Source organism: Corylus avellana, chromosome 9 (assembly GCF_965113065.1).
Source record: "Corylus avellana chromosome 9, dhCorAvel1.hap1.2, whole genome shotgun sequence".
NCBI classification, from domain to species: domain Eukaryota; kingdom Viridiplantae; phylum Streptophyta; class Magnoliopsida; order Fagales; family Betulaceae; genus Corylus; species Corylus avellana.
The window spans coordinates 9,647,534-9,708,481 of record NC_142498.1 but is presented as its reverse complement, the minus strand read 5'-3'; the positions used below and the strand labels follow the sequence as shown (position 1 = coordinate 9,708,481).

Here is a 60,948-nt window from a genome sequence, read left to right as displayed (position 1 = left end):
GGTTTAGTTAAAGTTGTTTATAGCTATAATATTGTGAAGGCATCCCAATGAATATTTTGTGAATAACAATATCCATGTTTACCCTTTTTATCTGGATATAAACTGTTCACTATCACACACTAGCACGTGATTACCTACTTACTAAATCGTCGAACTTACCCCTTACTTTACTACACCAAGGGAGCATGATGGCGTTTTATAGAGGAGCTATCTAGGATTGAGTAGACAGGACCTGGAGACAGATGCGGCCATTGGAGGTAAGGGTATTGATTGAGTTATGACTTGAAGACCCACTGTAGAACTATGAAGGTTATTTGTGGTATCTAGCATTGGGGATGTATTTGTATATTTTAGGAGGATGTAGCTATTCTTTGTAGTATCATGTATGATTGATGACTCAACTTATACTGAGGTTTTAGTGATGCTCTAATTGTAATGATAAATGCTTACAGATCGAAATAAATTGATGGACTTCCCCCGCATGATTACTCTGATTGAGGAAAATAGATCCCCGTGGACTTGTTATGTGGTTGAGTCTGGGAGGCGCTTGATAATTTAATTACCAGTTAATTAAATTCTCGGGGTGTTACACTATGGATTTGGCTTATTACGATAAAAATTTGAAAATTAAAAAATCCGTGCAACTCACCCGTGTAAGAATCAAACTGGGATTATCCATCAAATCATGAACAAAATTATATACAAGCTTGAAAGGATATATAGACAAACAAATAAGTTGTTGTGTTTCACAATTATGCCCGCAAACATCTCTGCATAGACATTCGCGAAGGAAATAACAAGCAAGATGATGATCAACACGATGTTATAAAAACTTATGTGCACCCATACTGAGGCCAAAAACCAAAAAAAAAAAAAAAAAAAATGATGAAGACAACCCATCTGAAAATTTGTAAATCAACAAGTAATGCTTCAAAAAATGAACATTTCAACTAAACAAAGAATTAAGAGTCCCAAATGAGTGATGTCAAAAAGACTTTATGAAATCCCATTTGCTGCATACTAACAAAATTACACTTTGATCCTATCGGTTAAGGTAAAAAATAAAAATAAAAAAAAAACCCTAAAATCTACACGAGTACAACTATTTTTGTTAAATTCTCTTCATTTAGAATGCACCATGTATTATGATATTACTTTTTATTATTTACTATGTTTTCATAGTTTGGCATTTTATGTATTATGATATTAAAATGTCATGATTTTAATATTAATCATTCTTAACTTTGTATGTTTTTTTATCTACAGGATTTAGCTAGATGATTTCTAAAGCTCCTTTGACATGTTGGATGATTTGATGATTTCTAAAGCTCGTGTATTGTGTTTGCAATATGTTTATGAACTATTTTTTATTGTAAGTGATATTTCTTTTGGTTGGTAGTTTATTTAAATACTTGTTTTATTGCTTTTTTTTTGGGGGGGGGGGGGGGGGGGGGTGTTTTGAATTGTTGTAGTAAGGGGGTATTTCTTGTGGTTGTTGGTTTGTTTAAATACTTGTTTTTATTGTTTTTTTAGGACATTTTAAAAAATTGAATTTTTATTTTTAAGGTCTGTATAGGCAAAAACATTGATTTTTTAGGATTTTGTGCTTGTTTAGGTTTTTTTTAATTTATTATTATTTGGAGCAATTACAACAAAGACCAGTTTATTTGGGACAAAAAGGCTAATAGTTTTTTAAAAATAGGCCAACTGTATCCCAACAAATGGGCTTATTTTAGGCCCAATATCTAAAATAAGCCAAAAATACAATTTTTTTAAAAAAACTGGTTATTCAGTCCGGATAACCGGGTACAACCGGCTGACTGGTTAATTGGGTACAACCAGCCTACCGGTTAACCGGGTCCCAGTTACCCGATTTCGGTTTCCCAAAATCAGGAACCGGGGTACCCGCTGTTCCAATTCCCGGTTTGAGCCAATAACCTGGAACCGGGATTGAGTTGACACCCCTACCTTAGGTTGACAAGCATTAAATATACCGATATGATTGGAATGTTGGCATATTGTTATCTTAATTAGTCTGATTAGTGGTAGATGTTAAAACCCTAACCCTTCCATTATCGTTTCAATAATTCAATTCGTGACAATTCTAATATTTAATTTAAAAAATCAATTTTAAGCAAAATCAACAATTCTCATGAGAATAATCTGTATTTGTCTAACTATACTATCATTTGATCTTGTGCACTTGCGAGTAAAACGCAATAAATATTCGCTTATTAATTTAGGTGGGTATTTGTCACTACAATAGTCAAGGAGCGGTTTCCTGACTTCTTTGGTAATCAATCTTGAGGGGACAAGGTTATGTTTAAGGGTGGGGGAATGATAGGATTCTAGAGGATTTTAGAATCCTTCCCTTGGCTTAGTCCCTATGCTTGGCTTGGTTGCTGCGTTAGTTTCCCTCTATAGATTATATTTCTTGCAAGTTATGTTTGTCTTAATTGTTATGCTCAATTTCTTATTTCCATATTTAGTTTGATTTTCTCTTATTAAAGTTGTAGGTGTCGTATGGCAAATTTATCAAGAAAATTTACCTTTGGAAGCAAGAATTGGAGGTCTGATCCTCTCCAAGCGATGACTATCATTTCTTTCTCTCTTATTTTTTATTATTTTTCTGATTTCTCTTCCTTGGATCCTATCACATTGGCCAACTATAAACGAAAGATGAAGCTCAAAAATAAAAAGGCAAGCGTTGGGCATAGAGATGGAGAAAAGGAAGACAAAGGACTCACAGTGATGAGAGAGAAAATATTAAAAAATTAGAACATTTTGCTAGAGTGAAAATTTACTGGTAGAGTTTTACTGTACCAAAAATTGTCTTTGAGATAATGAGAAGATAATCTGTTGGAGGTGAAAAAACCTCATATTAGCTATATTTAGGGTTTAAACAAGCTATTGGAGATACTCTCACATAAATATGTTACTAAGTTATTAGAGGCACGTATTTGTAGGAAATTTCTAAGGGTAATCCTTTCCCCCATGAAACTCCACTTCATTACCATATACCCTTATCAACTACCAACTTTACATTACGACCCCATCAAACTACCATTTCGTTACTAAAACCCTCATTCCGTCAGTCAAGGTCGTTAAGTCGGATAGTCAACCCATCACGTGCGCATAAAGTTGGTAGTTAATGGGAGAATATGGTAATTGAGTGGTAGTTCATGTGGGGCAAATGATAATTACCAAAAAAAAAATGAATACGCATTCAAGGCATGTGACGCGCACGTGATGGGTTGACCATCCGACTTAATGACCTTGACAGACGGAAGGGAGTTTTGGTAACGAAATGGTAGTTTGATGGGGTCATAATGTAAAGTTGGTAGTTGATGGAGTATATATGGTAATCAAATGGTAGTTCATGGGGGGAAAGAATAATTACCCCAAATTTCTATTATACCATTAAAAGTAATAAAAGTAACAAAAAAAAAAAAAAAAAACCGTGGATAAACAACAAACATTCAATAATCCACCACCTTACGTGTTTTTTTTGTTTTTCTTAGTTTTTGTATTTTTACTATTTTTGAAAATATAATTAAAATTTCTCATTAATTCTAGGTATGATGTGTCAAATTTAATACAAGGTTGTGGTAGGAGTGAAAACCCAGTTGTGGTCAGTAGTTATTAGCTAAAACCACTAACTGTGATCGAGGTAACTAGTTGGACAAAATATATAACCGGCTCCAGTAATTGCCTAGGTTATCAACTTTAAAAGATGGCATTTTGCGTATTGTGCCTACTTTTTGGGGCTTAATTTAGATGTTTTTGGCCTTTAAAAAAAAAAAAAAACGACGTCGTTTTCTTTGTTTATATATATATATAATTGAAATTAATTGAAAATAAAGATGAAAAAGATGAAAATAAAGCAGTAGAACCATCCATGTAGGTGGTAATTGGAAGTAAAATAAGCATGATGCAAGAATTTCCAGAGTAAGCGCGAAATTGGAGCATATAAAAGAGAAATGGAAAAGATTGACAATGAGAAGATATCAAAAGATTTGATTAGCAAGAGTATTTACAGATTCAATCATAGTTTAGAAGTAGTGAAAGTACACAAGAGCAGAACAGATTACAAATAGTAGCAGGGTAGTTGCAGAATGAGTTAAGTGTTTAGGCTGAAAGCTTCTGCCTTATAATGAGAGGGATTCGTCCTTTTTATAGAGTTTTGCTCAATGATTTTTCTAGTTTCAGTGTGGGCAGGATCGAGAGTTTTAAAAGCGGAGGCTTTAACAGTAGTATCAGTTCCGTAAGTACGGATTAGTAAATTTTCAAGAGGTGGATGAGAAGCTTTGACAATAGTTTTGTTTTCTTTAACAGGAGATTTTTTAACAACATTTAGAACATTATTGGTGAAGTAATGATTTTGAAGAAAATCAAAAAAAAAAAAATATGCTTTCGTTCTTCAATCATTTTTTCAGTCCAACGAACTTTGATAAGGGATCTTTCTTTTTTAGAAAAATTAGAACAGTAAGCATGTCTTAATGGTTGTAATCATAATAGTAAAACGGGATGGGAAAATCTTCCAATTTTCTTGGGTTCGAGAGAAGTTCCCCCAATCTTTTTTAGGAATGATTCTATAAAAGCAGACACTATGATAAAGTAGTTTTTTGGGTTTAGTTTTACTATATATATATACACCCAGTTAGCTGTTATAACTGCTTTAGGTATTTTTAAAAACTGGTAAAAATTAGAGTGAGAAACAAGAAAATTTGACCAACAAAAGCTAATAAAAAAAAAAAAATTGAGTATATATTCAAATAATTTCACTTTTTCTATTTAACGCACGATGATAAGGCTTATGTAGCATACTGCATATTTATGTTAAGAGCACTAGCAACAAATGCCCTATATGTCATTCCCTTTCTTATGTTTAGGAAAATTTTCAAAAAAACTACAAAACCGACTCACATCAGATTTCCTATATTTAACGAACCCTCAAGAGTTGCTACAGTGTTTCTCAATGGAGAAATGCTAAGGGTACTAACTCTTTAACTAATAAATGAGTACTAATATGATGTTGAGTTTATTCATTGGTATTCATATCATTTTTCTTTATTTATTGTTTTTATCATCTCTAATGAATAAGCTCCACATCATGTTTATCCATATATTAATAAAAGAGTTAGTATAAGGTTGTGGTAGGAGTGAAAACCCGGTTGTGGCTAGTAGTTATTAGCTAAAACCACTAAACGCGATCTGGGTCACTGGTTGGACAAAATATATAACCGGCTCCAGTAATTGCCTAGGTTATCAACACTACTAACCGGGTCTTTAAAAGATGGCATTTTGGATATTGTGCCTACTTTTTGGGGCTTAAGTACCCTTTTTGCCTTTGTTTTATATATATATATATCCAATTAGCAGTTATAACCGCTTTAGGTATTTTCAAAAACCGGTAAAAATTAGAGTGAGAACCAAGAAAATTTGACCAACAACAACTAATATAAAAAATAAAAAAATAAGAAAGTATATATTCAAATAATTTCACTTTTTCTATTTAACGCACGATGATAAGGCTTATGTAGCATACTGCATATTTATGTAAGAGCAATAGCAGCAGATGTCTTATATGCTATTCCCTACCTTATGTTTAGGAAAAATTTAAAAAAAAAAACTACAAAACCTACTCACATAAGATTTCCTACATTTAACCAACTTTCAAGGGTTGCTATAGTGTTTCTTAATGAAAAAATGCTAGGGGTACTAACTCTTTTAATAACAAATGAGTACTAACATGATGTTGGGCTTATTAATTGGTATTCATAACATTTTTCTTTATTTATTGTTTTGATCATCTCCAATGAATAAGCTCCACATCATGTGTACATATATGTTAGTAAAATAGTTAGTACCCCTAACATTTCTCTTTCCAATGTGAAGGGAACCAAAAGTGGTACCTTATAGATTATTTTAATAATGTATAAATAAAATCTACTCACATCAGATTCCCTACATTTAACCAACTTTTAAGGGTTGCTATAGTGTTTCTTAATGGAGAAATGGTAGGGGTACTAACTCATTAAATAACAAATGAGTACTAACATGATATTAGACTTATTCATTGGTATTCATAGCATTTTTCTTTATTTATTGTTTTGATCATCTCCAATGAATAAGCTCCACATCATGTGTACATATATGCTAGTACCCCTAACATTTCTCTTTCCAATGTGTAGGGAACCAAAAGTGGTTCCTTATACATCATTTTAATAATGTATAAGTAAAACCTACTCACATCTGATTCGCTACATTTAACCAACTTTCAAGAGTTGTTACAATGTTTCTTAATGGAGAAATGGTATGGGTAATAACTCTTTAAATAACAAAGGAGTACTAACATGATGTTGGGCTTATTCATTGGTATTCATAGCATTTTTCTTTACTTATTGTTTTGATCATCTCCAATGAATATCCTCCACATCATGTGTACACATATGTTAATAAAATAGTTAGTACCCCTAACATTTCTCTTTCCAATGTGTAGGGAACTCTTTATTTATTATTTTGATCATCTCCAATGAATAAGTCCCACATCATGTGTACACATATGTTGGTAAAATAGTTAGTGTCCCTATAATTTCTCTTTCCAATGTGTAAGGGAACTAAAGTGGTTCATTATATATTATTTTAATATAAACAATTGTCTTTCAGATAGGTAGGGAACTTGTATTTTGTAAAAAAATAATATTTTAATGATATACAGAAATGTAAGAAAAATTATTGTGAAATATATTTTCATAGATAAAAAAAAAAAGTAGTTTTGTGTCTTAAATTTAGAGAAAATTAAAGGGAAGCCCTGCTGCTAGTGCTCTAAGATATGGAAGAGCTATTTGAAAAGTTAATAAAAAATAAAAAATAAATAGATAGCCAGTGGAATACCCGTATATGGTGGAATATTATGTATTATATGATTTGGGTAAAAAAAAAAAAAACATGGAAAAATCTGACAAACGGTCGTGTTTCTCAAACAGGCGGGCCCTGAATGAGTTGTCCACTCGTGTCCAGTTACATAATCCAGTAACTCCAAAATTATTTTATTGTGTTTGGAATCTTTGTGATTGGGAGAGAACGCTGTGACTGCTCGAAGAAGTTGAGTCTCTTTTTCCTTCGCAAGGTAGACACGCGCTCAATTCCGATCGCTCTTTCTACTCTCTGCATACTCACTCTTTGCTTGACTCCATGGGAGGAAACAAAAGGCCCTCGTTTTCTGTAGATGTGAACAAGGCGGAGGCTGCTGCTTCTCTCTTTCCCGTATCATTTGTCCCCAACGATAGAAGACCCATGTGTCATTCAAAGGTAATGTAGCATTTCCGTCCGAAAGTTCTCTGTTTTCGGGGGACTAAAGCTGATGATATCTTGGGCATTTTCTTGGGTTTTTTCTTGTTTGAATTTTGAGCTTATTGATGGTTCTTTTGGCTTGTACTTCTTTTGGGAAGTTAATTGTAGATCAAGAACTCCATTCTGAATTTGTTGATTCTTAGGACATTGGTAAGATAGGGACGTAAGGTTGCATTTTGAACTGGTTTTGGTGTTTTATCTGCTTGAGAATGTCTTCGTGCGGAGGGGATTGGTCGAAATTTTGTGTTATAGTTTATCTGGGCTTGCTATTGAGGATTCAACTATAATTATAAATTTTGTCTCATCTCAGATGCATGCAGCACAGAGCTGAACCTCAGTATTGTACTTGTAAAAATTGAATTGGCTCAATTTGTTTGACGAATTTAAGATTAATTTCGACGCAAAATGCTGAAACGAGGGCTCAACTTTTGTCTGTTTATCGTGTTCAGTGGTAAGGAGATTGAGTTTGTAATTGACGTAGATGCATCTTAGTGGTAATTCTAATTTTGGGTAGCTCTTTAAGCTGGTTTGAAGTTAGTAAGATTTGGAATCATTCCTCTTGATGGCTTCTATCAGAAGAACCTTGTCTCCAGTGCCTCGACCTGTAGCTTTACAAAATGGGGAAGTCTGTTCAGTTGCTTCTCCCTTGTCCAGGTCCTCATCTTCTCCTCAGCATTATCCACCTTCCGGTGGATTGTTATCTTCTTTGTTTGGTTCATTGGACTCTCAAGCTTTTGTTTTCAGTGTACTTTCACCAAGATCTTCTAGGCCTCTTGAGAGGTCAAAATCGAGGGTGCAAATGTGGAAGAGGTCTCTTCTCCATTTTTTCTTTTGTTTCATGGTTGGGTTTTTTATGGGACTTACCCCTCTTGCCTCAATGAATTTATCCATGAATCCCATGTCAAAGCATCAAGCTCTCTCATTTGAGGTAATATCCACCATTAGGAATTTTCAGACACATGAAAATGTGACCAAAACTGTGGCACAATTAGACAGTGGAGACATGACACGTTCTGCAATATTAAAGTCAGAAGTGGAGGACTTGGAACTGATAGATGAGACCCATGAGGAAAAATTTGATAGCCAACCACTCAATGAAGATTCAAATTTGGTTTCGCGGAAGCTTTTGATAATAGTGACACCAACAAATGCCCGGCCATTTCAAGCCTATGATCTAATACGTTTAGCTCAGACATTAAAGTTGGTCCCACCTCCTCTGTTATGGATTGTTGTGGAGATGACCTCCCAATCTGCAGAAACAGCTGAGATCTTGAGGAGAACTGGGGTTATGTACAGGCATCTTGTTTGCAATAAAAATCTAACAGACATAAAAGATGCATACATTCATCAAAGAAATGTGGCACTGTCTCACATAGAAACTCACCGTCTCGATGGAATTGTTTACTTTGCAGATGACAATAATGTTTACTTGGCCCATCTTTTTGAGCAAATGAGGCAGATCAGGTACTTATTTTATTTCCGCTTCTAGGGCTAAAAACTCTCATGCTGTTTTTTGATGCAATTGAAGCCTTGTACAATTGTGGTAATTTTTATTTGGGTCTTATTTGGAGTTAGCCAAAAAGAGAAAATTATGATCTGACTTGAGTGTTATCATATAGGAAGTTCTTTTCTTTTCTTTTTTTTTTTTTTTTTTTTTGATAAGTAATCGACAAATTTTATAAAAAATCATGAGGCGCCCCTAAGTACACATGCATATGGGAAGTTCTTGTGGGAAAGAGCAGATTTGAAATGGTTATAATATGTTCCATTTCTATAACTAGTTATTGCTTGGCTCTTCTAGAATGTGCTATATGTGTCTTAAGAACAAGTTTCTAAAACGTGGTTTCTAGCTGCTTTAGAGTATAGTTAACTTATATCAAAGCATACAAATCTAGGCAGATTCCTATCCTCTGAAACCACAATAATAATAATAATAATAATGGAGTTCATTCCTTCCATGATATGATTATCATGCAAGACGCACATGAATTTTTGAAAGTAATAAGATATCTGTGCTTCCTTTTTGCAGTTTTCTAAGTGAGTTTTTTTATTTTTTTATTTTTTATTTTTATTACCACTCCAGAACCATAAAAGCATAGATTCCTTGCGTAGCTATTGCATCTTTAATAGTGGTAACTTTAGTGTATGTGCTAAAGTGTTTTTTGGTTTTGGTTTGAAAAAGTATTTTGATATGATATAAAGGTGAGAAGTGTTTTTTAGTGTGGTCCACACTTGAAAAGTGTTTTGTGTTATGAAATGTTTGTTAGGTTTCGAGAAAAAAAGTGTTTTTTTGGTTTTGAGAACAGAAAAATGTTTTCAAAACCGTTACCAAATAAGACCTCAGTTTCTGCACCATTCTAATGTAAGCTAGTGGCCGCAGTGGCAAGTTTTACCATACCATCTCAACAAAAGCTCTTGGTGATTATTTCCTAATTACCATGTTGTGATGGAACAAGGGGCTTTCGATGTGCACCAAAAATCATGAAATATGGAAGCTATGTGGGTTGGGATTATTTAGAGGAAATGAATGGGAAGAATAATTTAGAAAGATTGAAAATACAAGAAACAAATGTTCAGACAAGAATGAGAAAATTGGAAGCATATTGTGGAGGTTGTCGATCAATATAATCAATCTAGTTGGTTGCATCCGACATCGCTTGGGTGTACAAAAGGGGATGTGCTTATATAGAGCATGTTCTCTTTAAATTGTATGAGGCCTTTTGAGGTAAACTCAATAACAAAACCGTGTGGGCTGAGGCTCAAAACGGACAATATCATATCACTTGCAGCGAGTTGTTACATATGGTATCAGAGTCATAGCCCAACTTGAGATGAGGGGAGTGTGTACAAGCCCATAAGGGTCGCTAGTGGGGATGCTGGGTCCCAAGATGAGGTGATTGTGGCATCCCACATCGCTTGGGTGTGAAAAATGGGATGTGCTTATATAGCATACTCTCTCTAAATGGTATGAGGCGTTTTGGGGTAAACCCAAAAACAAAACCGTGCGAGCTGAGTCCCAATAAGGACAATATCATATCTCTTGGAGCGGACTGTTACATAGAGTGCTGTGAGAATAGTATAAATGATGTCATAAGGCTTGTCATCCTTGATGGTTTAAAATGCTACGCAACAAATACAGAATGTGGGTCAAAGCAGTAAAATAGTGGTATAGTTTATTATTATAAGAACTTGGACTAGCAGCAGTTGAGTAAACAATAATTAAATGTTGTCATAAAGGGTTGGCCAAGTTTGCATCCAGACCAATGCCAATGCTACTTGAGAGCAATGATCCCATTCTAGGTTCCTTTCTCTCTCTCTCTTTGTGTTATGGGAGTGGTGGTGGGGCGACAAGACAAAAAATCTGACCTTTGCTCAATATAGGAGCCAGCTATATTACATGGAGCAGAAAGTTCCTAATTTATTCCTCAGACGCTATCATTTGAAGGTACTTCTGGCAACCATTTCATTTTCATATTGCCAGTAATACTATTTGTGTTCTTCACCCAATAAGCCGTTATTGACTAGAGGTGTATCAACTCATGCAACAATTAGAAAGGGTATATGGTCTCTTTTAATAATAATCTTCCACAAGAAAGCCTGCCAACTTAATATTTTGCCCCAAGGATGTACATGTTGGGTTCAGTTGATCTTTAAACAAAAATTTAAAGGAGTCAAGAACAATTGACTTCTATCATATACACGGTTGGCATTTGGATCGAAATTGTCTACACTTGGGCCACAATTATAATTGTTTTCTTTATTTTTTCGGCTTTTCCTACGACCTTTAAGACTTCTGTATTGTTAGGTTTTCTTACATAACTCTAGAATTTGTTTTATTCCCTTTTTTTAAGAACTCCTAGCAAGCTTAGGATTAGGACTTATTGCCTATACAAAGGCTTTGTATTAAAACTAATTTCATGGATAGGGATTATCAAGTTTGGTATTGAGTAGTTATATAAAAGAAGAGTATCTTCTTAGTTCATCTTCCTTGTGTGTTTACGGATTCAAAAGAGATACATTTTCTTTTTTCTCTTTCTATTGCTTCTGTAACGTCAATTGGTATCAAAGCCTTCTTATTCTCTATGGGCTCTTATAAGATTCGAATTCATGGACTTAAAACTTGAGAGGCAACTAGCTTTTCATGAGATGTAGCAGGCTTTGTATGTGACGCAGTATGCTTTTTGTGATATTCAAGCAGATCTTGCTTGGCTAACGATGGATGCATACGTGAGTGAGCGGTGGAAACAATAAGATTTGCAGTGACAATTGGGCTTGCAATTGCCCTGTTTGTGATGGTGTTAATAAACCTGCTCATAGGTAGTCAGCCTATGAGAAGAAGATTGTGCTGAAACAAGCGTATTTAATATTTGGCACAAACGACCATCAGAATCTAGAGATTTTTGCATGAAGATATTGTTGTCACAAATTGACATTTTGGATTGCAAAGAAGTAGAAAAGAGCCGACTAAAATAAGTCAATTACATATGATACCAAGATTTACATGGTTTGGTTTGTGAAAAGCTTATATCTATAGGCAGAGACAACCATTAAGAATTTCCACTAACCAAAGGTGGAGTACGAAATATAGTGGTTAAAAAACAAACATAAGGTTGCCTACAAAATTACTTCCTTTATGGGGTAGCCACTTTTGAATTTGATTTTAAAACAGATTGTTTCTGTAGTCAACTAAGGCGAAACAACGTTCAGAACTATTGGCTATATTCAAGATTTTGCATAAATGGATTTGAGCAAAGGAATTATTTGTTCTTTTGTGTGAGATATCATGGAAAAAAATGTTGGAAAGGCCTAATTAGGATTCCAATAAAGGAGGATTGAAGCTGACCGAAGGACGAGTTAATTTCATGCAAGGGACTGATGTAGGACAAGTTTCTCTGTAATTCCAAGTAGTGCTAGGAATTTTTTTTTTTTTTTTTTCAGATTTTCCTAACACTATTAGGATTCTTTTTTCCTGGTAAATTTAGGACTTTTGTATCATTTGGTATTCTTAGAAATTTTAGGATTTGTTGTATTTCCTTTCTTAAGAACTTCTAGTAACCTTGGACTAGGATTTGTTCTTATTTCATGGATAGATCACATTGAGTTAAGTATGTTATAGTTTGTATGAACGGTTTAGACACAAAAGGCGGAAGCTATTATATTATTCAACTTATGTCAACTTAATACATGCATCCTATTATATAGGATTACGGAAATACCATAAAGACTAAAATACCCCCAAAACCCTAATGACTCAAACCCTAACTCTTCTAACACTCCCCCTCAAGCTGGAGCATATACATTATATGAATCCAGCTTGAAAGATACAAGCAAACGAAAAACAACTAGAAAACATATTCTAACACTCCCCCTCAAGCTGGAACTGCTTGGACTACACAAGTTAATTAAATAAAACTTCAACGCCGGTCGAAAACTCGTTGGTAACTTGAACAACCATTTGATCGGTTCTCGCCGAAAAACACCAAGGCCGGTCGGATGCAACGATCACTTGATCGGTTCTCGCCGGAGAATCCAAGGCTGGTCGGATACATCGATCTTGGGATTGGTTCTCGCCGTAAAACACCAAGGCCGGTCGGATGCAACGATCACTTGATCGGTTCTCGCCGGAGAATCCAAGGCCGGTCGGATACATCAATCACAAACAACAAACAAACAACAATTTTTCATATGATTAACCAACAAGATTCGCCGGAAAACAGATACTGGAAAAACAAAACAAAAAATTCGCTGGAGCTTCACTGGAAATATGCCGGAACTTTGTCGGGGCTTCAAAACTAGCCGGAAACACACATAACTGGCCGGCAGTACCTAAAAACACTGAAAAACAGAACATAAACAGTCACTGGAGGCTCGCCGGAGACTCGCTGGAGCTCGCCGGAACTTGCCGGAGAAGAAAGAACACTCCGACCACTTCAACAGCAGCAACAACATAATCAATAGAGGGCCACACAGTAACGTTTCAACACCAAAAACATCAAATCGTCGGAATTTTTTTTTTTATTTATTTTTTTTTTTCCGATGGCCGCTGCAACTTTTCCGGCCACTTCAGACAAGACAGAAAACCACCACAGAACCATCTGGCCAGCATCACAGAACATAAAAAACAAACAAAATATATATATATATTTTTTTCACTGGAAGGAGTTTCGGTCACCCTAAAACAAGAACAAAACAACTCTACGGAGCTCTTTGAAGGTACTGCCCGTGTGGGTTAGCCCACACGGGCAGTGCGGCCACCAAGTTGAAAACTTAACTACCCAAGAATCGAAACAAGCTCTGATACCATGTTATAGTTTGTATGAACGGTTTAGACACAAAAGGCGGAAGCTATTATATTATTCAACTTATGTCAACTTAATACATGCATCCTATTATATAGGATTACGGAAATACCATAAAGACTAAAATACCCCCAAAACCCTAATGACTCAAACCCTAACTCTTCTAACAAAGTATATTGAGTGGTTTTTAATAAAAGAAGAGTTTATTACCTATCAAAAAAAATAAAATAAAATAAAAGAAGAGTTTCTTTTTTGTTCTTTTTCCTTGTGTGTTCAAGGATTCAAGAGAGAGACATGTTTTATCTTTTTTACTGTTTCTGCTACATCAAAATTATGTACTGTTTTAGATGTCAACAACTAGTGAGGCTCTTTCTCTTGGTTGCAAGATTTCCAGTTGTTCATTCCCTATTCATACCTTAGGTTTTATAGCAATTATATGATAGACCATCCTTTTGTCTCTTTTCACAATTTTTTCATCACAGTTATATATTCTGTTGTGCATTTTGTTTTGATAGCCCCATTTTTGTTTTGGCTCGCAGGAGATTTGGAACATGGACGGTGGCCAAACTAACTGGTAATAGAAGCCAAGCTATATTGGAGGGGCCTGTTTGTAATGAAACTCAAGTAATTGGATGGTACATTAATGAATCACATATGAGATTTAAGAGATTCCATGCTGAAATGCCTGGTTTTGCCTTCAATAGTACAATACTGTGGCATCCCAAGAGATGGCACCGGCCCACTCTGGAACCTATTAGGCAACTTGACACAGTCAAGGAGGGCTTCCAAGTTAGTCTTTCTTGTTTATACTCTGGTTATCCTGTAAGCCATAATAGTACTACTTGTTGTAATGTGAATTGCATTGCTGCTGTTTCATAAGCAGCCAAAATGGTCATTTTGGTCTTTTCCAAAAGAAATTATTTTTGGCTCCATGACATGATTGATGGGTCCTATAATTTGTAATGGGATGGAGCTATAAGCTTCACCCACCACAAAGGGTATCTATCAGAGAGACTAGCCCACTTATACCATATTTAACAGCAACTTTAACTGATTAATCCTTTTTTCATTGGAGACAAGTCCATATTTTATCCGTTCTATTGCTTGAGATGCCATGACCACATGAGCTAGAATGAGGCTTTATTTGCTAACCTAATTGATTTGCATTGCAGGTTAGCACATTTATTGAACAAGTTGTGGAAGATGAAACCCAGATGGAAGCCTTACTCCAGGACTGCTCAAGAATCATGGTTTGGAATATTTACCTCACCTCATCTGCTTCTTTCTATCCCAGCAAATGGTTAATGAAGAATAATCTAGATGTCATTCTTCCGCTTACGTGAAGTTCTTGATGTGAGAGGAATCAATTTGGGTACTGAAGGTAAGTCAAATCTTTGAAACTTAAACTAGTTGAAATTGCCATTTTATTTTCTCCTATGGAATGTTTAGATGCCAAATGGAAAGGATGTGATACATAATTTCATGAAAAATAATAGACTTTTTTTCCTGCTTACCAACTACAGGATTGCGGAAAGGATTATTTTGTTTAGAAGGACTAGTTTAAATTGTTAAATCACTACTTGTCCTAGAAGTTTAATCTAATAAGAAAAGATAAATTTAATCATTTAATTAATTTCTCTTCATGAGTGGGCTTAAACTCCATTTTAATAGGTGAGACCCAACACGTGGAATATTGAATTTAAATGGAGGGTGAATTGTGGAGTCGGGGCTCGAACTCATGATTCTGACTCTGATATAATGTTAAGGTCTTGTTTGGGATTGCGTTCAAGAAATAGAGCTTTTAAATCAAAAAGGGTTTTTGGGAAAAGCTTCATTTTTAAGCTTTTGTCAAAAGTGCGTTTTGGCCATTTTTAGACTTTTTGGACCCTCAAAAGTGCTTTAAATTTTTCTTTATCAAACGAATATTTTTTTCTTTAAACGGATTTTTTGAGTGTTAAAAGCACTTTTAAGCTCCTCAAATGCAATCCCAAACAGGTCATAAATCATCACATGTTCTAAAAGCTTAAGTTAATAAGAAGAGATAAATTTAATCATTTAATCAATACTTTAACATAAAGTGATTTAAATAACATGCAAAAGCATTTTACATGTTATACGAAACCGTAAAGAAAGACTTTTAGCTTTTGGTTTCACAGGCCTCTGTGAAGATGGATTGATTCTATATTATGTTGGCTACTGTTAAGAATGCCTGTTCTACTCTCTCTCTCTCTCTCTCTCTCAATCTCATTTTTGACATAATTTATCTGTATTGCAGGAAAGATAGTCAAGAATAATAGATCATCCCTGCTACTGTTTATCTTCGCTTTGGCTGATTCCTGTTTAGAGTGCCAATCTTATAAGGCTGGCTGAGACAGTTCCCCTTGACAAGATGTAGTTTTTGCGCACAAATTTTCTTCCCATTAGGCTTCAAATTAGGTTTAGTTTCCTTTATTCTCAAGGGGGGAAAAAGAAAACTTTGTACAATTGTATGAGTTATCCAATATCAATCTACCTAGCAGTGAAATTCAATCTGACTAGAGAGGAAGGAGTAGTGAGGCTGCAAACCATCTTCATCTTCATCTGCATAGTGAAATAGCAATTTTGAATTTAGTTCGTTCTCATGACAGGCATGTGCATCTGTTTCTTTACAAAAATTATTTAATACTTCAGAAAATGATGGGTTATGGGTTTTAGTCCTTATGGCATGCAAAAATATATAACAAATAGTCATTACTATCTAATTTCGTCAAGTTTTTAACGAATTCGGTTAGTGTACCACGTCAGATCTAATAAAATTACAATAAGTGTTACAATAATAAAAACAATATATAAAATATAATTAATCCTAATATATAAAAACTAAAACTTAAAAATTAAAAACAAAATTAAAAAAAGGGAAGGGGCTAGAAGAGGGGGTGGCTGGGGTGCCTCGTGGGCCACGTTGACCACCCCCAGAGGCTGGCATGAACATAATGTTGATTTATTTTCAAAAAGCGATTCGATTCACATTTGGGAAGTTTGGAATGATAATTTTGAAGATGAATTTGTTTTGGTTCGGAATATTGTTGACGATTACGCTGTCATTGCAATGGACACCGAGTTTCTAGGAAGCATTCTTTAGCCGGTAGGAGAAAAGGTATTTCAGGTTCTACATTTTTAGGTTTTGCATAAAGGAGCTCAGGTGAGATATTGTACAAGTCCTCATCCACGCGTTTGGGGTTTGGCCTTGGCAGGGGAGCTGGACTTTGGTTCCTCCACGTAACTCACCCAGCTTTTCTTTATATGCTTCCTTGTAGGCATGTTTGGTGCTCAATTCCTAGGGGTGTCAAGGCGGTTACTGTTAGTAGTTATTGGCAAAAATCGCTAACCGTAACCGCTTTAGCGGTTAGTAGATTTCACTAACGGCAAGCGGTTAGCGGTTAGCGGTTAGCGGTTAGCTACTAACCACCGGTTAGCACTTAGTGAAATAGTCAACCGCCCGCTAACCGCTTTTTCAAAATTGAGCTTTTTTTTGGGTTTTTTTATTACTATAGCATTTTTTTACCCTCATTTGGGCTTTTCGTGTTCACGAAACGCTTCATTTAAGATTTGAGTCGAGGACAAGCCGAGCTTATGCGAGCTGAGCCCAAACTCGCGCCTGAGCGACTTGCTCTCTTAACACCCTTATAAGTAACACATTGTTGAATCTAATATCAATTACTTAATTTGATATTATATAATCATATGATCTCATTAAATTAGATCATATGATTAATAAAAGGTAGGACTTTGATATCTACCACTAATTATATTTAGATAATATATCAATATGCCAATGTTTTGATCATATTATGTATATCTAATGTTTGTCAACCTAAGGGTATGGGTGTCTACTCCTTAAGCTATTGATTTTCCTAAGCAATGAATTACGCATGGGTGTTTATTTTAATTCTTTTATTTCTTAAAGGATTTAGTATGGGTGTCTATTAAGTTGTTCTTTAAGAAAGCATAAATTTGTGGAAATCGACAAACACATGAGGCCTAGGGCATGAGTGTCTACTCCCGGTTCCCCATGTTGATTAACCCAAGAACCCGGTGTGGATTTCTTTTGTTACTTTTATTAAACCCAGGACTCGGTCATCCAAATTGATTTAACTAACTAGTCCATACCACATGCATATATTGATCAGGTACACACATATGAAGAATTCATGAAAGCAGGAATTAATCAAGTTAAATATCACAACATGATCATCAGAAATGCGCCAATATTGAATATTAACTAAACATAATTAGGGCTTCAATCTAGCCCTATTAAATAAATTAGTTACACATAAGTTTGATGTTAAACATCTTCATAAAATAAAATAAAATAAAGGAAAAGAATAAACCTGAAACTTGAACTTGAAGAGCTCCAATTCTTCTCCTTGGAAATTGTGTCTCTTCTAGAGGTTTAAGGGTCTCTTTATAGGCCTTAGGAATACTCTAGAAACCCTAAAAAATGTAGGGTTTGAGCCCTAGTTCGCACTAAGTTACAAAACCCTAAAAATTGCACTTTCCATATCAAGCCTGGCGGTTAACTTGCCTATCACACACAGGTGTGCTCGATCGCAGGTGCCTTGCACTTGTGGTCTTCGCCTGTAGTGCGCTCGATCGCAGAGCTGCGATCGATCGCACTACCAGGGCCTTTAATATTCCCAAAATATCTCTTTTAAGTCTGAAACTTCTGAAATTGCTTCTTTTTCTTCCAATGACCTACAAAATCAAGGAAAACACATAAAATAACTAAAATGGCATAGATTAACCAAAACTAAAAGATTAACACATGTAAGATAAGGACTGAAAATATGAATATTTTAGCACTTAACACACTCCCAAACTTACATATTCCTAGTCCCTTAACAATACAGAACTAAAGACTAAATGGTAAAACAGAAAACAAAAAGATAAATTCATCTTTTGTGGGATGTACGATTGCATTTAGCGTTTGCAACATGCCTTTTAAACCCCTAGGAATTTCCTAGAGGACGAGTGAAGTCTCGTAAGGGTTTTCCAGGAATATCACCCACAAACATCATGCACAGTTCATGTTATTTCAAAAATTAACGTATCACTTCAAGATCATGATTTTCATTCATTAGCAAGCTTAAAAAGATGAACTCCATCTTTACAATGAATTGGAATCTGAAAATTCAATTACTTACAAAAGACTTGTTAAAACATCACAAGTTTGAAAACAGTGTAAATTGAACTAGCATAAAATTATGAGGCTTCCAAGTATTTCCAATGTGCAATGTCTCCACATCTCAAAGTTCACTGAAATCCCTATTAGAATAAACAACAATAGCATATTTCTTTTTCTTCTTCTTCTTCTTTTTTTTTTTTTTTTTTTTTTTTTTTTTGTCAGGTTATGCAATGTTTTGTCTCTTAAGCTTTCTAATTGACCCATGTAACGAGTGTTAAGTCAATGACTCCCAAACCAGATGGTTTTAGGGCATTAGGTGAAGAGACAGCCCTAAGGACCTACTAACTTGAGTCAAAAAGGCTACAAACCAAACTAACCATGACATTAATCAAAGCAAAAATTTTCACTTTTTGGCGTGAATACTCAATGCTTTGGGGCAAGAGGTCCAGTTACTCAGTGAAAAGTTTATCAATGATCATTTATTTATAATAATAATTTTTTTTTCATCTCATATATATATATGCTAAAGTATCCATCTAATAAATCATTCAGTTCACCTTGATATAGAAACACACACATCATCCCATGTCATACCTCATAAATTATGTGTTAATGTGCTTGTGTGATCAAATCAAACATGTGATTTCTCAACTGTCCTCAACAAGTAACCAAACTAACAAATTCTCTCATCAGATCATGTGTTCAAAATTTTAAGCTCACAGATGAAATTAAACCACAGTTCTTTCAGATTAACCAAAATTTTTAGGCAAACATGAACATGCATATATATATATATATATATTTCAAATAAACAAACAAAACAAATAACATAAAATTGGAACAAAGTGTGTGTAGACAGCATGTTTTTCCATACCCCCAAACTTAAATGACACATTGTCCCCAATGTGTCTAAAATAAGGAAAGAATTTACCCGGGAGATGGAAAACATTGTCTGGAAAGCATGGCTCATAGCACACCCCCAAACTTTAATCGAAGTACACTTGTCCTGCAAAATAAGAAAACACGAAAACAAGTAAAAGGAAACAAAACTAAAGATAAATAAAAAGATTAATTGAAAACACACTAAACAAAATAAAAAGATAAACTATGGGGTGCCTCCCATGAGGGCTAAGTTTAACATCTTTAGCCAGACTGTGGTACTTTAAACTTGAAGCACCAATCTTTCCTTCTTTTGCACCAAAGGGAATGAATCTTTTTTGCTGCAAGATGCTTCCGAGTGTTTATCGATCAGGGAGGACTACTTTGAGTTTTCTCTAACAGTTTCTCATCTGATGGGGAATCATGAACTGGATAATACTCATGGAATTCATCTATCTTGATGTCCTCACATTGCTCATCACATAGCCCCAACAGACTTCTCTCTTGGATTCTTAGTAATTCGGGAATAAGAGTTGATGTTGAAGAAGTTTCAGTGCTCTCTTCCTTTTTCCAATATAGCTCCTCTAGAACCTCAGTTTGCTCATCTTCTTCTTCCACCTTGTTCTCAGGAATGGACTTCAATAAGGCCTTAGCTTGCTCACGTATCATGTCAAGGTCCAAATCAAATTCATATTGAGCAAAGCATTCTGCCAATGGATCCTCCAAACTTGGCTCACTACACATCTTAGCTTGCTTGAAGAATTTGTCAAGATCCAGGTCACATCCAATTTGATCAAAACACTCTCCCACCGGATCCTCAAGACATGGCTCATTAGAAGTTTCAGCATACTCAAGTAGCTTGTCTAGGTCTAGGTCACCTCCAATTTGATCAAAACGCTCTCCCATTGGATCCTCAAGACTTGGCTCACAAAAACTCTCATCAACTGTTTCTACTAAACTAGCATGCGCTTCTTCTAACGCATAATTCTTCGGAGGAGGTGTCTCTTCTTGGTATTATTGAGGTGGAGAGCAATATGAATAGTCATGTATGGGAGATGGTTCCTCTTCATGAGATCTTGAAAATGGATTGCCTCAAACTGGGACTAAGACATGAATATGATTGATCATAGAGCTGTGGAGATGGCTCATCTTCATGAAGTTGTGGTGCTTGAATTCTAGAAGCTTGAGCTTGCCATGAAAGAGTAGACTGTTGGCTCCATAGTGGGTTATAAGAATCAAAATAGTGGTCAGTTTCCGGTCTAGAGAATGATGTGTTCTTATGCCCAAAAATCTTGCTAGAAATTTGTCTTATTGAAGGACATTCTCTAACATGGTGATAAGGGTCATGGCATAATGAACATGGTTCATGGGGTGTTGGAATGCCTCCCCACATGTGTGAAATTAAAAATAAAATAACAAAAAGTTAAAAGAAAAAAACAAATTAAAAAGAAACAAAATTAAAAATAAAACTTACGAAGATGCAGACTCAACTGACCCTGCATGAAAAAGAAAAATAAAAAATAAAAAATCAGATCTACAATTAGTGTAGTAACTGTGCTGCTCTCTGGATGTGCAATCGATCACCTTGGTTGGGTGCTCGAGCGCACCTCTAGAGGCAGAATAGTAACTACAAAAAAAAAAAAAAAAAAACACAACTAAAATAAAATAATTCTAAACAAAACTTGCCGCAATCCCCGGCAACGACGCCAAAAACTTCTTGTTACATATATCTACCTAAATTAATAGGCAAATAATTATATGTTTTACCCGCAAGTGCACGAGGTCAACATAGTAATATATAATGCAAGTACGGGGTCATTCCTACGAAGATTGCTAAATTTTGCTTAAAATAAATTCCAAAAGTAAAATAAAACAAAGATTGATTTTAAGTTGACAATAATAAAAATGTTGGGCTTTGATATCCACCACTAATTATATTTAGATAATATATCAATATGCCAATATTTTGATCATGTTATGTATATCTAATGTTTGTCAACCTAAGAGCATGGGTGTTTACTCCTTAAGCTATTGATTTTCCTAAACAACTAATTAGGCATAGGTGTCTACTCTAATTATTTTCTTTCTTAAAGGATTTAGTATGGGTGTCTACTAAGTTATTCTTTAAGAAAGCATGAATTTGTGAAAATCAATAAACACATAAGGCCTAGGGCATGAGTGTCTACTCCCGGTTCTCCATGTTGATTAACCCAAGAACTCGGTGTGGATTTCTTTTGTTACTTTTATTAAACTCAGGACTCGGTCATCCAAATTGATTTAACTCACTAGTTCATACGCATATGTTAGTCAGGCACACACATATGAGGAATTCATGAAAGCAGGAATTAATTAAGTTAAATATCACAACATGATCATCAAAAAGGCGCCAATATTGAATATTAACTAAACATAACTAGGGCTTCAATCTAGCCCTACTAAATAAATTAGTTACACATAAGTTTGATGTTAAACATCTTCATAAAATAAAGGAAAAGAATAAACCCGAAACTTGAACTTGAAGAACTCCAATTCTTTTCCTTGGAAATTGTGTCTCTCTTCTAAAGGTTTAAGGGTCTATTTATAGGCCTTAGGAATACTACAGTAACCCTTAAAAACGTAGGGTTTGAGCCATAGTTCGCACTAAGTTACAAAACCCTAAAAATTGCACTTTCCATATCAAGGCTGGCGGTTGACTTGCTCATTACGCACGGGTGCGCTCGATCGCAACTCGTGTGTGATCGATTGCAGGACTGTTATCAATCTTGTTGTGCTGGGTGCTCGATCGTAGGTGCCTTGCACTCGTGGTCTTCGCCTGTAGTGCACTCAATCGTAGCTCCCCTGCGATCAATCGCACTACTAGCACCTCCAATATTCCCAAAATAGCTCTTTTAAGTCCGAAACTTCTGAGATTGCTTATTTTTCTTCGAATGACCTACAAAATTAAGGAAAACACATAAAAGAACTAAAATGGCATAAATTAACCAAAACTAAAGGATTAACACATGTAAGATAAGGGCTAAAAATATGAATATTTTAGCACTTAACAATCGAGTCTTGGGCGGGTCCGGGCTGAGTCCCGGTCAGGTCCCTGGGTGGCCTAGGCAGGTCCTGGTCAAGCGCAGACGGGGTCTCGGGCGGGTCCGGTCAAGTCTCGGACGGGTCCCTGCGCAGTCCTGGGCTGGTCCCGGTCAAGTCTCGATGGGGTCTTGGGAGGGTCTTGACGGGGTCCGTCAATTTGAGAATGAGATGCTCAAAGTCAGAAAATGATTTTAAGTTTTGAAAACCATAAACCATTTTTCAAAAATTGAAAAAGATTTTTTTATCAAAGTGAAAATGATTTCCGTTGACCACAATTTTACGTCGCAGTAAACACCATAAAATGCAGAAATCATTTTCTTTACACTGAAGGTGTATTATCTCTCAACATGATTAAAACAAAAAGAAAATTAAATAACAAAAACAAAAATGAAAGAGAGAACTCACAAATGGCCCAAAGTGCTGGAACGTAGCTATTGTCTGGTAGTGCGCTCGATCGCACAAGGTGGGCCACTCGATCGCACTCGGGAAAAACTACAAAACAGAAAAGAAAACATAGCGTCTTCAGCGCGACTGTCTGACTTTGCGTTTGATTGCCCTGCAGCAGTGCGCTCGATCGCATCGCTGCAGAACAGAATTAAAATTCCAGAAACCAAGTAAAAAGAAAATTAAAACTAAAAATAAAATAAAATAAAATAAAATGAACTGAAGAAAAAAAAATTTCTAAACAAAATTAAATAATCTCCGGCAACGGCGCCAAAAACTTGTTGTGCCAAATATCCACCTAAATTAATTGGCGAATCATTGATACGTTTTAACTCGCAAGGCACAAGATCAAACGATAGTATAGTGCAGCAAATACGAGATCATTCCCACGAAAATTGTTGATTTTACTTAGAATTGATTTTCTAAATTAAATACCAATTTTGTCATGAAATTGATATTATAAAAAGAGATAAAGATAAATGAAAGCATTAGGGATTCGATATCCCCCACGAATCAGAGTAACTAAGAAAACAATATGCCAATGCGCTAATCATACCGGTATATTTAATGTTTGCCAACCTAAATGCATGGGTGTATACTCCTTAAGTTATAGATTTTCCTAAGCATTGAATTAGGCATGGGTGTACACTCTAATTTTTTTTTTTTTTTTTTTTCTCAAAGGATTTAGCATGGATATATACTAAGTTGTTATTTAAGAAAGCATAAATATGTGAAAATCGACAAACACATGAGGCCTAAGGCATGGGTATATACCCTCAATTCCCCATGTTGATTATCCCAAGAACCCGCAAAGGTATCTTTTGTCACTTTATTAAGCTTAAGACTCGATCAACCAAATTGACTTAAATAACTAATCCATACTATATGCATATGTTAATCAGGAACATTCATATGAGGAATTCAATTAAGTATGAAATAATAAATTTAAATATATCAAAATATGATTGTAACAAATGCGCCAATATTGAAATCCTAAAAATACATGATTATGGCTTCAATTTAGCCCATAACTAAAAATTAGTTACACGTAATTAAAATAAAGACTAAAAATAAAAGGGAAAGAAGAAATTGAAAAACTTCTAGAAGTAACTTCCAAATTCTTCTCTCTCAAAGCAAGTTTAGAATTGTGTCTCCTATATTGTGTATTAAATTGTGATGCTTAGAGGTATACTTATAGGACTTAGGAGAGTCCTAGAAGCCCTAGTAATCCTAAGAAATTTAGAGTCTAGCTTTCTAGTTCAATTAGGAAGTAATCCTAGTACAAATCAAAATAGAATTTGTCCAAATTTTCGTTCTTTTATTGCAAGACGATTTTAGCATAGCATAAGTCTGAATTAGGAAAATAATATTTCACAATGATTTGTAGAATTTGGAGTTGGCTTTCCAATTCCGCTAGAATAACCTCAATCGAATACTTGAGCTGAAAGTTATGGTCAAAATACCAAGACATGTGCAGAATTCAAATTTGAATACAATTCGATTTTGACTCTAATTAGAGAAATTTCGATTTAATCATTTCCTTTATTTGATTAAACTTAACCACATCATATAGGTCTTCTACTATGATTGGTTAAGCTTAACTATATCTTCTAGGTCTTTCCAATTTACCCTTGAAGCTTGAAACTTTTCCAGAAACGCTTTCTTTTTTTCCATGACTTACAAAAATACAGAAAACACAAAAAATAAATAAAATAGCACAACATAACAAGACTAAGAAATTAATAAGTGTAAATTAAGGGCTAAAATACGAATATTTTGGCACTTATCATATATCCTTGGATACTCATTGATTACGGGAGTAGTTTTGCCTCGACCATAATAGTCGGGGGACAAGGTTATTCATTCCCCCATCACTTACTCCTATATCCTTGATCCTCCGCCTATTTGCCATTTCCAGCGCCGGATGATCAACTTTATAAATAGGTATTGATTATCAAACCTAAGGTACGCAATACATTTTGGATTCTTACGGATCAAAAATGAGAAAAGATCTAATTTAGGCATCAAAGTGAGATCTAATTTGGATTCACGCATTCATACCGGCCGACGATTTTTCTTCCTAAAAAATCTTTGCCCCAAGACAGATACATGTTCATTTGTAATCGATCTGCGTGGATGTATGTTCATGCAACTCAACTACGCCCAATAGCAACTAATCGGTGTTAGCCTACATCTTGACAATGAGATAAATTTTCCTGTTCATCTCGTTAATTTTTATTGAAGAACATACGTGAGGAGAAAAATGCAAATCCTAGAAGATTTTATATTTTTACACATCAATTCCCCTATCTTCCTATAATTTAGTGGATTGATTCTGGGTGACATATCATTTTTACTTACTAAAATTGGCATCCGTCCATTGACGATGGGATGATCCTTGAAGCCAATTGATAGTAGCACCATCTCCCCTCAGAGCATTACATCAAAAAACCCTCAAGCATCACGGATCTGCATTTAATCATTAGATTAGCGCTCACCATCATTAGATGAACAAGATAAGATTTTCCATGCATTTTTAGTTTGGCTTACTAAATGGCATTAGGCAATCTCTTATCTGATTAAATATTCAAGAGGGTCAGACATTGAAAGTCAATCCATTGCTCAAGAATAGTGGGAGATATTATGGCCTGCTTTTACCATTGATTTTACAAAAAGGCACTAGAAAGTGACCAAATTGCTATATGTCAAGAAGGAATTACCCACAGCCCATTAAATGGGCTTAACTTATTTTCCTTGTTGTTTTCTCTTACGATAGTAAAGGCATTAAATTACGGGATTTGTCATCCGGATTCACTATTCTCCAAGTCTGAATGGTCAGAACTAGTTGGTCAAATGCAAGATGGATCAACAGTATTGGGAGAGGCAAGCCTGGCAGACGCAAGGTGACACCTTGCCTAGTAAAGAAGAGCTTTTGAGGTTCACTGAAAGATAGACCGTTGCCGTTGTGAGCCATATTCCCCTTTTACTCTCATCGTCGGTTCTCTCCCAATGTTAATATGTGGGAGGCGCATTCCAATGAGACGATTAGAGGATGCTTGGCTCATGCAATTTGGTGAGACTTTGAGTTGAGGGATAAGTTTCTACACAAAACCTACGACAACCAAAGAGGAGAATAAGCAGTGATACCCAGTCCGAGCAGTAAACCGAAAACTATGCCAGTCCAAGATTCATGGCTGCGCTGATTTTGCTTAAACAACCAAAGCCACTTGTTTTATACATGGACTCGGTAGACCCATGGAGACGCCACTGCGACACGTCCTCACAAATGATTGCCTACTAATCATGAGAGCAATCCTTGAAATTCAGAGCACTCGATTTATATTTGAGCAGAGATCTCACTCTGAGCATCCAGGGGAACCATCTCAAATTCCCAGGAAGACATTCCGAAGTTGCAAGAAATTAATCTGCTCCATCCTACCTCTGAGCAGGATACTCTAAGCAGCATGGCAGTACTACTCGGACCTAACAACCCTCGAACATAATTTCGAGCATGAAAATTCATAAGATTAAACTCCAAATTCATAAAACAATACGGTTGGAGGTAATTGTTTTGATAATTATATTACTATGCGCTTGTAGTTCCTATGTGAATGCATGGTTTATATTCAAAATTGCTGGAGAAGGAGATGATAATGGAAGCATCCGACTAAAGGGTTCCAGACAAGACAATCACAAAATCCCGAGAATAAAGACACCGAGGAACCAAATTGCTCTAAAAACAAGATAGGGAGACAACCCTGACAAAAAAAAAAAAAAAAAAGAAAAGAAAAACAAGACAAGGAGACAACCCTCAACACCCAAAAAAAAAAAAAAAAAAAACAGGGAGACTAACCCTTGACAAAAAAAAAAAAAAAAAAAAAAAAAAGAGACAAGAAGGAAACCCCTGAAAAAAATAAAAAACAAGACAAGGATTTCGAAAACCCTTGATAAAAAAACAAGATTCAAGCCCTAGATTCAAGTAGGCAATCAGAAAATCCTATTCTCGGATAGACAGGGAGAAAACCCTTGACCAAAAAAAAAAAAAAAGAAGGATGAAAATCCTATTCTCGAAAAGACAGGGAGACAACCCTTGACAAAAAAAATCGAGACACGGAGGAAACCCTTGACCAAAAAAAAAAAAAAAAAGGAGGAAACCCTTGATAAAAAAAACAAGAAGGATGAAAATCCTAAGCTTGGATTCACCGGAAGGCTTTCATCCTTGGATTTTGAAAAGGGTGGTCAGATTTTCACTCTCTGGACTCATCAATGGAGGGTCAGTTTTTTATCCTCAAGTCTTGGATCTACTCTTCGGATCAAAGAAGGTTATTACTTGGTTTTTCAACCAAGTCTTGAAGAGGGGGTCTCGGCTTATACCCTCAGATCAAAGAAGATTATTACTTGGTTTTTCAACCAAGTCTTCGAAGAGAGGGTCGGATTTAACCCTTGGGTATTGAAGCTCAGGTCTCGATTTTTACCCTTGGGTCTTGGGTGGAACAGGCTGTGGAATCCCCAAGACATGCTAAACTTCCTTTTATCCACGTTCCTCGGATAAAGGAATTTGGGGGGGGGGGGGGGGGGGGGGGGGGTGGTAACTGTTACACCCCTAAAAAACAGGTCAAATATCGAAAGCCAAGATTAACATCCAAGCATATATCTCGTTCGTAACCGCCAAATTAATGACCGGGAGCGCATATTCCGTTTCTAACGGTCAAAAACTAATAATGATGGGAATATCATAACTACAAGAATGGATGCGCATTGATCACATTGACGGTTACACATATCTTCGAATACTCATTGATTACGAGAGCAGCTTCACCTCGACCATAACAGTCGAGGGGAAAAGGTTATTAATTCACTAGTCAATTGCTCCTATATCCCGAATCCTCCACCTATTTGCCATTTCCAGCGTCGGATTATCAACTCTATAAATAGGTATCAATTATCAAACCTATGGTACGCAATACATTTTGGATTCTTACGGATCAAAAATGAGAAAGGATCTAATTTAGGCATCAAAGTGAGACCCGCGGGTCCCCACCAGTGAGTTCTCCTGATAAGCTATTGTTTTACAAGAATTAAAGGAGCGCGAAGACCAACGGAATTGAAGACGCCGCGAAGAACATGAATAACATGCAGATCTCACCAATCGGAGACTGTTGCACCAAAACATGTACCAACATTTTGCAGCCATGTTTGTGGTGTTTTCTAGCTAATCGTAAAAGAAAAGAGGCAAATTTTGCACTACTGACAAATCCTTATATTATTCTTTTCTTATTTCTTAAGGACATGAGTAGAAAGAAAAACTGATTGCAGACAAAGTGTGTGGTTAAAAATACTGCAATGGATCGCATACCATATATATGTTTAATCAGGTAGACCAATCCATGACAATTTTGATCACAATAATTTTGACAATGTTTGGGTAGAACATGATCATGATATGACGGTCGGATTTGTTAGGAAGTCACAAGAGAATAATATCTTTCCATACCAACCTATCATACTTGAAGGAGTTGTAAGGAAACTAGCTAGCTAGGCCAAACAAATGAACATCAGTTTTATTTATTTATTTATGCTTTTCTTTCCAATAAAATAGACGTAATTTTTAACCTTTGAAAGATTATGAAAGATTTTACTCTAATTGAATGGTTCAAGGTTATAGAAGCAGAAAATTGATCCACTTCATAAAATCCACCAAATGGTTTAATTGTGTTGATGCAATTGACACTACAAGAATTTAGGTCTTTAGGGGCGACATTATTTGGACGCTAAAAGTCCTAAAGTGGACACTGTTGACAACAGCGTCGGCTAATGGGTTGGACGCTAATCGTCCGACCCTAATGATCAAATGTGTGATTATCAGCGTCCACTTATAAGTGGACGCTAATGATCACTTTTAGCGTCGACAATGTGGATGCTAAAAGTCGTATATTTTTGTTGCTGAAGCTAGAGTCAATAGAAGGCAAAGTCGATGCTAGTGCTACACTATCAGCGTCCACTCAAAGTGGACGCTAATGGTGGACTATTAGCGTCCACATTGAGTGGACGCTAATGGTCCTAAAAAATTAAAAATAAAATAAAATAAAATCAACCATCAGCGTCCAAAGTATAGTGGACGTTGATGGTTAACTATTAGCGTCGACTAAAGTGGACGCTAATGCTCCCAAAAAAAAAAAATCAACCATCAGTGTCCAAACTGGAGTGGACGCTGATGGTGAACTATTAGTGTCCATTAATGTGGGCGCTAAGGATCCAAAAAAAATTAAAAAAATAAGTATCAGCGTCCGAACTAGAGTGGACGCTGGTGGTTGCATCATTGGCGTCCACTATGGGTCTAACATTCTAAAAAAAATAAAACAATATTAGGGTCAATTCGACCCTAATAATGTTTTATTATTATTTAAAAAAAAAAAAAAAGAAAAAAAGAAAAAAAAAAAGATGCAATTTTAAAGGACGAGGTCATATTCAAAAGATATATAAATGATCCTAATTAAAAGAAACAATAAAAAGTCATGACAAAAGAATACCAAAAAGGCAACCAAAAGTTTCTAGCCATGGATATTACTTATCAAATTAAAAAATCTAAAGTCAAATGATTACAAATACAAAAATTCAGTCTACCGATAAGAGAAATATGAACATTACAATTCACAATGTCCAAAAGAACATGCTCAAAACATCAAAAGGAAGATTTTCTAATTTGTAAAGGATAAATATGCCAACAAGGAAGTTATGTTGCTGACAAGAAAGCTTGAAAAAAAAAAAATTAGGTCGTCCTTATGTCATATGAGACATGCTATTCCTCCATCTCCTTTTCAAATTTACCATTAAATGTGAATCTTACATGTCTAATGATGAATTTGAAAAATATATAAATGGAAAATGGATGGGAAATTAAAAAAATAAATAAAAAAATAACATTTCTCGTGTCATATATGCTCCATGTATCTAATTAAGAAAGCAATAGAAGTGTTAAGCTTCTACTTACAATAATCAAGTCAGGACATGGCAGCAAACTAATAATTACTGCCAACTCTTTAACTGGCTTATAGAGATGAAATCGCCTAAAGACTAAGCCAACCTATAGCAGCACATGTATCTATGTAACAGTAGTGGATTACCTCATTAACCAAAGGTAATGGTTCATAGAATGCATATAGTTAAGGTATGTTAAAAAGTATTGATTAAATCATTTAGACAATTAGCGGATTATCTCATTAATTGTCTAACAATATGGAACTGTCCAGGTGCATAATTAGTTGCTATTGCCTTTGTCTATATATAAACTGGGTTTCATACGCCAAGAATTTTTAAAGGAACTTCAAGACCATTCTACTTAGTGTCCAAGTCCTAGTTTAATATTATAGACCAATTCAAAAATCCTCATAGAAAACTTCAACTCAACCTTGTACTAAAACTTCTTCATATAAAGAACTGATAAATGAATCCCCATCAAAACTACAAGCAGAATCATGGGGGTAATTATCAGCTATCCAGTTTAGCTTACAGATAACAATAACAACAAAAACCATTGCATAGCTCACATGTTTAAAGCAGAAGAAATATGAGACCTTAATTAGTTAATTGAAGAAATTATTTGACTCCCCAAGATGAAAAAAACCCCCAAGGCTTTGGGCAAAATGGCTCTCAAAAACTACTGACTTCATTCAAATCCTACTGCTAATTAACCTTCTGGTCAACACTTTTAAATTGTATATGGTGTGTCGCAGTGTCTGGAACAGCCCATATGTGCTTGGCCCAGCTTGGGAGTTAGTTGTGAGCTCAAATGCCAATAATGGAACTTATGATACAAGAAATAATTAATGGATATATATAGACAATGCTACAAACAATTCCGTTTACTTTTTTTTGAAGGGAATTCCATTTACTTTTAAATTATTGTTTACTATGAAGAGGAAATGATATTTACTTTTAAAATAAGGTCAACATTGACTTAAAAAACAAAGACTATATATTACAATATACAATGTTTGATAATGGTTTTTTTTTTTTTTTTTTATCAAACATTTTAATTCTCCTTCACTAGGTGCAGCCAAATTTTAATTCTCCTTTCTACCCACCTTCCAGACAAAAAAAAAATAATAATAATAAAAAAATAGTGGGCTGGGAGGAAATGAACAGCCATGGTTTATTTCCTAATAGCATACATACATTTAAGGCTTACAATTCAACTCCAAATACAACATGACCCAAAAATATGGAATTATCCTCCCTTACAATCCAAATTTTCTGCGCAATATAAGTCCAGAATGACTAATAACAAAAAGGATATTCAATCAAGAGCTACTTCACCCTCTTCACTGAAGATACAGTTTCTGTAAGTCATGATGAGCCAACATATACTAATTTTAACTCATCTTGGGTTACCCAACACAACCAGAAAGATATTTTAGAGCTGCAGACTTCTTCAATAAGGTTTATGACTTAATGCCTTTTTTTTTTTTTTTTTTTTTTTTGTCAAGGAACTATTAACTTTTACAATTTTGCAAAAGAAACGATTTACAACATGCAGCAGATCCTAACCATTTGTATAATTTTTTATGTTGACTATGACCAGACAAATTAGAAATATTGCTACTTTTGCATCAATTGAGCCAAAGTTACCATTCTATTCTGACAACTTTCTTTCCCAACAAAATCCATCTACTAGTTTTTTTAATCAATCATGGAAAGAAAAGAAAAGGCAGCAAAAACTACATGTGTCCGTTCTTTCTAGAGTAATTGTTTTGTTTTTCAATCAAAAAAGATGAATTGCACAATATATGGAACAGAAATTAAAATAACCCCATTAAATGAACACCAAGATGACTAAAATTAAACCACACACAAATATTAGCACCTCACCTTTGCCAAATCACGGCCAAGTTTCTTTGCAGTCATTGCCAAAGAATCCTGTTCCCTCGAAAGTTTCATCTTCAATCAAATAAAAAGATTTTAAAATAAATAAATAAAGAAGCAGCAAACATCAGTTTAAAATGCTTCAACCAGATATTCAGATTCTCCATTATTTTGCTGAGAATGTAAAGGGAAAAAATGGTGATTTTTTAATTTTATATGATCTTATACCTCTTTATCCTTTAATTATGAAAATGATATAATATAAAGGCCAAACATATCATGAATAATGGCTTAAAACTACAAAACGACACCTATCATTGCAAACACAAGCCGAAAACCGTAAGATTCATAAGTCAATAAAATTACTAAGTTCTCCCTAATTCTTTGCATGACTGCCATTAAAGGCTAAATAAATAGAGCTATATTATCCACTTGCTTGGTTGCAACACCAAAGTTATGGTTCTATAGTTGTAAAGCAATAAGAAAAGGAACATGCAAAGTGAAGAAAACAGAAAGAAAGCTCTCATGTTTGCTCTTCCCACCCAGGTTAGATACAACCGAACCATTAAGCAAGTGCATCCTAACTTGACAGAAAGGCAGGACTACCTAGACCAAAGCATGAAATACATGTGTAACAACAAAAAAACAAAAAGAATTGAAGGACCCGCCCTTGCATTTTCCTTTTTCACTTTCCCAATTTGAATATTAAAAAAAAAAAAAAAAAAAAAAAAAGAAGAAAAGAAGAAAAAAGCAGGATATATAAGCTTTGTCCCATTTCTCTCCTGGTAGCAGTATGGCTTCCACAAAAATATAATACAATAACCAACCATATATATACCCAAAACGACATGAGGAAACTAGCATGGGCTACCAAGATATAGAGACAGACATATAGACAAAGGAAAAATGTTAGACCTATAATTTTTTTTTTTACAACTTGTTGATATGTGTTAACATGTGATTGGTTGATGTTAATTTTTTCTTAGTGGTTGACATGACTCCAATCACATGTTAACGGGGACGTGAGGAACCAATGGTTTTTGGCTTGTTTACAAGGGCATTCGAAACTATAGTTTCTTCCATTTCTGGGTATTATGCAAATTCGAAAATCAGCAACCACTTTTGAATTTTTTTTTTTTCGCGAATATATGAATAACAATTTTTTTAAAATAAAAACTCGAAAATATCATGATAAACGCTTTTCATTTAAGAAAGCAATCATAAACTAACCAACCATAAAATACATTCTGCAAAACATCAATTTGTAAAACCTAGATGGAACACAAGCATAATCTAAAAAACCTGAAATACTACAAAACAAATTAAATTTAAATAAACATAGAACACCATCAAAATTTAAGATGCACCATCAAGTGCAGCTAACTCACAAAAGATTATAGTAATTAGATGGTAGAACAGGTCATATTATCAATAAAATAAGCTTAAACAAGGAAAAACAAAATAGATATCTCATTGAGGAAAATGACATACTTATACACATGTTGGACAATCCTAAGATTAATCTCACCTTGGTGAGGTTGAATATACTACTACTTTTATTGAACGGATAAATGCTTTGCATTGTCTTAGGTTTGTAAAAAGATTGAGAGAGAGAGAGAGAGAGAGCAGTCACCACCTTTCCAGTTAGTTCTGTTGTACCTGAGAAAAATTTGGTTCAAAGAACATGTTTTGCTTGAAATCCATGTTCAAAATAGGATCTATAAATTACTAATAGATATTATACTCGCAATTTTGTCCAACCCCTAACCATGTTTCTCGTTCAAATGTCTAATTTCTTTCTTCTCTCTTTTTTTTTTTTGGTTGGTGAGCAATCTATCATGTCTAATTCAAGAAAACCAAACTCAGTCAAAATATTATTGTCTAGAATGCATACACAAACAACTTCAGAAGATGGCAATGAGTGCTAACCTAGATAATTTATCCTTTTCCCAAAAAGGAAAAGACACAAAATTAACATAATTTAGGGTCCAATCAGATAATGTGGGCTTTGATATCCAGAAAATAGCTTAACCATGACTGGTTAGAGCCAGGTTATCAATATGTAACAGGGATAATCCCCTTAGCTTAACCAAAGGGTTGCCTCTCTTTGGCACTTTTCAGCCATCCTTTGCACTTACTAGAAAAGGAAAAGAGGGAGGGGGGAAGGACAGGCGGATAGAAACAAGACTTACAAAGTAAACAGTCAATTGCTTAAAAGATTTACCTTCTTGCAGAAACCACCTATATCTAATGGTATCAAGACTCCATCTTAAAGCCGAAATTTTATTAAAGGGAAAAAGAAAAACTAGCATACAGGGCGTTTAATCTGTACCAGCCATAGAACTTAGAATCTTAAGCTCGAGAAAGCAATAAAATTCAAAAATCAATTATATTCTTTTTTTTCTTTTTTTCTTTTTTCGAATGACTCCAATCAGATGTCCTCCACTAACAAGACTAACCATTGATTCCACAGAGAGGAAGTGAGGAACCAAGAAACCTTCGTTCTTATAAGTCAACCACAGAAAGTAATTTGACAAAAAAGTAAACAATATCAGAAAGAGAAAATACTTCACAAGTGCCACTATTCAACAATCAAAATCATATATCAGGCTTAAAATTCCAATTAATAGCAAATCCAATGCAAATTAATCTGTCAAAAGCCACAATATTTTCAAGATTCACGCCCTTAGATCAAACACAATAAAAAAAAAAAAAGAATAAATAAGCCCCACAAGATTACTCAAAAAACCATCCAAACCCACAAAATTCCTATAATCTTAAAAAACGTAAAATAACAAACCTGCGGGTTCTAGGGTGCTGGCCACGGATTGCAGAGGAGATCCGAGGGAGAACGCGAGAGATCAAAGAAGAAGATGAAGAGACCCAACGTGAGCGCCGATTGCAGAATCCCGCACCCCTTGCAATCCCTTTGAAATGAACGAGAATGCGCTTTTAGTTTTTTTTTTTTTTTTTTTTTTTTTTTAAGAATAAAGGGCAGATTAAGGAAGAGTTAAAATAAAAAAAAATAAAATAAAATGTAGATATAATGAACCAAATAGATACAGGAAGCTTTTTGGAATCTTCTTCAATTTTCAACAGGTGCTGAACTTCCTTCAATTTATGAGAAGAGAACAGAGAAGAAAAAAACCTTCTTAATCACTAATCAAAAAACTAGAGTGACTCTGGCAAGGAATGCATACCTCATTTGTTTTTGAACCACATTTTATATAACCATCAGCAGTGGATAAACCCACAAAATTCTGAGGAAGCAAGAGGTGCAAAGTTTAACCGTCCAAGAAAAGGGAGAAAAAAATCAGATTCTTAATCAAACCAAGATAACTGCTAGATGTAAGATCAGAGGGAAACGTGAGAGATGAAGAAGAGGGAAAGGTGAAAGACGAAGAAGAGGGAAAATTCTATAGAATTAGGGAAAAGGAAAAGGAAATTAACGCAGCGCCAATAAATTTTCAGTCAGCGCCTAAATGTTCTGTGCCGCCAGCGCCTAAATGTTCTGTGCCGCCAGCGCCAAAATAATTAATGGGTGACCCAGGTGGGTCATGGGTGACCCAGCTTTGGGTCATTTTATGACTCACTGCTGGATCACCTTGTGACCCAGGTGGGTCACCTTGAATTTTTTTTTTTTTTTTTTTTTAATTCTTAAAAAAAAAATTATTTTAATTTTTTAAAAATAATGTTAATTAAAATGAAGGGTAAATTTAAAATTTTATAAAAGTATAAGGGTATAAAGGACATTTTATCATTTTTAGGGTAAAAGATAATTGACGTGATATTTATCTTATAATTAATTAATAATGTGATACTTATCTTATAATTAATTAATAATTAAACATTTTAAGATAATATATATTTCACATTTTAATGTCAAATCCTAATAGAGGGAGATATTGCGTCAAATTATATGTTCGATAAGTGAAATGTTAAATATGTTTTTATTATTAAAATATTAACTACAAATTTAAAGTTAATACATTTTTAGTATAAAAGATCATTAAGGTGATATTTATCTTATAATTAATTATTAGTTTAAATTTTTAAGATATGTAATAATTTAACAGTTTAACGCCAAACCTGAATGAAGGGAGATATTGCATCAAATTCGATGTTCAATGGGAGAAATATTCTTGAACTTGTCACTATTGATATAACTAATATATAAAGATAATACAAAATCCAAAGAGTTTAATAGATCATTTGATCGCATTACGATCGATCAGACTAATATGTATTAGTATTGATCGGAATTGATTTTATCAGATGTTCGATTGAACCTTCAATCATGTCAAGTTCTATTGATTGTATCCCAATCAATATAACTAATGTACTGATATAATATAAAATGCTTAGAGTTCAATTCAATGTTCGATCGAACATTTAATTTCTTTGAAGTTTGTTCAATCATTTGATTTTATCCACGATCGATCGAACGAATGTACTAGTTATGACCAATCGGATGTCTGATCAAACATTCAATTTCAATTGTTTCAATCATTTGATCTTATCACGATCAATCGAACTAATTCATTGTGATTGATCGAATATTCGATCAAACCTTCAATTTCCATTGTTTCAAGTTTGATCGATCATTTGATCATATCATGATCGATCGAACAAATGCATTAGGATCAAACGGATGTTTGAACGAACCTTTAATTTCAATTGTTTCAATTTTGAACGTCACTTAATCCTATCGCAATCAATTAAACTAATTCACTAAGATCGATTGGATGTTCGATCGAACCTTCAATTTGTATCAAGTTTAATCGATCATTTGATCTTATCACAATCAATTGAACTAATTCACTAGGATTGATCGGATGTTAAATTGAATCTTCAATTTGTGTCAAGTTTGTTGAGTGACTACAATAAATTGAAATTAATTTATTTTTTGAATTTTTTAAAATTAATTTTAATTTCAAATTAAGAGAAAATTAGGGGTGCAAAGGCGGGCGGTTAAAAACCGCCCGCTAACCGCTAACCGCTATAACCGCCAACCGCCTAACCGCTTAACCGTCTAACCGCATTAACCGCTAACCGCCTAACCGCTATAACCGCCTAGCGGTTTGCGGTTAGCGGTTATTGGGTCTACTAACCGTAACCGCTAACCGCCTTTTTATATAATATATTTTTATAATTATAATTATAAAAATATTTATACATATAACATAATCACTTAATCATTAAATCACAATTTTTTTAAAAAAAATAATTAAATCACAATTTGAGTATTAATATATTATCACTATAATTTATATGATTATATCATATAATCGCTTGATCATTAAATCACAATTTTTTTAAAAAAATAATTAAATCACAATTTGAGTATTAATATATTTTCACTATAATTTATATGATTATATCACATGATATTGATCATTAAATCATTTGATTATATAATAACAAATTATACAGATATAATATGACATAACTCATAAGTATACCAATTCATACTAATACAACAATTAAATATCTAGAGACTTATTTCCAATGTATGTTATAAACTTATAAGTCTATATATGTTATAAGTCTATATAAGTCTACATATGTATATGAATAATATAAATGTATAATATCAATACTTAATCATATGATTCAATGACAATTCAAATACTTTATTCAAGACTTCAAGTGAATCATATTATTAATGTACAATGATGATATGATTCGCATAATATCAAATTAAGTAATTGACATTGGATTAAACAATGACCAATGTGTTACTTATAAACACAATTTAAGTATTAATGTATTATCATTATAATTTTAGTAATTTATATATTATCATTATAATTGATATGATTATATCACATGATGACTTGATCATTAAATCATATGATTATATAATAATAAATAATACATATATAATATGACATAACTCATAAGTCATAAGTCTACAAGTTAATCATATGATTCATGTACAATGATAATCACAATTGATTCAATTGAATTAAACAATATATTACTTATAACTACAAGTCTACAATTTAATTAAAGCATTATTAGATACTTTAGGAATTTAGGATTTAGGAGTTTAAACATTACCATTTACTATTAGATATTAAGTTCAATTCAAAGAAAAAAGATTATAAGTAAATATGATAAGAATTTAAATAATTAATCATATGAATCATATGATATAATTTAATGAGACTATATAATTATATAATATCAAATTAAGTAATTGACATTAGATTCAACAATGTGTTACTTATAATCACAATTGAAGTATTAATGTATTTGTATCATTTAATGTTTTATTTGAACTTATTTTATATGCTTTGTGTTGAACTTTTTTTATATATTTTTTTTATATGTTGTGACAGTTGTCTGAATTCTGAACTTTTTTTTGTATGTTGTGTTGATTTTTTTTTTAAAAAAAAGTTAACCGGTTATGATTTAATATTTAAGGAAATTTTTTTAAAGTACAAGTAAATGTAAATTTTGGGTCAAATATTTTTGATTTTTCAATATGGGCTATTTTTATAGCAATTGGGCCCAAGAAGATATTAAAAATACAAGAAAAAAAAAAATGAGGGTAAAAAAAAGTCCAAAAAAAAAAGCCCAAAAAACCAAAAAAAAAAAGCCCAATTTTAAAAAAGCGGTTAGCAGGCGGTTATCTATTTCGCTAACCGCTAACTGGCGGTTAACCGCTCACCGCTAACCGCTAGGCGGTTAGCGGTTGCGGTTAGTGAAATCTACTAACCGCTAAGGCGGTTACGGTTAGCGGTTATTGCCACTAACCGCTAACCGTAACCGCCTTTGCACCCCTAGAGAAAATTTATAATTTTCTAAAAGTTTTGAGGGTATAAAGGACATTTTATCATTTTTAGATGTTCAATTGAACCTATAATCTTCAACTTTTATTTGTTTTTTATTTATTTATTTTTTCTACAAGACTATTAGCATCCACTAAATTGGACATTAATACCACATCTTCAGCGTCCACTATAAACGTGGACGCTATTAATATATCATCAACGTCCACTATTTGTGGACGCTGTTAATCTTATATTTTTATTTTTTTTTTTAATTTTTTTACAAGAACATTAGAGTGGATGCTAATGCTCACTTATTAGAGAGTAGACGCTAATGATATATCTTCAGGAGTGGACGCTGTTGACCTTTTAGTTTAATTTGCTTTTTTATTTTTTTTTATTTTTTTGCAAGACTATTAGCGTCCACTTTAGTAGACGTTAATGCACAATTATTAGCGTCCACTCTCAGAGTGGACACTAATGATGTCTTCAGTGTCCACTAGGAGTGGACGCTATTGACCTTTTAGTTTAATTTGCTTTTTATTTTTTTATTTTTTATAAGAGCTTTAGTGTCATCATCAGCGTCCACTTTCTATTGAGGACAATTAATTTTTTATTTTTTTTTTTATTTTTTTTTTATTTTTAATTTATATATATATGACTATTAGCGTCCACTATTAGTGGACGTTGATACTAAACCATCAGCGTCCACTAAAAGTGGACGCTAATAGTTATATTGTCGTGGCTAATAATTTTCCCGCATCTGATATAATTCCCGCTAGTATGTTAGTGTCGACGTATTAGCATCCACTGTAAAGCGAACGATAATACTTATCTTTTGGGTCAACTATTAGTGTCTACTTAAATGTGGACGCTAATAGTTGACCATTAGCGTCGACTGTTGAGAGTCGACGCTAATATACGAGCATTAGCGTCGACTATGAAGTCGCCCCTTATGAGTAGATTTCGTGTAGTGTGAATTTCCAAAAAGTAATCAAAATGATCTAAAATTCTATTTATTTATATTAATGTTCCCATAAAGTTGCACAAAGTACTCAAGCTTATCTTCCCAATTATAAGAAAGATTATTGATTTATTTATTCTGAAATGAGCCCCACCGTTTGGCGTACGCTTTTCCTTTCAATTATTCGTCCAATTACTTGGGCAAGCTATTCCTTTGCTTTCATTGAATATATTCTTCTTCGAGAATCCCAGCACATCATATTAATTAATCACTCGATGAAAAATTAATTGAATAATGTAATATTAATGAAATGGTACGTCTTCTAATTTGTTCATTTATAAAGGGATTTGAGAGGGTGTTAAGAGTAATTTCGTGCATGGAATGAGTGGGAATCACTTCATTCTCCTTAATTTCTCTCTCTCTCTCTCTCTCCTCCTCTCCCTCTCCCTCCCTATGGAGTATGGAGTAGAGCTTTCTTCCTTGCTTGCTCTTGTAAAAATCATTTCCCCTGGAGGAAGGAAGGAGGAGTAGGAGGATGATAGACCTTGTCCTCGTCACCATTTTACATGCTTCATTCATCGCTTGCGTTCTTCTTCTACTTGTCTGGGTCGTCTTGATTGGCCTCTTCCTTGCGTTTTCTCTCACGCTCTTCTCAATTGCTGTAATGGATTTATATGATGGTTTCTCGGTGTGTTGTTTGCATTGGGCTACACTCAAGACCAATCTCTATCTGGCTTTCATTCTCTTTTTCTATAAGCTTATGCGTTATGCTGTTTCTGCATGCGCTTTTCGCATCAAAATGACTCGGACAGATTATCTATCATAATTCATATCATCTTCTTCACCTTTTATTTTGCTTTCTATGTATCACACTCTTTCACAAGCTCCTATTATAAAATTTGTATCGCAAGAAGCTGAATAAAAACTATAAAAGCTACCATGAATTTGTTTCTTCTTGTATTGTTTTATTTTATTTATATACATTGGCATTTGACGTGCATTGCAATATATTGTTAAAGTATTAATTAAATTATTATATTTTTATTTTTTATTTTTTATTAGCTTATGTGATGGAGTCAACTGCCACTTTAACTGTCCAACGTATCCATTCAATTTCTTTTCTTGGCTGTTAAGGATGAAGAGGTTCTAAATATGAAAACCAAATTGGAAAGTTATCTTTTGTCACTACAAAAAAAATGTTCAGATGTTGCCCCTAAAAGTAGGAGTGAAAAAGCGGTTATTATTAACTACCTACTAACCGCTAACCGCTATAACCGCAAAGTGCTAACCGCACTAACCACTAACTGCTTTCAAAAGCGGTTAGTAAAAACCACTAACCGCTACTCGTCAACCGCTTTATATATATATATATATATATATATATATATATATATATATACCTCTCTTTCAGCCCTAACCCTAAATCTCATGCCTGCCTCTCCTGCCCCTTGCCCCTCTTTCTCTCTCTCTCTCTCTCTCACGCCGCCACGATTTTCTTACTTAGAAGGAGTATACATACTGATTCCCTTGAGAGAGAACGTGGCCATCCCGACCTATAGCACGGAAGGAGTTGTGTTATACTTCCTGCCACAGTTGAGTGGGTCGAAAACCATAAAGACAAATCAGTTCGTTTGCAACAGATATTGGAAGAAAAGCAATAGAAAGCCGGAATTTCAATAATACAAGGAGGACAATTAGTTGTTTTCAGATGACGAAGTATTCGTTAGTGATAGGGTGAAAAAGCCCTTGAACAAAAGGAAGAGAGAAAGGCAAATGTTGTGAGTTTTAATGTACTCGCAAGCCCACGAGTCGTTTGCAATATAGTGTGTATAAGTGCGAGGTTGAATCCATAAGGAATTGTGTTGTGAAAATCAATTTTTATTTAAGCCAATCCTATTTTAACCTAGTTCCGAATTTTGTGTAATTTTGTCGTGCAAAAAGATAAATTAAAAAAAAAAAAAAACTGATTAAAAACAAATGATAAAAAGCACTATGGTTTCATAATTCACCTCACCAAATTACAGCATACATTCTCATGTTTTTGTTCATACATCCGACAAGCAATTAATCCATTGTTTTAATAAAATTAATCTATTGAAACATTCAATGAAACCATCCTAATTACAAATCACAACAAATATCCAACTGAGACCAAAACATCCAATATATCCGTTTGAATTACGAAAAACAATGGATATCCAATCTCAATAAAAAGATTTGATGTATCCATTGGATGAAACACAAGGAATATCCAACGTTTAATCAAACAAATAATTACACAATCAATTAAAATGGTTTAATCTAATAACTGAATTGCAATATATAAATGTCGGAATTGTATGAACATACACGAGAAATATAAAACTAATCAATGGTGAGGCTTCATCTTCAACCTTAGTTGAAGGTTTTAGCCTCTTATGATTACAAAAAACATAATAAAATGAATTGAAATCATGAAAACTAAAAAATTACAAAGGGAAATTGAATTCAAAGTGCTAAAACGACAAAAACTCGAAGTTCTAGACTGAACGGCGCACCCTTGGTGCGTTTACAATAAAAAGAATGATATTTATAATGTTAATTAGGGTTTCAGTATTGCCAGGTTGGACGAGTGCACTCGATTGCACTCTAGGTGCTCTCGATCGCACTCGGGCATTCTTCGGGTCTTCTACGGAGTAGTTGCGCTCGTGCGCTGATGTTTAGGCTCGAGCGCAGCTTATGCGCTCTAGCCCAACTATAGTGCGCTCGATCCGAACTCCAGATATGCTTTTCTTCAATTTCTTTGCATCTTTTACATTTAACTCGTAGTTTTCCCTTAACAACCTACGAAACACTAAGACACCAAAACTAACACAAACATAAGAAAATAGTAAAGCTAAAGGATTTACAACTACAAATTAAGGGGCTCAAATATTCTATTTTTTGCACTAACCAGCAGACAAAGGATCCGAAGGACCTGGATGACTTCCGGCGGGAACAAATGAGGTATAGTCATTCTCACCTCGATCTCACAGTGTCTTTGTCTCTTATCTATGTCTATCTTGTTTTCTCTTGTTTTCAGATATTTTATTTTCAGGACGATTTGAACAAGGATTTCGGCCATATCTGTTGAAGATTTGAGATCATTTTTACCAATTAAACGAGATAAGAACATTTTCTCACTGATTAGAATTTATTTTAAACCCAAGGTTTTTGATTTTGATATTTCTTCAATTTATGTTTGCCCTATTTGCTAAGCACTGAAATTCCTGATTTTTTTTTTTTTTAAAAAAAAAAAAATTTGTCGGAGTACAAGTCTTTTTCCAAGGATCGGACTGTTGGAATATTTTCTTAACTAGACTACCATTGATTGTGAGTTTTGGCTTGCTAGAATATTGAATGTGTAATTGTTGAGTGATCATTAAGTTTTTAAACTTTGTGTACTTTAGCTGTATAGGACTATGAGTCCTATTTGATTTGGTAAACCATATGTTAGGAGTCTGTGATGAGAAGAATCCATTAGGTTTTCTATATAAAGGTTAGGTCTCCTTCCTCTCTGCAATACATAAAACCTCATTCTCATATGTTTTAAGAATAATTTAGGATCGGTCTTATAGATGGTCACCTAAAGAAAGGAACAACGTGGGAAAGATTTAGCTATTATATTGTGATTGATTCTTTACATTCTACATTGAGTTGCAGAATAAACAGTCCTAGTATATATATCTAGGAGATATATTACAATTTCTTTATGTCCATTACCACCCACAGATGAAGCTAACAGCATTGGCCCACTTTGCATCTGCTCATTTTTTAAAGAATAATCAAATGGCTTCGAATGGCATTGGGGGATTTGTTTGCATATTGAAGTTATGAAAACAAACTGATGCTGGCTATTCCTATCAGATTTGTTTTTTATTTATTTTTTTAATTATTATTATTATTATTATTTTTCGTTTTTTGTTATAGGAATTTTACAAATTAAACTTTTATATTGATTCCTTGTACTCGTTTTCATGTAGAAATTTGGATGCATTAAAAGTCCTTTGAATTTTGAGAAGCTGGTAAAATGGAAGACTGTTACTCCCATGTAAGGAGACGGGAGGACCTGCACACTAATATTTTGGTGAAGATTTTCTAGTCTTTTGACATATGTTGTAATTTTATTTGTATGTTGTGTTTAATTCCTTGTTTAAAACATTGGTAAATATTTTTGGAAATTTTATTTGCATTTAAGGATTTTTTTTAGTATAAGTAAATATAAACTAATATAAATTTATGGTGTACTATTTTAGATTTGTTTTTTTAATTATTATTAATTACTTTTGGACTCCTTCAATATGGGCTCATTTTGTAGCAAATTCGGCCCAATTTGTGACATATAGCAAATTTTGATGCTAAAATGGCCTTGAAAAGGCCAAAAAAAAAAAAGGAAAAAAAATGTTTATAGTGGAATAAAAAAAAGCCCAATTCTCAAAATTGTCCCAAAATGCCCAACTTGTAGAAAACGGTTAGTATAGGCGGTTATTTATTCGCTAACCGTTAACTGGCGGTTAACTGCTTAGGTGGGTAGTAAATTTTACTAACTACAACCTCTAGCTAAAAGTACAATAGTCAACACTACTACTTAGACGCTGATTATCGGTTGATGCTTATAAACGTTGGCCCAAAAAGTTAACGCTAATGATGACCCATAGTGGTGACAAATTGCTCTGCTAAGAAAATTTTCTAGTTGGCGCTAAAAGTTTAGAACTGAAACTAATTGTCGACATTGAAGGTGGCCATCAACACCTAGGGGTCGCCATTAATGAATATATATATATATATATATATATATATATATATATACATATTATTTATATAATTGATAAAGCATTTCTCAAAAAACATTTATGCATTGTCAATTATATTAATTTGATTCATAAATAGATCTTTCCTCGATGAGTAAACAACAAAGAAGGAGTCACATTATTAACATGTTCTAGTAAACGTAGAACCTTTTATGTTTTTGCATAAGCTTAAACACTTCAATAGAACAAGGAATGTCTATGCAAAACAGCAATAAAGAAAAACATGGGCACTGAGAATATGGGTTCGAGGATAGAATGACTGTGCGAATAAGAAAACCTGACATGTTCCAGGTCACATGATGATAGGTACTCGAGGTTGGGTAGGGATGTGAGATGAGATTTGAGAGCTCCTTTCGTGTAGGAGAGACCACAACTCTTCACTTAGGGTAGAAGAACACCACAATACTCCACTCAGGGTAGAAGAAGACCACAATTTGACATTCGTCTAATTCATTCTCTACTTTCTTCATTAATAAAATGGTCTATAAATAGACTACAATTGATAACACCTAAAAGATAACCTATCAAATATTCAAATAAACCTAATCCTAAATAATTAAAATCCTATTTCAACTCAACTATTAATCTAATCTAATCCTAATGAGTTGTAAAATAATTCCAACTTAACCTTATCTTATCCCTATCATTCCTACCCCTTTAAAATCACATTGTTCTCAAGGTCCAACTAGATAGAATTAAAAATTTAAACTAATTACCAATAAAAAAATATTTATATATGACTAAGAGTCCCACCTAAAGAAAAGAATTAAAAAGGAAATTATACTTCCATCCTTTCTTTTTGGATAACTTGGTCTTTGACTTTAACCACAATTATTTTTCTTTTTCCTTTTCCTAGACCAAACAAAGAATACAAAATGTCTTCTTCTTCTTTGTTGTTATGAATAAAGTTCGTGAACAAGCCGTTCTTCTTCAAGATGCTTCTTCGTTTGAGGTGAAGATGGGTTTTGCGTTTGCATAGGCAATGATCCGAGGAACTAAATTGTGGCGGTGCGGGGCTACGGCTTGTGGGTTGGCATTGTGGGAGCTCATGGGTCTAGTGCGTGTTGGACCTGCAGCCGGGATGAGCAGTGATGAGGCTTGCGGTTGTCGGCGGTGGCTGAAAGTAACAACGGCGCTTGTGGGGATGGTGTCGTGGAACACGGTGTAGTGACCCAAATAATTACTAGGCTTAGGTAGCTTAGTTAGGGGGATAATTTGGATTTTGGGTCACTAGGGACACCTGGAGGGGCATTTTTGAAATTTTTAGATTTCAGAGCTAAAGTGCACGAGCGCTCACCCTGAGGACCACACGAGCGCTCGTCTAAACAGTGTTATGCCCCTTGTGCAATACCCAATCGTACATTTGTGCATTTTCTTAACCTGTAGTGAATAGTAAATGAGCGCTCGTGTGGGGACCAGAATGAGTGCTCGTTGACTTTTTGTTGACCGCTGTTTTTTGCCTGCGCACGCCACCTACAACTCAAAAACCCGTGGACAAACAGTACACGAACGCTCACCCCTTTTTAGAGATTTTTTGCATTGTCCTCAGCTTTTTCTCCCTATTTAAACCCACCCCTCTACGCCTCTAAACCTCCATTTTAGCTTCTGAAGCCTTAGAGAAACTCTGTTGGTTTGGTTTTTGAGTGTGTGTGTGTGTGTTATGCAAAAATATACCTAAATTAATAGGTAAATAATTGTACGTTTTAACTCGCAAGTGCACAAGATCAAAACAATAGTATAATAGGCAAATACGAGATCATTCCCACGAGGATTGGTAAATTATGTTTAGAAGTAAATTCCTATTTAATTAAAAAATAAAATTCAATTGTCACGATTGAATTCAGTAGAATAAAAGATAAACAAAAACTAAAAAAGATTAGGGTTTTGATATCCATCACTAATTATATTTAGCTAATATAACAATATGTCAATGCTTTGATCAAGTTATGCATATTTAATGTTTGCCAACTTAAGGGTTAAACTCTAACTCTTTAAGCTATTGATTTTCCTAAGCAACGAGTTAGGCATGGGTGTATACTCTAACGCTTTTATTTCCTAAAGGATTTAGCATGGTATATACTAAGTTGTTCTTTAGAAAATCATATGTTCTATGGAAATCGACAAGCACACAGGACCTAGGGCATGGGTGTATACTCCCAGTTCCCTATGTTGATTAAACCAAGAATCGCAGTGTGGATTCTTTTGTTACTTAAGTTAAACCCAGGACTCGGCCATCCAAATTGATCTAACTAACAAGTTCATACCACATGCACATGTTGATCAGGCATACACATATGAGGAATTCATGCAAGCAGATATTAATCAAGTTAAATAGCACAACATGATCATCACAAGGCGCCAATATTGAAATATTAATTAAATATAACTAGGGCTTCAATCTAGCCCTAAATAAAGTATAAACTACATAATAAAGATAAAAAGGGTGGAAGAGAAAAAACCCAAACTCCTCTTGATTTAGCCTTCAGTTCGTTTCCAGAGCTTGTGCCTCTTTTCTCTACACCTATTCCTAGAACCTAAGAGGTTTATTTATAGGCTTTAGGAGTCCTTGTTACACAAGTAAACCTAGAAAATTCGGAGTTTTAAGTCCAAGTCCAATTATGATAAAGAAAACCTAAGTTCAAATCGGAGTAGGATTGCCCAGAATTGCGGTCTTAACTTGCGGCACGATTTTGACCTTGCGACGCTCCGAATTGGGAAAATGCTATTTCACAATGATTTGTATCCCTTTGAGTTAGCTTTCCAATGCCGCTTGAATAACCTCAATCGGATATCTGAGTTGAAAGTTATGATCAAAATACCGAGACATGTTCAAAATCCAATTTTTCATCCAATCCGATTTGACTTCAATGTGAGAAATTTCGAATTGATCCTTTCCTCTATTTGATTAAACTTAATCATGATTGGCTAAGCTCAACCATATCTTCTAGGTTTTCCCAATTTGCCCTTTAAGCTTGTAATTTGTCCAAAAACGCTTCTTTTCTTCCAAAAGCCTGTAAAAACATAAAAAATACAAAAAGGAAGTAAAATGGCCTAATTAACCAAAACCAAAGGATTAAAACATGTAAGTTAAGGGCTGAAAATATGAATATTTTAGCGCTTATCAGTGTGTGAGGTTATGCGTGTCTTTGGAGGAGAAGGAGTCCTTCTTGGAGAGATTGCCTTGTTGATGTAACCACTATACTCTTTCTTTGTGTTTTGTTAGGTTGGTTATGTTAGCTTCTTGATTTATGGTAGCTAGTTGTTAATGTCTACGAGTTTTAAGCTTTAATCTCGTTTTAAGTTTCCCTCTCTGTTTAGGCTTAATCTTGTTATTTGGAGATGTTGTTTTGGTTAAAGGCTCGGGAAGCATTTGGACCAAATGAGGTTCTACCTGAACCTCACTGGCCGAACGCTCGCCCTTAGGGACAAGCGCTCGACCAGAGACATTCAGAGGAACACCTCTTTGGCCGAGTACCCTACGACCCCTGTTTTTGAGTCTTAGGTTCGTTTTAGTTGGACTTATAATGAGAGGTTTTTCACAGATTTGGAGAACCCAAATTTTTTGGAGGAATACTCGGAGAACTTGTTCGACTTAGGTGAGTTTTAACTTACATAATGCTAGCCATTTATTTTCCCACATTGTGCAACTATTTTGTGTACAAAACATGTGATGTGTGCCAAATATTGCATATTTAGATCCCTTAAATTACTATTGTTAATCCTTTAGCTGCGTTATTATCTGATGTTCTAGGTTGGTTAGTTTTGTGTCTTTAGTGTTTTGTAGGTTGCTGTGGGGAAACTGCGGGATTTATGTGAAAATTGCACACTTTGGAGAAGCTGCCAATGGACCTATGATTGAGCCCAGGATAGCACGATCGAGCGCACCTGTGTTCAAGCCCAGCACCCCACGATTGAGCGTAGACACACCCAGTCCGAAGCTCATTGCGTGCGTATGCTTGTGCCACAGAGAGGAATTGATGCACGAGTGCGCTCGAGCGCACCAAGTGTGCAATCGTGTGCACCTGTCCGATCTGGGAGCGAGTTTTAGTTTAATTCAACTTGCAAACCCTAGTTTAGGCCTATAAATAGATAATTATCAGATTAGTTTAGTGAGGCCGCAAATTTCGAGATTTTAGAGGAGAAAGAAGAGAGTTTTAGGGTTTCCTAGCTATTGGATCTCAACTTTGTAATTCCGTATTTGTAAGTACTCAATTTTTCCATAATGAATTCAATGAATTGTGTTTTGTCTTTCAATATCATGAGAGGCTAAACCTTTAACTAAGGTTGAAGAAGAAGAAGTCTCACTTATGATTAGCAACTTTGTTTCATGTATGTAGCGTTTTCCAATTTAATGGTTTAATTGCCCTATTGTTTTACTTCTAATCAATTGGATTGAATAATTCTTGGATATCTTTTGTGATTCAAGGATACACTTAATGATTTAAGATTATTCAATACAATTGATGCTTGGTTTTCTTTGTAAAAAAATTGGATTTCCCCTGAGATTTATTCTCTGGATATAATAGATGTTTTGATAAAAATTGGATATTTTCTTGTGATTTACGGATACAGTTAATGATTTAATTAATTATTGGATTTCTTTTGTGATTTGGGTTATAAATGGATACATGAGATGTTTTGATTAATTCTTTGAAGCAATAGTAAAACAAACCTAAGATTTACATGTGAGAACTTTGGGAAATATTATAGATCATGGAACTATGTTGCTATGAATTTGTGATTGTGGATTTTGAAACTCTAGTGCTTCGTCATTAGATTACATTCATTTTAAATTGCTTATGCCTTTGGTTTTTCATTCAAACAACAATCTCTCAAAATTTGGAATTAGGTTTAAATTTGTTATTCAAAAATACAATTCTCTGTGGGATCAACCTCGCACTTGCGATTCATTAACTACAATTGATTTGTGCACTTGCATGTATTGTAATTTGACACAACAAGTTTTTTGCGTCATTGCTGGGAATTTGTTAAATTTTTTATTCCAATTTATTTCTAAATTAGTTTAATTCTTCTTCTAGTTATAATTAGGATTTTATTTTTCGGCAATTTTTATTTTTGTTTCTAATAAAAAAAAAAAAAAAAAAAAACAGAAAGAAGAGATTTTTTTTTTTTTTTTTTTTAGTTTTTGGTTTGCAACTCCGGATTGCATCTGCTCCTGCTAGTGCGATCGATCGCAGCCCTGCTACGCTCGAGCGTACTCGCGGCCAGAATAGTTGAATTGTGCGCACCAGCACAAGATCATCAGCTTGATCGCACCTACGGATCAGAGTACCTGTGCTCGATCCCACATCACCTATGCTCGAGTGCACCTACTCAGTGAGCAGCACCTGTAGCAGTTCCATTGATTTTAGCCATTTTTTGGTCCTTTTTCGTGAGTTTTTAGTTTCTGTTTTCATTAATTTTTTTTTTTGCAATTGTGTTTAGTTAATTTAGTACAATTTAATTTAGTTCAATTCAGTTCAGTTTTTAGTTTGCTAGTTCCTATTTGCATGCTCGGTCGTAGATCTTTAAATCTGGAGCTAACCATGTTTGGTCCTGAAATTGAAAGAACGGCGAGAAAGAATCTGAGACAGTCGCCAAACTCACCTACCAATTCTCAAAGTTCCGAGTCTGATTTGGAAAAGTCTGCTAAGATGGGAGAACGACCTCCACATAGGTCCCTCAAGCAGCTGTTTGCACCTACTATTACCAACACACCATCATGTATAGTGCTGTCGGCTACCAATGGCATTCACTTCGATTTGAAGCCGGGTGTGATCAATTCCCTTCCTTCATTTAAAGGGTTAGAGAACGAAGATCCATATGTTCATATGAGGTCCTTCTTGGATATGTTTGACTTTGTTAATGTGCAAAATGTCTCGGTGCATCTTCGGCTATTTCCTTTTTCCCTACATGATAGGGCGAAATCTTGGCTAGTCAACAATAGGCTTGGATCCATCACCTCTTGGGAAATGCTGCAAAGCAAGTTTTACAACAAATTCTTCCCAATCTCCAAAATCAATGATCTCCGTCAACAGATCACCAATTTTAGGAAGAAAGAGGGGGAGAGATTCACTGGGAAAAGTTTGAAGCGCTTACTATGAAGTGCCCACCCCATGGTTTTTAGAATGAAACGATAGTTCAATATTTCTACAGGGGATTGACTCCAACGGAGCGAAACTCGGTTGAGTCTATGAATGGTGGAGAATTCTTAAATCTTACGGGGGATGAAGCCTACAAAACTTTGGATGAAATGTCCGAATGCACACAACAATGGGATTTTCAAAATAGTTGGGATAGATAACTTTCCGCTCCCAAGATGGGAGGCCTCTACGAGGTGAAGAACAGTGCTGCTTACCAAGTTGACGTATACAGGTTATGTGCCAGTCCAATGTACTTCATGCAAAACTGCCTAGCTCTGTCAACAGAGTACCCAACGGAGTAGGTCAATGCTTTCAATGAGTACAAAAAGCCCACAAGTGGACCTTTTGCTGAGACTTACAATCCAGAGTGGCAGAATCACCCCAATTTTTCTTGGAAGCAGAATCAGCCCCTAAGCCAAGGAGGTACTTCCACTCAAACCTAGAATTAGTTCTGGCCATCTTATCAAGCTCAACCACATGCGTATCAATCCACTACTCAAGTGCCACAGATTGCACCACAGTCATCATTGGAAGACATGATGAAAGCACTCATTCAAACTGTCGACCAGTCTGCGCAATCAACTGAAAAGAACTTCCAAGCCATACAAGAAATGAACATACTCAATTCCCAAGCCATACAAGAGCTAAAGAACTCCACCATGGCCAATAGCAGAGACATACAAGTTGGCTAGCTAGCCAATCAAGTAGGGGAATGAGAAAGAGGAATGTTCCTAAGTCAACCTGTGCCTAACCCAAAAGGGAAATTTGTTATTGGAAACTTCCAACTCTACTCATGGATAGGAGCATGTATATGCCATCACCACTTTGAGGTCAGGCAAACAAGTAGATAACCAAGTGGCCATGCCTGAAGAGGCCAATGAGGTTGTAAAAGAAAAGGAAAGCTAGGACAAGCCTGCAGGAGATGCTGGATCCCATGCTACCATTATGATTGCGGAGAATCCCTCTAGAAAGTATGTTCCCAAAGCTCCATATATAGAAAGACTGATGGCACCAAAGAAAAGCTCGAAGTTCGATGACCCTTTGGAAGTGTTCAAGTAAGTGCAGATCAACATTCCATTCCTAGATGCCATCAAGAAAAGTGCCTTCTTATGCCAAATTTCTGAAGGATTTGGTCACCATCAAGAGGAAGACGAATGTCCCCAAGAAAGCTTTCCCGACTAAGCAGGTCAGCTCTATTTTGCAATACAAGATGCCTGTCAAATATAAGGACCTTGGATGTCCTACCATTGCTTACAAGATTGGTGACAACCGAGTTGAAAAAGCTCTGATGGATTTGGGGCTAGCATAAACCTCCTGCCATATTCAGTATATGTTCAACTAGAATTGGGAGAGCTGAAATCCACTTCAATTACACTTCAGTTGGCTGACAGATCTGTGAAGGTCCCAAGGGGAATCATTGAAGATGTTCTGATCAAAGTTGATAAGTTCTACTACACTATGGACTTCATCGTCTTAGATACAGAACCGGTTGTAAATGTGGAGATTCAAGTTCCAATCATTTTAGGGCATCCCTTTTTAGCTACGACTAATGCCCTAATCAACTGTAGAACTGGAGTCATGATGATATCTTTTGGGAATATGACAGTGGAGCTGAACATTGTTTATACCAGCAGGCAGCCATTTGAGTATGAGGAGGTCAGAAGCACATGCTTGATTGAGGAGATAGTGGAGAAGACTGTCAATGAATCGAGTATGGAAGACCCCTTAGGAGAATGACTTATTGCACTTGGAGGTGATTGGAACATGGATACATTATTGGAACAAGCTGATGCCTTGTTAGACTCAACTCCTGAGATAGAGATTGAGACTGGAGAAATCACTGAGACATCCTCCCTTGATCCATCTTCATTAGCAGCTGAGCCTATAAAGCGAGTGTTGAAGCCTCTACCAGACACCCTGAAGTTCAAGTATCTGGATCCTACTGAATCTCTGCTAGTGATCATTGCTTTCGACCTAGATAACGATCAAGAACAGAAGCTGTTAGATGTCTTGAGAGAGCATAAAGAAGCCATAGGGTGGTCAGTTGGAGAAATAAAGGGAATTAGCCATGTAGTGGTAATGCACAAGATTCACCTAGAAAAAAAATGCTAAAACGTCTCGTGAGCCACAGAGACGGTTGAATTCGGCCATGCAAGAGGTAGTCCGAGCTAAGGTGATCAAACTCCTGGATGCGGGAATCATATACCCAATCTCTGACAGCAAATGGGTGAGTCCCATCCATATGGTGCCCAAGAAGGCAGGGATTATGGTGATCAAGAACAAGGACAATGAGTTGGTCCCAACTCGTGTTCAGTCAGGAGGGAGAGTGTGCATTGACTACAGGAAGCTAAATATTGTGACAAGAAAAGATCACTTTCCTCTTCCATTCATTGATCAGATGGTGGAGAGATTGGCAAGCCATGATTCCTCTCACTGAGACATCCTCCCTTGATCCGTCTTCATTAGTAGCTGAGCTAGTAAAGCAGGAGTTGAAGCCTCTACCAGACACCCTAAAGTTCATGTATCTAGATCCTACTAAATCTTGGCTAGTGATCATTGCTTTTGACTTGGATAACGATCAAGACTAGAAGCTGCTAGATGTCTTGAGAGACCATAAAGAAGCCATAGGGTGTCAATTGGAGACATAAAGGAAATTGGCCATGTAGTGATTAGAATGGGAACATATGGCACATACCTCGACTCGTGCAGTTTGTTGAACGAGGGAAATGTTGTGAGTGGTCATGGCTTTTACGAGCATATCCAGCTTTCTTTCCATGGTAGCCATCTGAATTTGAACTCAACCAGTTGTGCTCACTTCATATACACCATTCCCTTTGGATCTTTGTCCCTCTCTGAATGAGAATTGTTGGGAGTTCTTGCTTAAAGTCTCAAAGAGTTCTATGGCTTCCTCACTGCTTTTCTCCATTAACATGCCGCCACAAGCTGAATGTACAAGACTTTTGTTAGGATCATTTAAACCTTCATAAAAAGCTTGTACCAGATCATCTTTAAATAGATTGTGGTGTGGACACTTGAAAAGTAGCTCGTTAAAGTGCTCTCATGCTTCGAAGAAAAGGTCTCCTTTTTGTTGAAAGGTTAGAATCTCCCTTCTAAGGTGTTGTTGAGTGCCAAATATTGCATATTTGAGCACCTTAATTTACATTTGTTAATCCTTTAGCCATACTATAATCAAACGTCTTGTATTAGTTTTTTATTTTTAGTGTTTTGCAGGTTGTTAAAGGAAAACTGAGGGTTTAAGGTGAAAAATGAAAAGTTTGGAAGGAAGCACACTTTGAGAAGACCTAGATGATGTGGTTAAGTTTAACCAAATCAAGGAAATGATTAAATCGGAATTTATCTAATTGGAATCAAAATCGGATTGGATTAAGATCAAGTATTGGATTAAGGTTATTCCAGCGGCATTCGAAAGCTAACTCAAAATACTACAAATCATCAAAATAATATTTTCCTAATTGGGATGTTTGCTATGCCAAAATCGTCCTACAATATAAGAACGCAAATCTGGACGAATCTTATTTCGATTTGTACAAGGATTGCTTCCTAATTTGACTAGGAGATTAAAGTACGATTTTTTTGGGATTCCTAGGGTTTCTAGGGTTTGTTTGCTCCCTATACATAGATCCCTAAGCTTCAAGAAAGGGAAGGAGGCTACAGAGGCTGCAAAGTAGGAAATTTCAAGAGTAGTTCTCCCTTTAGATTAGTTTTTCCTTTATTTTCATAGTTATGTGTAGCTAATTTCTCAACTAAGGTTGAAGATGAAGCCTCACCTATGAAGAGCAACAATGTTTTCATGTAAGTTAATAGTATCCGATTTTATTGAGTTTTAATATTTCAATTGTTCTACTTCAATTCAATTAGTGGGATGATTCTTAGATATCTCTTGTGATTTATAGATACATTTGATGATTTGAGATAGTTTCATTTAATTGATTGCTTGGGTTTTTATTTATCAAAATATTAGATATTTATTGTGTTTCGTTCTATGGATACATGTGATGATTTGGTTTAAATTAGATATCTTTTGTGATTTACGGATACATCTGATGATTTAATTTAAACTGTATATCTTTTGTGATTTGTGCAAAGAACGGATTCAGTGAATGATTTAATTAATCTTTGAAGCATAGTAGAACATATATAAGATTTTTTATTGTGAGAACTTTGGATATATATTGACGAACATGAGAATGTGTTGCTACGATTTGGTGGGTGTGGATTCCAAAACGTTAGTACCTTATCTTAGTTGATTAATTTTATCTTATTTAGTTTTTGTTTTATTTTCAAAACCAAAAATCAAATCTTTTCAGAACTAGGTTATGATTTAATTGATTTAGATATAATTGCTTTTCAAAAACACAATTCTCTATGGGTTCGATCTCGCACTTGCATCCCTATATTGCAAAACGATTCGTGCGCTTGCGAGTACATGTAAAATTTCACAAGTTTTTGGCGCCATTGCCATGGAATTGTTTGATTTTTGAAAACAATTTATTTCTAAATTGGTTTTATCTTTCTACTAGTTATAGCTATAATTTTAAATTTTGCAATTATTTATTTATTTTTGGTCACTGTTTTCTAGCTTTTGCCGGTTAGCCTTCCACACACCAATACAAGTGCGATCGAGCGCACATCTGGTACACTCGAGCGCACTCGTGGCCTACGCTCAATCCCTACCTTCCTAAGCTCGAGTGCACCCACGCAGCAGATAGCACTAGCAGAGGATCCCGCGCACCTGCGCTCGACAAATTCATGTGCAAGCTCGAGTGCACCAGCGTTACAGGCAACATCACTGAAGGATCAGTGCAGCTGTGCTCGATCCCACCTAGCCTGGGCTCGAGCGCACCAACACAAAGGACATCACCAATAGACTGGTAGTAGCTGAAAACTTCGCCAAATATATTTTTGGTCCTTTTCATGAGTTTTTAAGTTTTAGTTTTTAATTTTTTGGTATTGTTGTTTATGCTTTTGTGTTAGTAGTAATTTTTGATTTAATAGTTTTTGTTTTTGTTTACTTTTCTATAAATTTTTTTTTTTTTTTTTTTTTTTTTTAAAAAAAAGAAAAGAAAAAAAAGAAAAGAATGGTTAATGTTTTATATGGGATATTTGCATGCTAAGGAGTGAGTGTGATCATGTATCCTTTTGATAATTTTTTTTTTTTTGGATGAGTTTAACAAAAATTGGGTGCAATATGTTTCAACTCATGGGAGGGCACATTTTCCAAACCCTTTTGATTAAACCCACATGAACCATGGTCATGCTGCTCTAATCCTTATCACCATGTTAGGAATTGTCCATTCATTGGACAATTTTCTGGTTTTTCATATGAGCAAGTGAGCATCAATTTCTCCAACCTAGGGTTTGAAGCAAATTCCAATTTTTACAATCCGAGAAGGAGCAACCATTTTGATTTCTTGTGGCAAGTTCAAGCTACTAGAAATTATGCTCCCCAATTTCATGACCTGCACCATCCTTAATATCTACAGTTCGATAACCGATCTTCCTTTTCTTCATCATGCAAACAAGTGCCGCAATCGTAATTATCATTGGAAGACACACTCAAAGTGTTCATACAGTCAAATAGACAAATCTTCCTAGAGCTTAAGAATTCCACTATGGTCAATAGTCAAACTATACAAGAGCTTAATAATTCCACTATGGCGATGAAAGGTCTCGCCATGGCCAACACTTAAGCAATTGCAAAGTTGGAAGGATAGATCGGTACCCTAAAAATGCTACAAAACACAAAAAAAAAAAAAAAAAAAATAATAATAATAATAATAATAACAAAACTAAGAGATTAATATATGTGAATTAAGGGGCTAGAATGTGTAACATTCAGCACTTATCAGTATGATCTTTCCATTTTCTTTACACATTGTGGACAATGTGCAATTCAAGTTTGGGGGTATGAGAGACACACACACATTTTGTCCAAAAATTTTTAATTTTGAAAATGCATGTTCATGTTATTCTTGAGACTTTGGTTGATCTAAAAGGTGGGATTTGAATTTTATTGGTATGCTTAGAATGTTGAACTGTTAAGTGCTAAAATATTCATATTTTTAGTCCTTAACTTACATGTTTTAATCCTTTAGTTTTAGTTAATTAGGCCATTTTAGTTCTTTTATGTGTTTTCTTTGATTTTGTAGGTCATTGGAATAAAAAAGGCAATCTCAGAAGTTTTGAACTTTAAAAGAGCAATTTTGGATTTTGGAAGGCTCTGGTAAAGCGATCGATCTTAGGGGAGCTGCGATCGAGCGCACTACAGGCGAGGATGGCAACATGCAAGGCAACCATGATCGAGTGCAAGCACAAGGAGGATCGATCGTAGACCTGCGATCGATCGAACATGGGTTGCGATCGAACGCACCCCTGCGTGATGGCTAAGAGCTGCCAGCCTTAATAAGGAAAGATCAATTTTTAGGGTTTTGAAGCTTAGTGCAAACTAGGGCTCAAACCCTACGATTTTTAGGGTTTCTAGAGTATTCCTAAAGGCCTATAAATAGACCTTTAAGCCTCTAGAATAGACACACTTTGCAAGGAGAAGAATTGGAGCTCTTCAAGTTCAAGTTTCAGGTTTATTCTTTTCCTTTCTTTTATTTTATTTTATGAAGATGTTTAACATCAAACTTATGTGTAACTAATTTATTTAGTAGGGCTAGATTGAAGCCCTAGTTATGTTTAGTTGATATTCAATATTGGTGCCCTTGTAATGATCATGTTGTGATATCTAAATTAATTAATGTCTCTTTTCATGAATTCCTCATATGTGTGTGCCTGATCAACATATACATGTGGTATGGACTAGTTAGTTAAATCAATTTGGATGATCGAGTCCTGGGTTTAACATAAGTAACAAAAAAAATCCACACCGGGTTCTTGGGTTAATCAACATAAGGAACTTAGAGTAGACACCCATGCCCTAGGCCTCATGTGTTTGTCGATTTTCACAGTTTTATGCTTTCTTAAAGAACAACTTAGTAGACACCCATGCTAAATCCTTTAAGAAAGAAAAAAATTAGAGTAGACACCCATACCTAATTCGTTGCTTAGGAAAATCAATAGTTTTAGGAGTAGACACCAATGCTTTTAGGTTGACAAACATTAGATATTCATAATATGATCAAAACATTGGCATATTGATATATTAGCTAAATATAATTAGTGGTGAATATCAAAGCCTTACCTTTTTATTATTATCAACTCAAAACCAATCTTTGTTTTATTTTACTTTTGGAATTAATTTTAAGCAAAGTTTAGCAATCCTCATGGGAATGACCCCGTATTTGCACACTATGCTACTGTGTTGACCTCGTGCACTTGCGGGTAAAACATCCAATTATTTGCCTATTAATTTAAGTAGGTAATTGTGACAACAGGTTTTTGGCGCCGTTGCCGGGGAATTGCAGCAAATTTTGTTTAAAGTTAATTTCCTTTAGTTATGTTATTTTAATTTTCAATTTTCAATTTTGGTATTTCCTTTAATTTATTTTTGTTTTAAATTTTTCTGTTTTTCTATTTTTTTTCCGCAGTTCCTGTTTTGCCTCTAGAGGTGCGCTTGAGCACCCAACCAGGGCAATTGAGCGCACCTCACAATGCGATCGATCGCACATCCAGAGAGCAACACAATTACTACACTAAGTATAGATCTGATTTTTCTTTTGTTTCATGCAGGGTCATTCGAGTCTGCATATTAGTAAGTTTTCTTTTTAAATTTTGTTTTAGATTTCCCCTTTTATTTTTTTGTCATTTTATTTTTAATTTCACATATATGGGGAGGCATTCCGATGCCCCATGGACCATGTTCTTTATGCCACAACCCTTATCACCATGTTAGAGAATGTCCTTCAATAAGACAAATTTCTAACAAAATTTTTGGGCATAAGAACACATCGTATTCTAGACCGGGGAACGGCCGCTATTTTGATTCCTGTAACCTAACATGGAGTCAACAGTCAAATCTCTCTTGGCAAGCTCAAGCTCTCGGAATTCTTGCTCAACAATCTCATGGACTGCAACATCACTCATATCAGCAATTCTATGATCATGCATATTCCTTTCAATCAGTTCCACAATAGCAATGTCAGGCTGAACCACCTTTTCTTATGGATATGATAAATACATTGATTAAGATTACACAGCAAGCATCTGAGGAGATGAAGACCTACTTCAAACCAAAAGGCAATAGTCTCAAAGAAGTAGAAGTATATCAAGAGGAGCCATCTTCCACCTATCGGCCTCCACAATACCAAAAGAGGAGCCATCTCCCATATATGATCATTTGAACTCTTCTCTACATCAACAATGTCAAGAAGAACCACCTCCTCCAAAAAGGTTTGCCTTAGAAGAAGCAGTTGCTGCCTTAGTAGAACAGTATGCTGACTTTACAAAACATGTGGCAGCTCATCTTAGCCGCATGGAGGAAAGAGAGCGATCATTTGAATGGATGGAGGCCCACCTCAAGCAAAAATCTAATACATTTAAAGAAGAAGAAGAAGAAGAGTGTCAAAGTGAGTTGGTGCCCAATCCTAATGCGCATTACATGGAGGAAGAGTGCACCTACTACCATGAGCGAAGCTGTCATGTTGAGGAGAGAAGAGGTGGTTGAAAATCAAGTGAAAGAGGGGAATGGGGAGCAAACCAAGGTTCTAGAGAAGCTTCATCGGGAAAAGGAAGAGAGCACTGAAAATTCTTCAACATTTATTCCCGAATTCCTGAGAATCCAAGAGAGAAGTCTGTTGGGGTTATGTGATGAGCAAATTGAGGACATCAAGATAGAAAGGGCCCCTGAGTTTTCTTCTTATTTTATTCCAGTTCATGATTCCCTTTCGGATGAGAAATTGTTTGAGAAGACTCAAAGTGGCCCTCCCCGATCTATAGACATCTGGAATCACCTTGCAGTAGAAAAGATCCATTCCCTTTGGTGCAAGAGAAGGAAAGATTGGTGCTTCAAGTTTAAAGTACCACTGTCTGGCTGAAGACGTTAAACTTAGCGCTCGTGGGAGGCACCCCATAGCATATCCTTTTTATTTTGTTTTTTGTTTTATTTTATTTTGTTTTTGTTTTCCTGTGTGTTTTATTTTACTTTAGTATTTTAGTGTTTCAAGTCCCTGGTCATTTTTGTTCCATTCTGTTACTGTGATCAAGCGCACCCTGAATGCGATCGAGCGCACCATGAGTGCGCTCGAGCCCACATCACCCACACACACACATCCCTGTGCGAGTGCAATCGAGCGCACCATGCGTGAGATCGAGCGCACTCGGACAGCAGGCCACGTGACCTATTTTAGGTCACTGTTTCCCCACTTTCACCTCATATCTTCCCCTGCGCCGTACACACACCACTCAATACACCTACACCTCCATCGGTACACCACCACTTTTCTTCACTTCCACCGGTGTACAACCACCACCACAGCACCGAATTCGCACCGGCACGACTCCATTCTCCCCTGCGGCCACCTCCATCACTGCATATCACACACAACATCACCCATCAACACCCTAACTCTTTTAACCCCAACCTCCATTTTTTCCATCATTTTCTGCAATTGTGGGTGTTCATCCACCCACATTGCCTCTCTGTGTTGGGTTTTGCTGTTTGGCAGGGGTTTTTGAGCAGAGTTGCTGTGTTTTACAACTTCGATCATCACAAGTGCCTACCAAGTGTTTGACAGAAGTTTCCACTCAAGCCCACCATGCCAAGAACTCGCGCTTCATCCTCCCGGGGGTTCGATACCCAAGCCATTTCTCCCTTGCCCACTTTTAAGGAGAGAGAGCTGCTATTTGAGACTACCTTCGCCATTCGTGAAGACTTCCAAAACCTTGAGGCGACTCAATGGGCGGTCGCCGAGTTCAAGCGACGGTGGCTCAAGAAGGTTTTCAAGCCGGTCACCTCCACTGCCTACTGAAAGCTAGTGATTGAGTTCTATGCCTACTTGTCCCATGATTCTGACAGGTCTGCTGCTCTCTCTTCCAAAGTGGAAGGCCAAGCTATTGAGCCGACGTTGCTGCTGCACTTCAATGCAATGATGAGCACCCTCCAGAAGCCGCATAACTTGCCGAGCAATCGCCTAGATTCTATGTGGTGGAAATCATTGAGGACATGTGCCAAGGGCAATATGCCGATGCCC

At 35.3% G+C, this 60,948-nt stretch overlaps 1 protein-coding gene and 1 long non-coding RNA gene across 5 annotated transcripts; one reads left to right on the top strand and one right to left on the bottom strand.

The window, feature by feature from the left end:
- The first annotated feature begins 7,074 nt into the window (after positions 1-7,074).
- LOC132189642 (putative beta-1,4-xylosyltransferase IRX9H) lies at positions 7,075-16,187 on the top strand. Its single transcript, XM_059604391.2, has 5 exons — positions 7,075-7,314; positions 7,667-8,820; positions 14,195-14,444; positions 14,828-15,036; positions 15,931-16,187. Exons 2-4 carry the CDS (start codon positions 7,919-7,921, stop codon positions 14,996-14,998), a joined length of 1,323 nt encoding a protein of 440 aa, XP_059460374.2. The 5' UTR covers positions 7,075-7,314; positions 7,667-7,918; the 3' UTR covers positions 14,999-15,036; positions 15,931-16,187.
- Positions 16,188-22,088: 5,901 nt separating this feature from the next.
- On the bottom strand, positions 22,089-35,572 carry LOC132190309 (uncharacterized). Of its 4 annotated transcripts, XR_015913063.1 has the most exons (6): positions 35,283-35,572; positions 34,883-35,009; positions 32,089-32,157; positions 23,182-23,268; positions 22,744-22,914; positions 22,089-22,630 (listed from the first exon to the last, which is right to left on the bottom strand). It is a non-coding gene; the product is annotated as an uncharacterized LOC132190309 (long non-coding RNA). The 4 variants fall into 4 exon arrangements; XR_015913062.1 differs by having other exon boundaries at positions 22,089-22,914; XR_015913064.1 differs by lacking the exon at positions 22,744-22,914.
- Between the last annotated feature and the right edge of the window lie 25,376 nt (positions 35,573-60,948).

What these genes read in the sequence shown, in the direction of transcription:
- LOC132189642 (XM_059604391.2), top strand. Translation starts at nt 7,919, where the DNA reads ATGGCTTCTATCAGAAGAACCTTGTCTCCAGTGCCTCGACCTGTAGCT. An exon ending in GAGCAAATGAGGCAGATCAG is followed by an intron (nt 8,821 to 14,194) that starts GTACTTATTTTA and finishes TTTGGCTCGCAG; the next exon opens with GAGATTTGGAACATGGACGG. An exon ending in CAGTCAAGGAGGGCTTCCAA is followed by an intron (nt 14,445 to 14,827) that starts GTTAGTCTTTCT and finishes TTTGCATTGCAG; the next exon opens with GTTAGCACATTTATTGAACA.